At 47.8% G+C, this 54,098-nt stretch overlaps 1 protein-coding gene across 1 annotated transcript; it reads right to left on the reverse strand.

Moving 5' to 3' along the window:
• Positions 1-11,010: 11,010 nt before the first annotated feature.
• On the reverse strand, positions 11,011-39,261 carry Tkt (transketolase). The gene is made up of 14 exons (XM_027947831.2): positions 39,053-39,261; positions 28,436-28,553; positions 27,403-27,516; positions 26,406-26,503; positions 21,596-21,787; positions 19,258-19,376; positions 17,186-17,379; positions 16,279-16,443; positions 14,990-15,146; positions 14,713-14,843; positions 13,957-14,040; positions 13,747-13,840; positions 12,002-12,124; positions 11,011-11,301 (listed from the first exon to the last, which is right to left on the reverse strand). Exons 1-14 carry the CDS (start codon positions 39,157-39,159, stop codon positions 11,126-11,128), a joined length of 1,872 nt encoding a protein of 623 aa, XP_027803632.1. The 5' UTR covers positions 39,160-39,261; the 3' UTR covers positions 11,011-11,125.
• Positions 39,262-54,098: the final 14,837 nt, after the last annotated feature.

A 54,098-nucleotide genomic window follows, 5' to 3' on the forward strand; every position in this document is an offset into this window, starting at 1 on the left:
GATCCTTTGCCTCTCAAGTAGCTGGGACTACAGGTATGTGCCACCAAACCTGGCTGACACCCCCTCCCCCTTTTTTTTAAAGTTTTTTTTTTCTTTCTGAAGCCAGTAGTAGACAGGCAGTCAGTATAGATAGGTAAATTGAGTCAGGTCAGGTCAAGGAGGCCAATTTTGAGTGAATCCAGGAAGTTGGAGACTGTCCCCTGAAGGATTAAAATGCTAATTCCTTCAGAGCCCTTCCTCCACCCTTATTGAGAACCTGCCCCTGCACCAACCTGTTGCCAAGGTAACCTGTCCCAGGAACTGCCCCTCCCTACAGGGAGTTATAAGCTTGTTAGTTACTGTGTCCTTGGCTGCTCCATCCTGTCCTTCCCACTTCAGCCCACCTGTTGCCCACCTTTTGGCCATCCCACCTAGCATTTCCTAGGCCTAGTCATGTACACAGGAAGGAGAAAGATAAGGGGAAGAAGGCAGGAGAATGAAGGAAACCTAGGCCATATAAAAAGGACAGAACACCTCACTTCTCGGGATACCAGGATCCCAGCTATGGCCCTCTTCTTCCCACTGCTAGAAGTCTATGTTATCCTTTTTAAATAAACCCTGCTTATATGTTTGCCTCAGCGTGCTTTTCTAATGTTCAAACTTCAACATGTGAGGAAGCAGGACTCCTCATTGATAACCAGCAATATCATTTCTTTCCAATTCTGGGGAGGACCTCTTGAATCCCAGGCAATCACTCAGCTACTGAGCTACATCCCCAGCCTTTCTGTTTTTGGGTCAGGGTCTCACTATGTTGCCCAGACTGGCTTTGAATTTGTGATTCTCCTGATGTAGACTTCTAAGATGTTGGAGTACCACAAGGACCCAGTCGTCCTGAGTTGAGGTCCCCCTCTCCAGGACTTCCTTGAACCCCCTCCAAAGACAAGAACTGCTGTTTTATCCATTTTGTCAGGTTTGTTAGGGCTTTTTTGTTTGTTTGGTAGGAAGGTAAATATGGTCCCTTTTATTCCATTTTGGCTGAAAGCAAAATTTCACACCATTTATTTGGAAGAATAAATTACACTAATTAATTAAATAAATTACACTAAATTAATTAAACCTAGAATCACTTTACCACTGAGCTACATCCCCAATCCTTTTTATTTTTTTATTTTGAGACAGGGTCTTGCTAAGTTACTGGCTGGTCTTGAAGTTATCATCCTCCTGCCTCAGTCTCCCAAGTGGCGGGGATTATAAGCATGAGTAAACATAATTTTTAAATTAAAGAAGTGCTTCATGTTGATTGAAATTAGCAAATCAAATAGTTTGAATTTATAAATGAGATAAATTTGATATTTACAGGTCTGAGTTTTAAGAAATATTTTGTGTGTGAGCAGGGGATGTAGCTCAGTAGTGGAGTGGCTGCCTACCATGTGAGAGGCACTGGGTTTGATCCCCAATACTACCAAAAACAAAAAAGCCAGGTATGAGCGAGGTATGCTGTCTCAGAAGGCAGAAGCAGGGAGATCACAAATTTGAGGCCAGCCTGGGCAACTTGTCAAGATTGTGTCTCAAAACAAAAACAAAGAGAGCTGGGGAGGTAACTCAGTGTGCAGGCGTGCATGCTCATGCACATGCGCACACACACACACAAATTGTGTTACACTGGGACAGAATTTGTTGAAGCTGAAAATAAGATGAAACAAGAGTTCAACACATTTTTATTGGAGTCCTTGCCAACAATCACTGTTGGTCTAAAAGTGTTTCATTATGCAAACAGATGGCTCAACAAAATCCCACAATGTATTGTTGGGTTTATAACATATGTTGACTTTATAATGATGTAGGTTGGGTTTACAACATATGTTTGCAACATATGTAGCAAAATGACAAAAAAAAAGTGATAAAAAAAATAAAATTGATAGTAGGGCACAGTGGTGACACAGTGGTTGCTGGGTAATCCTAGCCACTTGGGGGGTACTTAACCACTGAGCCACATCTCCAGCCCCTTTTATTTTTCATTTTGAGACAGGATCTCACTAAGTTGTTTAGGACTTTGCTAAGTTGCTGAGGCTGGCCTTGAACTTGTGATCCTTCCTGCCTCAGCATCTTGAGAAACTGGAATTACAGGTCTGTGCCAAACTCCTGAGTACTACTCAAGATACAAAGGCCCTGATCCTCTGTAAGGCAGGGAGTGTGACAACATCCTGTCTTAGCCAATGAGGAAGCAGAGGTCCTTCTGATGGGTGAGGGATTTCACTCAAGATTGAACTCCAATTCCTGTGTAATCAGTGGGATTCTACTCCCTTGGCTTTCAAGGCCCCATTTCCCAGCCTCATTCTGCCTCCCCCTACCTGAGCCCTCTAATTAAACTAGATGTTCACTCTTGTCCAAATAGGACACTTTCTGGAATGGTACTCCCACCTCTTCCCAGTATTCCTGTTCAGCTCACTCTCAGTCAAAACCCTGTCAGTACCTGAGGGCTTAGTGTAAATGCCCTCTCCTCCCAGAATTCTTTGCAGAGCCCCCTGACGTACCATCAAGCTCTCTCCACCTCCTCTTTGGTCCCCATTTCCTTCCTGTTGCCAAACTGACTTTTGCTTTCCCCGCCTCTAAATGTTTAGACTTAAACTGGGGGTTGGTGGGAGGCAGAGGAGGAAGTGAGAGACTATTGAGGAACTAAGAGTAGCTGGGCTGGGTCCTGGAGAGCCGGAGAGATGGTTCAAAGATGAGGCTGGAGGGGGCAGGAGGAGGCTGTGCAGGGCCCTTCCTAAAGGTTGAGCTTAATATTTTTAAAACTTTAAAAAATTCTTTTAGGCATACATGACAGTAGAGTGTATTTTGATGTATTATACATACACGGAATATAACTTATTCTAATTAGGATCCTATTCTTGTGGTTGTACGTAATGTGGAGTTTCACTGGTTGTGTATTCATATATGAACATTGGAAAGAGATGTCCCATTTATTCCACTGTCTTTCCCACTCCCTTCCCTTCGTTCCCCTTTGTCTAATCCAGTGAACTTCTGTTCTTCTCTCCCCTCCCCTTATTGTGTGTTAGCATCCACATATAAGAGAGAACATTCCATCTTTGGTTTTTTTGGGGATTGGCTTATTTCACTTAGCATGATAGTCTCCATGCTAGTCTCCAGTTCTATCCATTTACCAACAAATTTAGGCTGAGCTTAATAACACGGTAGCCAGCTGGGAGGAGATATTTGAGCAGAAGAGTAATTGTGTCAGCTTCTAGAATTTTCCCTTGGACTTCTATGTAGAGAATGAAATAGGGAGAGGAACAGAGGTCAAGAGGCAACTGGGAGGACATTGGAGGGGAGGTGATGGAGGTCTGGACCAGGTGAAGGCAGAAGATGGCACATTTGAGATTGTTATTTTAATAATGACTCTGCTTTAAGGGAAATAAGAAAATAGTTTATTTTGAACCAAATATGAGTCACTGTGACCTGGGAGCAGACTCAAGTTAATCAGATAATGTGTTCCATCAAGGAAGAGGTTACATGAACTTTTGTATCTACAAAACAAGAGAAAGTTATAAATCAATACATTTACCAGTTATATTGCTGGCACAGGCTACAGACAAGTCAGGAAACCTACACATTTCAAATATTATCTTAGAGCATTCTTAGCCTTAGGTTGGTGGAAGCTAGTTTGGCTAAGCTTAGTGTTGCTTTTTTTTTTTTCCCCGGTACCGGAGATTGAACCCAGGGGCACTCAACCACTAAGCCATGTCCCCAGCCTTTTTTTTTTTTTTTGTATTTTATTTAGAGACAGGGTCTCACTGAGTTGCTTAGGACCTCGCTAAGTTACTGAGGCTGCCTTTGAACTCGTAATCCTCCTGTCTCAGCCTCCAAAACCATTGGAATTATAGGCGTGCACCACTGTGCCCAGCTTGTGACTTTGCTTTCTGAGAAGTATATCTATTAGTCACAAGAATGTTAGATCATATATAAAAGTTAAGATAATTGACTATTAAGGACCTAAGATGGCCCAAGATAATTTTGGCTTGTGACCTAGGACTTTCCACCCATCAGATTCTAGTCAGTTAAGATCAAGTTGTCTTCAAGATCTTTAATATAGATGTGAACTGCAGTTCACAGAATCACTTAGGAAGTAAAACGCTGGGTATGGTGATACAAGCCTGTAATCCCAGTGACTGGGGAGACTGAGGCAGGAGGATCACAAGTTCAAGGCCAGTCTCAGCAACTGAATGAGAACCTGTCTCAAAATAAAAAGGGCTGTGGATGTGTTCCTCACTGCTTGTCTAGCATGTGTGAGGTCCTGGCTTTAATCCCCAATACCACACACACACACACACACACGAACACACGAAGGAATGCTCTTATTAGGAAAAGGTTCTGTTCAGTCTCATGGCAAGTGAATGATGGCCTGAAGTTCCCTCTTAGTTGCAGCACACATCTTTTTTTTTTTTTTCCCCTTTTGGTACTGGGGATTGAACCCAGGGTGCTTAATCACTGAGCTATATCCATAGATCTCTTTTTTTTTTTTTTTGAGAGAGAATTTTTTAATATTTATTTTTTAGTTTTCAGCGGACACAACATCTTTGTTTGTATGTGGTGCTGAGGATCGAGCCCAGGCTGCACACATGCCAGGCGAGTGTGCTACCGCTTGAGCCACATCCCCAGCCCCTCCATAGATCTCTTAATGTTTCCTTTTTTCTTTCTTTCTTTCTTTTTTTTTTTTTTTTTTGAGACAGGATCTCCCTAAGTTGCTTAGGGGTTGCTAAATTGCTGAGGCTGGCTTCAAACTTCCAATCCTCCTTCCTCAGCCTCCTGAGTCACTGGAATTACAGGTATGACTGGCCCTGCACACATCTTGCAATTTCAGTGCTGTGTGCCTATGGGAGGTAATGCTGCAGCCCAGAATTCAGTCCTTCTTGGCCCTACAGGTGGCCATTTTCACCTGTAAAGGGATATAACATGGGCTTCTGAGGATGGATGGAGAAACCTGGCAAGCTGCTGAGTGTTTGCCTTGCTTGTTTCCCTGAAGTCAGTAAAATAAAATTCCCAGTGGACCTGCAAATTCAGCATGTGCAGAGGTCCTAGCTTATCTCCAAAGAACCTCTTAAAAGGATCAGCTTCTCATTCATTTCTGATTTGGGTGGTGTTTTCAGTCTTTGGACACGCAGGAATAGAGATAGAAACTTCTAGAATTGAAGGTACGATGTATGGATGAGAAGTTTTTGTTAGAACTCTGATCTACTGCTCGTGAAAATATGTGAAGAATATATTGAGTATTGGGATTTGAAGTCAGTGAAGGAAACAGAAATGTATCATGTTAGAGTCTGTAAACAAGTCAAAATAACACCTGGCATTTTGCCAGGGGAATGTTAGAGTTCGTAAACAAGTCTGGATGGTGCCTGGCAAAATGCCAGAGGGAGTGGTTTGAGAAGTAACAAAAGCGAACCATTAAGTGTGGAGATTCCTTATTGGTTGACTGATGTATCTAGTTTATGCTAATTAGATAAGCTGTGTGGAATGTATAAATACTGCTCCTGTCCTGCAATAAACGGCTTCCACTCCTGCTGTATCAATCTACACAAGTTCTTCGTCACCCCCCCGGTTATTTTGCTGCAGCCGGACTGCGGCAGTATCATGTGAAACTTGGTATACTAATAAACTCACCTTGGATACTGAGATATACTTATAGACCATATAGTTCAAATACTGTTAGTGTCACATTCATTGGGTTTTAGTGTATTCACCAAGTTGTACAACCATGCACATGATCAATTCCAGAACAGCTCTATCATCCCCAAAAGAAAATCTTGTTTTCTTTATCCACCATGCCCATGGCTGAGATCCACAATACTTCTTACTGCAGAATTAGGGTCACATCTGTCCCACCCCATCCAACCAAATTCTCCACCCAAGATGGGTGCATGTAGTAAGGCCAGTCTCAGCAACAGAATGAGAACCAGTCTCAAAATAAAAAGGATTGTGGATGTTCCTCATCCACAATTTCTGAAATTGACATGTTTTGGGAGAGAACATTTGCTGGTATTGGAAACGGTTGCTCTTTTGGGAGGTAAGTCCTGGATGAAGAATGGGTGCTCTGGGCTTTCTCTTTTGCCTTGGGCCTGAATATATGTTGGGGTGGTCAGTGGCCTGTTGATGAATTTTTGCTCCCTTCTTGAAGAACCCTCCCTGTCCCTCTGTTCCTTCTCCCATCCCCCTGGTTTTTTTTTTTTTTGGTACTGGGGATTGAACTCAGGGGTGCTTAACCACTGAGCCAGCCTAGAACTTGCAATCCTCCTGCCTCAGCCTCCTGAGTTGCTGGGATTATAGCCATGTACCACCACATCTCTTTTTTCTTTGAAACTTCAATTCCAACATCCAGATTGGTGTTCTCTGGTGGGAGGATGGGTGAACTGTGAAACTGGCAGATTTGGGGGTCTACTATGGACTGAATTTTTTCCCCTCAAATTCATGTGTTGAAGCCCTAGCCCCCGCAAAGTGACTGTATTTGGAAGTAGAACCTATAAGGAATTAAGGTTGAATGAGGTGTGGGGCTGTGATCTGATAGAATTTTTATGAGACACCAAGGGCTGGAGTGTAGCTCCACGGTCCTGGGTTCAATCCCCAGCATAGTATATTTTTAAAAAGTTAATGTTTTTTAAGTCTTCCATACTGTACTATTTTATTATGGCCATCCCAGAAGACCAAGACTGGGATTTCAGCAACTTTTAGGCGTCTCCCTATTCCTGACATTGTCCCTCCCAGCTCCCAGAGGAGACAGAGGAGCTGGGAGCAGGATCCTTCCTGTCTGAGGCTCAGGCAATGAGGACAGTAGCAGGACCTCTGGCCTCAAGCACAGCCCCTTTCCTGCTTGCCAGGAGACCAAAGGGCTTATTTTTCCCAAAGCCATGTCTGACTTTGCTAAGTCAGCATTCAAACCAGCACAATACACAGATTACCAGCGTCTCCATTCAGGACCAAGCTCAAAGGAGAAAGCTTCTTGTCTTGCCCTGAGGGTGATGTCTGGGTGAGCTCCTTTCTCTGCAGTGGATATAGAGCAGGAGACCTGGTCTGTAGTTCTCCACCCAGCTGCCCCAGGCATTCAATGCCTTCATTCCTCTTCCCAACTTCAAATAGGCACTTGCCTATTTTCTGTTGTTCACACTTCAAATCCACATATCTGGATAGATCCCCTAGGGTCCATGATTTCTGGAATCCCACCCAGAACACTTCCCAGTGTCCCTTCACTCTCCTCTTATCTCTGCTTTGAGACAGATGAAGGGGTGCCCCAGGCCCTCTGGCAGGGTGTCTTCCTGAAAGGGGAGGAGCAGGACAGGCTCTTTGGTGTGGTTTTCTTCATGGTAGGATCCAGATCCTTACTACATGCACCCATCTTGGGTGGGGTATTTGTTTGGATGGGTTGGGACAGATGTGACCCCAATTCTGCAGTAAGAAGTGTTGTGGATCTCAGCCATGGGCATGGTGGATAAAGGAAACAGGATTTCCTTTTGGGGATGATAGAAATGTTCTGGAATTGATCCTGTGGATGGTTGTACAACTTGGTGAATATACTAAAACCCACTGAATGTGACACTAACAATAGGTGAACTATATGGCCTATAATTATATCTCAGTGTAGCTGATAACACCACAGTTCCATGTTAACGATGATTATGAAAAAATATTCAGGTATGATGGTGCATGCCTATAATCCCAGCACTCAGGAGGCTGAGGCAAGAGGATCACAGGTTCAAAGCCAGCCTCCGTCATTTAGTGAGGCCCTAAGCAACTTAGCGAGATGCTGTCTCTAAATATATAAAAAGGGTTGGGGTTTTGACTCAGTGGTTACGCACCCCTGGGTTCAATCCCTAACACTGCCCCGCCCGAAAAAGTGTAACAGCCAAGTGTCAAGTGCACTGGGTAACTACTTGAGTGTCAGACCCTGACTCCTATTGCTAGCCTGGGCCTCTGCACATTGAACCCTGGACTTCCTGAATGCCTGTAGACACACCAAGGACAGTGGTAAAGGCCACTCACCCTGCCTATGAATTGTTATGAATTATAAAATCTTATGAACCCTTATCTGCTTGGCAATGTGATGATAATATTTTTTTTAGTTTTAGTTGGACATAACGTATTTATTTTTATGTGGTGCCGAGGATCGAACCCAGTGCCTCACATGTGTGAGGTGGGCACTCTACCAATGAGCTCCAGCTCCAGCCCCAATAGTATTATTGAATATGTCTTCGTTCAATCTCACACAGTGTTAGGGAGCCGTCTTTGTTCCCCTTTAATGGATGTGCAAACCCAAGTTTGGGAAGGCGACTCTCCATGCTGAGTGGACAGTGGTGGAGGTGGAATGAGACCCAGACCTGTCCCTGCAGTGTTTTGGTCTGGGAGCTTTGTAAGGTGACTTCAGCCCTGCTGGCCCCCTGCCTGCCCCTCTGTCAGGGTCAGCTGGCCCAGCCTTCACTTGTGTAGCTGGAGAATGAGGAATCAATAGTGTAGCTCTCCTGACTGTTGCCATGTCACACTGCCTGTCCCTGTGGTGGTGTGAGGAACAGTGGCCTCTGACCTGTCCTCTGCCAGCTGGGCTGGGAGGGGCTCTGCCCTAGCAGTAGGAAAATATAGCAGCCTTGACCCTCCTCAGGCCATGGTGACCTTCTGGTCTGCTAAGCTGCAAGACCTGACCAGACCTTTCTGGCTGCCACATCAGGTGACACCTGCCTCCAGTCAGGACAAAGGACACAATGTCTTGGGTGCTTGGTCCTCACTTTTCATACTCCCTGACCAGGGACTAAAGGAGAAATGATAAGTTCCTCGGACTCCCATGAGGGCCTAGTTGATAGGGCTTCCAGCACATTCTACACCAAGCAGCAGAAGAGTTTCAGGGGCTTATTGGAGCTCTTGGGTGGCTAAATGTCCCAGTTTCCTGAGTCTTTAATGTCCTAGGGCTGGCTCTGGTGCCTTTTGAGTCCTGCTGTTCCCCTCCTATCCTGCCCATGGCCTAAGTACCTGCCTGCCCAGGCTTTTATCCTCTCCTTCACAAGTCATGTGGGTCTTGGAGAGGCTGGGTAGGCTGGGGTTGAGGGGACAAGGGCAGTTAGCCTTCCCCTTCCTTTCCTTTAGAGGTGATCTTTGTGTGTGTGTGTGTGTGTGTGGTGCTGGGGATTGAATCTGGCCTTGTGCATGCTAGGCAAGTGACCCCTGAGCTCCATCCTCAGACCTTGGTCCTTGCTTTGGATTGGTCAGGGTTGACCAAGTGTTTGGGACCACAGATAACTAGGAGCCCTTGTCACATTTGCTTCTAGAAATTTCTCTGCCCGGGCCTGTGGGCTCTGGAGACCATAGCAACTTTGCTGAAAGATATACAGGATTGAAGCTGTAAGTTGCTCTCATTGTCCTACAGGACCCAAAGCCCTTCTCTGGGTGACCAATAGCACAAATCCTCCTTTAGGGGGCCATAGGGGCAGAAAGGTGCAGAGACTGGCATCTTTGAAGTCACTGAGATCTGGGTTCCAACCCCAGTTTCACTGTGTTGGGCCAAGTGGTGTCTCTTCTGGGCCTGTTACCCCATTGTAAAATGGGGTATCCTATTGTGGTGAGAATTATATGATATCCACTAGGTGGTGCTCACTCAGTTCCTCCTCCCAGGGTTGTCACGGGCCTTTAGGGATTAAAAAAAAAAAAAAAATTTTTTTTTTTTTTTTGGTAGCTGTAGATGGACAGAATGCCTTGATGTCCACTCTTCTCCCTGAAGTGGACTTCCTACAGAGCCTGGTGCCGCAGCTTTCCAGGTACCTGCCCTGACCCTGGCTGACCTCCCTAACCCAGGCTGCTAGTGCTAAAATACCTCCAGTTAGTGCTTATAGGTTTTGAAACTCTGGCCCAGAGTCACAGAGATCTGGATTCCAATCCCAGTTCTACCCATTACTCACTGTGCTGGGCCAAGTGGAGTCTCTTCACTGTTACTCTAGGATTGAGATCTACTGTATTATCATCTTCCTTGTTCTCTCTGGAGTTGGTGCTGAGACAAATGCAGCCACACAGCACGTGGCACAGCCAAACCAGGGCCAGTAGCTCTGTGGGTGGCAGTCACTGACTGTGGATATAATAGATTCATTCTGTCCAGGCTACCAGGGAGATAAGAGGGTACATCTAAAAATATATTCTACCACCACTACACCCGTCTCCTGTGGAACCCACTGGTGGTGCCCAGCCTGCCTTCTGAAGTGTTAAGTCTATCCTCAGGCAGTACAAAGTTTTACATATGCAGTTGGTCTTACAAGTGGGGCTGATCCTGAGTAACAGTTGGAAGAATGAGCTGTGGTCATCAGTGAGGCCACCCACTAGAGTAGCAGAGCAAGTAAGGCTGGAATTTGGGACCATATAGCTCTCCAAGTGTGCCATCAGAAGCTCCAGGGTCAGCCGATAAATATAGTCCCAGGTGACTGCATTTTAACAAGTTTAACAAGTTTGGGGAGGTGTACACACTTGGGATTGAGGACCCCTGGTCGATGGCACTGGGCAGAAACTGGACCTTCCTGCTTCTCCTGCTACCCACAGCTGATGCCAACCTGAGGGTTGCTTTCTTCCCCAGGATGGGGGCTGCCTTATTTCCCCCTCTGCTTCTCAGTCTGGTTAAGAGGATATAAGGAGTGGAAACAATGAGGAAATGAACTTTCTACCCCAGGAGACATTGGCAGGATTTTGGGAGGCTGAGGGTCCTAGACAGCTTCCAGACTGTGAAGCAGCTGTCCAGCCTCCCTGAGGGCCAGCTGGCTGGGGATGAGAGGGAGTCGGGTTCCAGCCTGGCTATAGACAGGCTGCAGCTGGGTGTCAGCTGGCTGTGCTTGGGAGGTAGCAGCAGTTCTAGTGTTGAAGACAAAGTCTGGACCCAGGGAAGGTCCTTCCTTGGAACACCCAGGTCCTAGGCCAGAGCCAAGGGTGTCAGCTTCCCTAGCTCTCCTCCTACCCTTCTTCCCCCAGAACCCACACTGTCTGCATCCACATTAAAGGGGAAAAAAAATCCAAGCTGAATCATTTTTCTCAAAACATATATTTACCTTTCTTCTCAGTACATTTTTTTTTTGAGCACCTTTGCTAGAATCTTTCAGGAATGCATAGAACCCCCACCCGGCACTTCAGACCCTCCCTAGGCCTTGGCGACAAGGCTCCTCACGGCTTGTGCAATGGCATCCTTGTCAATGCCAAACATCTTCAGCAGCTCAGCCGGCTTTCCGCTTCTTGGTACTTGGGCAACAGCCAGGCGGGTGACAGTGACTCCAGGCTCTCCCACTACTGCAGTAGACACTGCCTCACCTATGCCACCTGGGGGGAAAAAAAAAAAAAAGGTGAATCAGATGCTGAGGCCTCAGGGTGAGCAGAGGGTGGGCCTCAGCCCTTCACCAGTCTGAGTTTATTCCCTAAGCCAAGGAGAGCAGAGATGGTTCTCCTCCCCTAGCAGAGCAGACATCACTCATCAGTCACAGCATGATTTTTAAAATAAGCCCAACAGTGGCCTCTGAAATGTTTCTCTAACACCCCCCTCCAGGCAGCCATCATCAGTATAGACTAACATCAGCACTTGTCCTGAGTCTAAGACTGGAGCCTCTCAGAGGAGCGGGTGGTGTGTACTTGGAGAGGTTGTTTTGTGAAGGACCTTTCATGAAAGACAAATTCTGCACTGCTTTCCCTGTCTGATTCTGTACAACAGCCTTACCTTTTTTATCTGAGCCCCAGGAAGGCAGCTGCAGCCCAGAAAATCCAGAGCTGTCCCTCAGAGCAGCTGGGATCCAGCCTTTTAATAGGCCTCGGACTTGGTTTAGGAACCCAGCTAACTCATAGTTTCTGGCACAGCTCCAAGAGCCCCTGCCACTCAGGAAGCTGGCAAGGATTCCAACTTCATTGCTAAGTGTGGAAAAGGTGGACTGTGTCCCTGAAGGAATTCAAGGTCATGTCCAGCTCTTGGATTCTCTGGCTCTGGGCCTCCCCCTGTTTCCTCTGACCTGTCTGGTGCAGCCCCAATTACCTTCATAGTAGTGATCCTCCACTGTGAGGATCCTGCCTTTGGTAGCTCGGGCACTGTCAAGAATGAGTTTTCTGTCCAAGGGCTTGATGGTGAAGGGGTCCAGCACCCGGATGTTGATCTTCTCTGTGAGGAAAGAAGGAGGGAAGAGCTGGACACTGTGGTTCTGCCCCTTAGTGGGCCTTGGATGACACCCTGGATGGGGACACCCTGAGGGCTGTCATAGAGCGATGAGCTCAGCCCCAATTGTCCTCTTATTCCCAAGTTCATGCTTGCCAAATCTTTCTGGGGATCTCATCCAGCTGTGTGGCCTGGGGACTGTCTCTGAACAGAGTAGAATGTGTGGGCCCCAAATGGCCTTCCTGGTCCCTCTCATGATGTTTTTTGGTTTTGGTACCAGGATTGAACCCAGGAGTGTTTAAATACAGAACCACATTCCCAGCCCTTTTTAAATATTTTATTTAGAGACAGGGTCTTGCTGAGTTGCTTAGGGCCTTGCTAAGTTGCTAAGGCTGGGCTGTCTTGAACTCCTGATCCTCCTGCCTCAGCTTCCAAAGCCACTGGGATTACAGACATGCATCATTGCACCCGGCCCTGTGATGTTTTTGAAAATAAAAGGGGAACCAGGTGCAGTGGTGCACACTTGTAATCCCAGGGACTTGGGAGGCTGAGGCAGGAGGATTACAAGTCAAGGCCAGCCTCAGCAATTTAGTACCAAAAAAGAAAAAAAAGAAAGAAAGAAAGAGAATAACAAAGCATAAGCCAGATGGAAGGCCCCAGGTATCTGATCTAAGGCAAAAATTTATGGGGTAGGGGTTGTGGCTCAGTGGTAGAGCACTTGCCTAGCACATGTGAGGCACTGGGTTCGATCCTCAGCACCACATAAAAATGAAACAAAGATATTGTGTGTCTACCTACAACTAAAAAATAAATACTAAAAAAAATTTATGGGGTGATGGTGGGGTGGGGGAAGAGGCAGCAGATCTGAAGCCACAGGCAGGAGGGTGTCAGAGGGTCAGATGAGAACGCAGCAGAATGGCCTTCTCAGAAGGAAGGACCCAAACCTGATGTGCCCTGCTGAAAGCCTGCCACCGGGACCCCAGCCTGGGCTGAGTTTCCCTGAATTCTCCAGCCCCACCTTTTTCTTGCCCTTCCCAGCCTCCCTCCAGCTCTTCCAGGCTCTGCACACGCCATTCCTGCCTGCACTTTGTGTGCTTCCCTCTTTGCTGATCAATTCCTACTCACTCTAGGTCACCTTACTAAGGATGCCATGCCCACAGAGCTTAGCATGGCTGAAACATGACATCTGTTTTGGGATTCTACTGCAGGAAGAAAGAGCATCACTAGTTAACATCTGCCTGCTAATAATAACGATAACACCAAGCCACCCTGACTCAATCCTCAGGACAGTCCTTTGAGGAAAGTACTAGCATCTCCATTTTATAGATGGGGAATCTGAGACACAGTAACGGCAAGGAACTTATTAGTGGCCGTTTGAGCTGTGATTCGCAGCCCCATGGGCAGGCTCCAGGGCCTCTGACCTGATCACCATGCTGGGGCCATGGGGTTAGGAACTGTGACCACTGAAGCCCAGGATTGAGCATCATGCTGGGCATGGATGGAGTAAGTGCTCAAAGGGTGGCTTTAATTATTATCATGATCATTTAAGAGATGATCTTCTCTCTCATCCAAGACCTCATCTGCAGCCAGTGCTAGATCTCTCACTTCTCAGGTCCCTTTCTCCTCACCTTTCTTCAGCAGCTCAGCAGCAGCTAAGGCCTCATGCAGAGTCACTCCAGCCCCAATCACCGTCACGTGGTCATCCTTGCTCTTCAGGACCACCTGGGGGTGACATAGAGGGCTGGTGAGGCTCAGGGGTTGGGAGGTGGGAGTGGCATGGCAGCAGGGAGAGTTTGGGCTCACTCTGTGGGGTCTCCTGGGACATGAGAGACATTGACCTTGGCTTGTCCAACTTGGAAATCCTCGTTGTTGTTATAGATGATGGCATTTTCTGGGCGGCTGGTCCGGATGAAGCAGATGCCCTAGGATCAGAAAGATAAAGTGAGGAATTTAGGACAGAGCATCTCTGACCTCAGAAAGTGTTGTCTTTCTAGAGAGATTGACCTTTCTTCTGTGCAAATCTCTGTCAGCCAGTTGGCCCCATAGGGGTGTCTGTCAGCCTCTGCATCCTGGTTAATGTAGCAAAAAAAGGGCCTTGAGCGCCCTCTGCAGCCAGCACCTCCCTAGACACTCTGACAATGTTGCCATCCTTGGTCCGGAAACTACTTTCTAGAGGGGCACTGGCCTTGGGTGGGGCCACTAGGAGGGGGTGCATTGGGTAGGCACCACTCAGTGGAAGAACCACTCAGCACTCTACCAGGCAGCTCTTGACCTTGACCATGGGACTCAGCTCATTCTTTTCCTGTCTTGCAGAATCCAACTCAAGGAAGGCAAATAGGTATCCACTGCCAAACTGGCAGAGGCTGCTAGGATCCCTCACTGTGGGAGAGTGTGGTGGTTGATTACCCCATGGGGCAGTAGTAGTGGTGTCTATTTTATTTTTCCTGGTCTAACTTAAGCCACATAAACCCCAGGGGCAGGAAGTAATGCTCTGGGGCAGCAAGTAATCAGCTCTGTGCCTCTGTGCTGGCCTCTTCTTCTGTCCTAGGGAAGAGCTAGCTGCCTGTATTAGAAAGAACAGCCATGCAACCAACCTTTGTATTAGCTGCTAATTCCACTGCCTTCTCCGTTGCAACCCCATCACTTGGATAAAAGACAGTAGAGGAAGGGATGGACCGAAACATGGCCAGATCTTCCAGGGCCATCTGAGAGGGCCCGTCTTCCCCTGGGGTATGGGAAAGAGTAAACTTAAAGTAAGATTCCCCATCCATGGATTCCCCTACCCTGGAATCCTGGCCCAACCAATCCCTCCCATACCTCCTGGTCCAAAATCAAGGGAGTTACAGGTATAAGCATCTCAGCTAAACTCACCAATGGACACGCCACAGTGGGAACCACAGAGGTTAATGTTGCTCTCGGAGATGGCCGCCATACGAATTTGGTCGAAGGCCCGCGTGAAGAAGGCCGCGAAAGTGCTACAGAAGGGCACTGTCCTGTTGCGTGTAGCACAGCCCACTGCAATGCTCACCTGGGGGCAGGTAGGGCAGGTCAGCCCTGAAGAGGCAGACAGAGGGTAGCCAGGGAGTCTAGGACACCTCTTTAGGCCACCTTTTGGGGAGCAGAGGATTCTGTAATCCTAGTATCTGTCAACCCCATGCAAGTGATTTCTGTACACCCATACCAAACTCTTTCCACTTAAAATAAATAAAATTTTGAAAGTTCTCTTAAAATGATTTTCCTCTGGAACTTTTTTTTTTCCTAGCAATAAGCAGCAAACCCTCTCACCAAGAAGGCTAAAGCTTATACATAAATCATCCCTTTTTCCCAGGCTTCTGAATGTCACCCCTCCCATCTCCTTGGCTAGCTAGGAGACTTCTGCAGAGGTCAGTCCTCCCAACTCCTCCTGCCCACTGAGGCTCCAGGACCCTCACCGCTCACCACTCACCGCTCACCCAGAAGCACAGAGTACAGTCATGAGTTCCAAACCAGCTGCTTCCCCTAGGGCTCTGAAACCTCCCAGCTCAGAGGGATATCCCAGCCCCCTCCAGTATAGACTGGAGGCCATAAAGACAACTTTAGTTTCCATTGGAGAAAGAACTTTGGAGAGGTGAGTGGCTTCCAGAGAGAGGAAGTTCCCTGTCCCTAGGGGTCTTCAAGCTAGGCTGGGCTCCTGTGCCAGGAGGAAGAGTGATTTTGAGAAACCAGATAGAACAGTGCTCCTATTTCACAACTTCAGACCTTGACAAGGGGCTGTTCTGCAATGGGGTACGTGCCTGCATCCCTCAGGGTGGCAGCCGCCAGGACCTTGGGCTTAACAGGGGCTCTGTCAGCCTCCTGGCTGTCCTGCCCTCTCCTAGAAGCTCCTTCACCCCAAGAGGTCCCACTCACCATCCCAACTGGCCTACAAATGCACACCTGCATTTGCACACCTCTTTAATAGGTGCTCCTTGGCGTAACTACCCTGAACTGCAGCTAATCAGGGTCAAAGATTGATGTGGGGTCCTACCTGTTCTTGGGCTGGCCCAAAATAGGCACCTGGCTCAGTCAGTGTGGCTGCCCATGGCAGGAGGAGGGTTGCCGCCCTGCCCCTGCCCCCCTCCCCGACCTTGGACCTACCACTGTGGCTGGACCCGTGCCCCTCAGCCCACGGCAGCACCCACCATGTTCTGCTCAGCAATGTAGCACTCAATGAAGCGGTCGGGGTGCTCCTTTTTGAAGAACTCCGAAAAGGTAGAATTCTTGGTGTCCCCATCCAACGCAACAATGCGGTCGCTGGCATGGCCCAGCTTGGCCAGAGCCTGCCCATAGGCCTTGCGGGTGGCTATCTGTGGGGAAGAGAGTGAGACAGAAGGTTCTTATACTGACTGCCAGGCATGCGCAGGGCTGTGGCCTGAGCCCCGTCTCCTTCTAGGGGCTCCCAAAGCTTTTAGGGGAGAGGCTAAAAATAGGGACAGATACAGGGAACCAACAACACAAGTTCACCTGGAAACTGTGAACTCCTGTGAGGTTGTTAACAACTAAGATGAAGTGTTCTGGGAGTTCCTGGAGCCCCCTGTTCCCAACCCTCGGGAGCCATATGAATTGCAAAAAAAGAAATATCCAGACAATCCCACTTCCCCATCCCATGTGACTTACTCCACTTTTCATAAAAATACAAAAAGTTCACTCAGGGGAAGGCCTAGGAGCAGAAGAACTCTGCCTAACCTTTGCCAAGCCATGTAGAAGTCCTCAGCTCAGGCCTATGGGTCCTCATGAGCCAGGGATGCAAAGACTCAGGAGTCCTGGGCTACTATCTCATTTCTCCCAGTAGCTTACTATGTGACTATGGCAAGCCTCTTGCCCTCTCTGTGCCTCTGCATATAAATAATTCCAGAGCTATCCCCATGAGGGAAGCATGACAGGAGCATGAGGATATCTCACTCAGGATGTCCTCCTCACCATACACGATCCCTCTCCTCAATTTCCCAGTCCTCCAGAAGGTACATCTTGGTCTCAGTCTTGGGAAGGAAGAGAACCAGAACTGTCCCAAACCCACTGAGTCCAGAAAAGCAAGATCCAAGCAAGTACCTTGTCCCCAACTTTGTAGCTGGGCGGGGTGGGCATGCGGATGTTGGTGATGTCCACCGAGGGGGCATCCTCCTGTGGGGGAGTGGCCATGATCTTCTTTTTGCTCTGGATCTGGCTGAAGATTTCCTGGATGACCTGATCAGCCATGTTTTTGGGGAGGGGCTTTCCGTGCCAGGACTCCTTATCTTCTACCCCTACAGGTACAACACAGGAGGACAGAGGGACAGGTAAGACAGAAGCTCCCGAGGGCCAGGAAAGGTGTCATCAGAAACAAGCAGAGGGCAGCACAGGGATCAGAAAAGGAGGGTTTCGGAGAACAGGACTCCTGTTCTCACTATTCACTCAGTGAATACTGGCTCTCTGGGAGCTCAGCTGAGCAGGAAGAGAGGAAATATATGTGGCTTAGCACGTAGCCCATACCCTTTGCCATGGTGCCCCCCGCCCTACCCTCTACCCTGCCTCCCCAAAGGCATGCACAGAGATGATTCTGCTATAGAAATCACACTCAGTTGGTGGGCTGGGAAGGACCCTAGCCAAGAGAAGGGGAAGATGAAGGCCAGAACAGAGTGAGTACTGCTAAGGTCATCCCATACAACTATAAATAGCTCAGTGGGGTCTGCAAGAGCACTGTGTGGGGACCAGTGAGGCTGAATAGCCCTCTCTTGAGGTCACCTCAGATGTCACCATAGCCTGGGCGAGCCAAGGGCAGACCAATCTTTTATTTTGGTACTGTGATTGAACTCAGGGGCACTTGACCACTGAGCCACATCCCCAGCCCTATTTTGTATTTTATTCAGAGACAGGGTCTGCTGAGTTGCTCAGTGCCTCGCTTTTGTTGAGGCTGGCTTTGAAGTTGAGATCCAGAGCCACTGGGATTATAGGTGTGTGCCAGCATGCCCAGCTATGAGCAGACCAATCTGTTCAGGCAGTACCCAGCAGCTCCACAGACTACTAGGAGCTCCTAAGCAGCTTTGAGGATTCCAGATGCTACATGGTTTTAACACCTACAAGCTCAGTATTAGGCAATTGCACTGAGGCCATGACAATATCCTAAAGTCCTCACCAGGATGTCCGCACCCTCCTAGAGGGCTCCCAGTACTATCTCTTAGAGTGTCCTAAACGCCTCTAATTCATGGAAGGCAGGTAAAGAGAGGTGTGGTCCCAGGCAGGCAGGTAGGTAGGTAGCCAGGGGCATGTGGCAGAAATGCCAACCTAAGGCCTAGAATCAGGCCCTTGTAGTACTACAGATTGCCTCTGTCCTTGACCACCCTTTTTTGTTGTTTAGTATTGCTGGGGACCAAACCCAGGGTCATGCACAAGTGAAGCAATCATTCTACCACTGAGCTGCATCCCTGGCAATTTTCATTTTGAGGTAGGGTGTTGCTAAATTGCTGAGGCTGGCCTTGAACTTGCAACCCCCCTGCCTTAGCCTCCTGAGTAGCTAAAATTACAGGTATGTGTCACTGTAACTGGCTTTAAAAAAAAAAAAAAAAAAAAAAATATATATATATATATATATATATATAGTTTTTCTTTTTTTTTTTTTTTTGTATATGGTTCTAGGGAATCAAACCCAGAGCCTAGCGGGTGCTAGGCAGGATATTCTACCACTGAGCTACCCCCCAGCCTAAGAACTGCATTTTTTTTTCTTGGTACCGGGGATTTAACTCAGGGACACTTAACCACTGAGCCACAGACCCAGCCCTATTTTGTAATTTATTTAAAAACAGGGTCTCACTAAGTTCTTTAGCACTTCACTTTTGCTGAGGCTGACTTTGTATGCAAGATCCTCCAGCCTCAGCCTCCGGAGCTGCTGGGATTACAGGCATGCGCCACTGTGCCCGGCAAGAACTGCACTTTTTCTTTCTTTTTTTTTGTAGTTATAGATGGACAGAATGCCTTTATTTTGTTTATTTTTATGTGGTGCTGAGGATTGAACCCAGTGTTTCACACACGTAGGCAAACCTCTGCCCCTGAGCTTCAGCCCCAAGAACTACATTTTTTAATGACCACCACCAGTCAGCCATGGGGGCCATGTGCAAGTAAGCGCGCCGACATGCTCCCACACAGACCTGTGATCCCACGGCCCTTGAAGGTCTTGGCGATGATGGCTGTGGGTTGGTGCTTGGCCTGGCCAAAGGCCTTGCACAGCTCCTCCACGCTGTGTCCGTCCACAATGATGGCGTGCCAGCTGAAGACAGAGGTGGAAGAGGGTGAGGGACAGCCAGGTGCCAGAGTGCCCTGAAGAACCCCCAGGGAACAGTGTGGTCTGGCTTCCCAGGGCTGGCCTGCACCCTGCCCATAGCCGCAACATGAGTTGGGAAGCTCCTGTTTCCTTCATTTTCACATGATTTTACTTCCTTTTGTTTGCCTTTGAACAGATTTCCCTCCTCTTCCTAAGTAATTCAAAGCTTGGGTCATGTATTGTCTCATTCCTGATCTGCTCATTTCCTAATGAGGGCTCTTTTGGGGACAGTACACTAGGTTTAGAATCTGTCTGCTACTAAATTCTTTTATTCCCCCTCCATTTATTTATTTGTTCATTTATATTTTTAAAGGAAAAGCATAAAGGGCTTATTTAGTGAGATGGAAGTAACACCCAGCAAGGTGTCAAGTGGTTGAGGAAATACCTGCTGCTAGATTCCTAATGAATTTTGGAATCAGTTTTTATTTGGAGGACACTTTTATAACTCCACAGATACTGAACGTTTAAAATGTTTAATCTGCACTTTAATATTAGTAGTAGTAGTAGTAGTAGGACCAGGGATTGAACCCAGGGGTGCTTAACCACTGGCCATATCCCCAGCCCTTTTGAAAATATTTTATTTTGGGACAGGGTCTCACTAAATTGCTCAGGGCCTCACAGAGTTGCTGAGGCTGGCTTTGAATTTGTGATTCTCCTGCCTCAGCCTCCTGAGCCACTGGGATCAAAGGTGTGCACCACCACATCTGGTAACTTGTACTTTAAGTCATCTTTCTTTCTTTCTTTGTACTGGGGATTTAACCCAGGGGTGATCTGCCATTACCACTGAGCCTCATCTTAAGCCCTTTCTATTTTGAGAGAGGGTGTCAGTAAGTTGATGAGGCTAGCCTCAAATTTGCAATCCTCCCAACTTGTGATTACAGATGTGCACCACTGTGCCTGGTTTCTTTTCTTGAACTCTTTTGGGCCTATTAATGATAATAATGATAGTGGTGAGCTTGTGCCGAGGGCTCACTCTATGCACTGTCCTGAGCACTTTGAGCACGAACCCATTCTAGTTCACAACACCATGGGCCACCAACTCCTGTTGCCCTCATTTCACCAACAAGTCAATGGAGATGCTGAAGGTGGAGTAACTTGCCCAAGGTCACAAAGCAAACCCATGATGGAGCCAAGACTTAAGGTATCTGGCTTCAAAGCCACAGGTTATGGACACAAGCCCAAGGAGGCACTGCCAGAGTTATACTCCAAGTCCCCACACTAATACAACCTTGGGGAGGCCCTGAGGCACCTTATAGCTCAGTTTCCTAATCTGTCAACAGAATCTTCCCTCCCTTCATCCTCTCCTTTTATAAGGTCAGTCTTCATAAATGACAGACCCGAGTCTGCTAGCAATTATTACTATAAGGCAGGCTCCAAGTTCCTGTCAGTTTGGTGCAATCACAGGCGGGGACTTGACTACAAAGGGCACCCTTGGAGGCCTGACCTGAGGCCCTAAAGGCCCTGCCCAGATCAACCCACCCACTCACTCCCTGCCCGGGGTCCTCCCCTTCACAGCCTCCTCACCAATAAGAAGTCTGGGGGTCAGGGTCTTTTAGAGCCCCATTGTAGAGCAGCTTGTATTTGGAGCTGAGATAGAGGCATCAAGGTGAAAGTCCCTCTGGCTGATACCTACCCAGATGGACCTCCCTGCTTTGTAACACCTGACTCTGAATTCATAGTCATTTAAGGATCAAATGAGAAAGAATTGGATTCTATCCTCTGTCTGGTTTCACTAGGAGAAGGAACCTGTTCCTCCTCCCTGGGTTGACTGGGGTTGGTGCACAGAAGGTCACTGAACTGATGTACATCCCCTCTGTAGCTACTGTCCTTCAGCCTAACTGAGTGACCCCTATTCACATTCAGGACCCTTCTCCCATCTACCCCAAGAACAAGTGAGGCTACCTAAGAAGCTCTGAGAACTATCATGCCACACGACCACACATAGAAATCTGTTTAAGACTGAGCCTCAGCCCACAAATCCACAGTGGTGGCCTCAAGTTACTAAGTTCAAATGTCCAGAGTTTGGAATTGTAAGCCAAGACACTAGAGACGGGAGACCTTCAGGTAGGGCTAACCTCTCAGCTTTAGCCCCTGTCTCTGCAAAGCTTCTATCCCAGACAACATTCCATGATGTGCTTACTCTCAGGTCACAGCCTCATACGTACCCAAAGGCCTCACAACGCTTCTGGTAGATGTCCACCTGGTGCTGCAGTGGGGCAGGGTCGCTCTGGCCCAGGCGGTTGATGTCAAGAATGGCGACGAGGTTGTCCAGCTTGTAAATGCTGGCGAAGGCCATGGCCTCCCACACAGAGCCCTCAGACAGCTCCCCATCTCCCAGCATGCAGTAGACTCGGTAGCTGTGGACAGAAGGCAGGCAGGTGGGTGGCTGGTTCCTCTCCTCTGGGCCTGTCAGGCTCCCAGCCCCAGCCTCCCAAGAAGCCTGCTTCCTGGGTTGAGGTGCAGCCATACATGGACACACAGAATACACAGCATGGAAGGGGCAGTGGGTCACCAGATCCCTGCTGCCCATCCCTAAAAGGACTAGCTGCTCTAAGATGACAGGGGGTCTGGGAATACAGCTCAGTGGTAGAGCATGTGCAAGACCCTGGGTTCAATTCCTAGCAATGCTTAAAAATAAATAAATAACAACAAGGACTTGGCCAATAAGAACCAGAAGAATGGTGTCAGAGCAAGAGGAAAATGAGGGAGACCAGGTGAGTGGTGCATTGGGCAGGAGGGGCTAAGCTATCCATGGCAATGGGTGTTGGAGGTGTCCCTTGGACTTTCTGGGTGGACCAGCAAGAAAGGGGAACCTTGGAAACCAGCTCTGCTTCTGCTAGGAGGAGATGGACTGGGGAGACCATGATACAGGCCAGGGAGCACCTGAGGCAAGAGGCCTGGCAGAAAAATGAGCACAGCCAAGGGCCCCTGAAGACAGCATGGGGACCAGTTGCCTATGGAGTGGGCTCTCCCAAGCCCTAAGACTGGAGCTGGGCCTAGTCCTTTCTCCACCCCAGGGGCCTTCTACACTCAACATAGGCAAGTATGCCCTTTTCAAGGCAGTGTGACATGGCAAAAGAGCACTGAACTCAGGAAGAACACCCAGAAAATAGAACTTTCTTGGGCTGCAGGGGAGGGTGGAGGCAGGGGATCAGCTCAGAGACTCTGACCCCAGCCCCAGAGATGTGAGGGGTAGCAGCAACAGGCATAGAAAGAGTAACTACCTCCCTTCACAGTGTGGCCTATGGCACTCAGGAGCAGGGTCAGTGACAGGCTCTGTGCCGAGTAACCCTCTCCAGGTAAGTTCATTTGTTACTCCCACAACACGTGGACAAGGAAACGGGCTCAGAATGGCCAAGGGACTTGTATGAAGACCACGCTGTGATAAGTAGCTGAGCGGGATTCCAATCTGTCGGCAGCCTAGATAGACTGTCTCCTCCTGGCTGTGTTAGGACACTGGATGGGGGCAGCAGGACTTGGGGATCCCCTTACCTGCCCAGAGTATGGCCCTAGGGAACGAAGCTGGTGCCTGACTGGGATCATAGGGACACAACTGCCCTTTTGCTGCTTCAGGGAAAGGCCATTGACCTGGCTGCAAGCTCAGCCATCCAGGTCTCCAGTCTCCTTGCTGCAGGGCAAAGGCAGAGAAAGCAGGGAGAGACGGGAGACGGGCAGCCAGCCACAGCTGTCAGCATGACTCAGCACTGCCACAGGCTGCCAGGCCGGGAGAGCTCCCTGCATTCCCCCGTCTGCGACTTCTCTCTCTCTTTTTTGAGACTAAACCCAGGGATGCTCTATCACTGAGCTACATTCTCAGCCCTTTTTAAATTTTGAAACAGGGTCTCCCTAAGTTGACCCAGCTGGCCTTGAACTTGAGATCCTTTCATGATCCTGAGTTGCTGGGATTAGAGGTGTGCGCCACCACGCCTGGCCTGGTGCATCTCTTCTGGGGACTCCACCAGGCCAGTCTATTGGTTCCCTGGCCCAGAGGGTAAGGCCTCAGATCTATACTTCCCAAAGGTCCTATTCCAGACCTGGGCTTTCCTGAAATTGGGTCCTAACCTCAAGCTGTCTCCTCTCTCTGTGCAGTTACCCAGGGATCCTGAAGGGGCTCTGGTCTGGCACAACAGTTCCCACAAGGGACCACTGGGATAAGGCTAAGCCAGAGAGGCCTGTAGGAAACTTGACATCCCCAATAAGAAATTCCAGGGAAGCAGACTGGTTGTTGAACCTACCGCAACCCACTTCCAGGGAAATCAGACTAAGTGGAATAGATTCCCAGCATAGCTCTGGCCTTCAAGATTGGGGCCAACAGGCTCAGGTCAGGAGAGTGTCTTAAAGCCCTAAGATGCTTGGACAATGGTTAGAAACAGGAACGAGAACCTACAGAAACTTGGATTAACCATGAGCTGGTATTGCCCAAGGTGTTAGATTTAGGGGTAGGGACATTACAAATGTGTAATCATGAACTAAAGAGAAAAGTGATGTTTGCAGCAGAACTGTTTGGGATTCATCTTTCACGTCCCACAGAGGATTGCCTGTGTGTGTCACAGTACATCCATGAAACTGAACACGATGTAATCATTAAAACTAGTTCTTGCTGGGCATGGTGGCACATGCCTGTAACCCTAGCAGCTGGAGAGGCTGAGGCAGGATCTCGAGTTCAAAGCTAGCCTCTGCAACTTAGTGAGGCCCCAAGCAATTTAGCAAGATCCTGTCTCAAAATAAAAAATAAAAAGGGCTAGGGATGTGGCTCTGTACCACTGGGTTCAATCCCCAATACCCAAAAACAAAAACAATGCCTAGCTCTTCACAGATAACATTGTGTGAAAACACTCATGATAAATGATTCTGTCTTTTTTTTTTTTAACTTTCAGACAGGATTTCAACTAAGTTGCCCAGGCTAGCCTCAAAACTTACAATCCTCCTGCTTCAGCCTCCCAAATAGCTAGGATTGATTATAGGTATGAAACACCATACCTGGCAAAGATTCAATCTTAAAAAGCAGAATATAATTTAAATATATATGAAGATTGCTAGCTTGCTAGCTTCTAAGTTTATTTTTTACAATAACATGGAGGAAACCTAGCAATATATTGTTAGATTTAAACTGGGGAAGAGGGCTAATAATAAGAAAAATGTCCATTTCTTTTTTATATTGTTCTATATACCTTTCAAATGAGATGGCAGGTAGGAACAGTGCTCCGGATGCCTGGTCCAGGCTGATAATTTCTTGGTGACCTGGCCCCTTTCCCCAGGTAGTCTGAGGGACTAGGCTTTAGCCAACCTTGGCCCCAAGCCACCCTGGCCTCTGGGAACCCAGCTAAACCCCTTCTCCCTACACTGACTTGCTCTATTATGTGAGGGTCAGGAAATGATCCTTCATAGGGAATTATTTCAAGCAACTGTAGGGAATAATTAACTCACATGTCTGGTTCTAGGCCAACTAAAATGCTCTTAAACCCACATCCCATTCTTTGTGACTCTCTCTTCATTTCACGGTGAATCACTTCTGGGTGTAGCTAAGCTGCCCCAAAGCTCAGCCAGGACTGCAGAGGAAGACTGTGCTGCCAGGTGAACCTGGCCTGAGGGAGTCTGGGATGGGTGCGGAGCCTACTGGAGCCCCTGCCCCTGAGTAACAGCCTGCAAACAGTAGATGCTTCCCACAATATAGTGCAGGGCCAGGTTCCCTGCATCCACCTGCCCCTGGAGGACCCACTATCATGCCAGCCCACCATAGCCGGACTGTGGCTCTTCCACAGGGTGGAAGGCTGCAGGGCTGGGTCCTTCATGCCTCCCACGGGCCCTCCTCTAGGCAGCTCCCCATGCACTCACCTCCCCATACTCATTTCCTGTGCTTCCCTGGGGCCCTTTACAGAGTAGCTGGGGGACTCTGAATGTGTATCCTGGGTGTTTCCACCACTGACCAGAGGGCCTAGGCAAACATCTTACCTGGTTACCACATCTGTGAAGAGAGGTAAACTACTCACATTGCTCCCATCTCACAGGGGGCTTATCAAGCTGAAACCTGATAAAGAACATGGACACTAAGCACAGGGCCTGGCTCTCAGGTAGTAAAGGAATGAAAGAGCCATTCTGGTGACATGTATGCTAAGTATGTACATATGCATTTACTTATGCACTTTGTCCAGGCTGACCTTGAACTTGCAATTCTCTTGCTTCAGCCTCCCGAGTAGCACCACCATACCTGGCCTGGTAAATGGTTTCTTCTTCTTTTTTTTTTTTTTTTTTGGTGATGCTGGGGATTGAACCCAGGGCCTTGTGCATGCCAGGCAGGCACTCTGCCAACTGAGCCCACGAGTGGTTATTCTTAACAGCTCGCAAGCCCTGCCCACCAGGCCAAATCTGGCCAGAGCAGATAACCTTATGACTGCTGTCTATCTGGGGGACAGATTATGGGGGTTCTATACAAACCAACTAAAATAAAATAGCAAAAAATACCCAGCCAGGCTGCTCACCCACCCTCACAGGTCCAATCTCTTAAATGGCTGTTTCTTCTCTGGCTAATAAGAGGAGGCTCAAGCGCCAGAACACACAACCCAACCCTTTCCAAGACAAAAGAAAGTAGCCCAGGCCTAGGCTCTTGGTGACTGATCAGACATGGGGGTGGGGGAATGAGTCCTTCTGAGACTTCCAGGCACTGGATTTAAGGGCAACACTGGGACTCCTCAGCTAAAGCACCCGGGGCGCAAAGGATGGGATAGGACCATGTACCCTGGCACATACCTGGCCTGCCAGTTACTACTGAGGGGCTCTGGGCAGGTCCCTTTGCTCCATTTGAAAAGGGCTGGCCGTGGTACCCATTCCCCACTGGGTCTTTGTAAGGGCAGAAGGGTTCACATACTCAGCCCAGCCAGGCAAGAGGCAGTGCTAGGTGGGGGGGGTCGTTAAAGCTGGTCCACTAAAGACCACTCCGATAACTATTGAGGGCAGGATAGTGAGTAGGGGTGTTACCTGGCTTTGTCGAAGTATTTGCCTGTATAGGCCATTCCACAAGCAGCCCCAAGGCCCTGGCCCAGGGAGCCAGTGGCCACGTCGGTGAACGCTTGTTTCTGTCATAACAGAGAACCACAGTTACTCACGTGGAAAGCAGAGAGCAGCACATTTTTAACTAACCCTCCAGTATCCCAGTTTTTCACCAGCCATTGGAGCCAGGGTAGCTACACCCCCATCCAGACCTGGTGAACTCATCTCTCTAGCAGGAGGCCTTTCTCCACAATGTGACTTCTTATTCTCATACCAAAGTAATTGTGGGTGTGGGTTCAATTCCTAGTTCTGTCCTCTAATGAGCTGTGGGACCTCAGGATGGGGACTAACCCTCTATAAACAGAGCCCACCTTATAAAGCAGCTAGGGAATTTGTGGCAAAATAGGTAGAACGCTGGGCTCTAGTTTCCAGGCCAAAGTGACAGTTTCTGTGATAATTGGTGAGCTCCAGTATTTGTAGGGATGCCAGTTGGCATCCTGAGGAACAAGCTAGGTTCCTTCCCTGGGGTGTCACCAGTATCCTGCTGCTACCTTCTTACTAGTGAAACTTTCTTCCCAAGCTGTATCTATCTGGTCTACAGTTGGGAAAGGGGTGGGCAGTAGGGAAGAGAAGCTTGGGGAAAAGCACTCCTTGAAGCTGACCCCATAACATTGCTGGCTGGGCCTCAAAGACTCGCCCAAGTTATACCTCATATATGTATACGTCAATATACATTCTACTGTCATGTATAACTAAAAAGAACAAATTAAAAAAAAGAACTTGCCCTTTTGCACTGCATGGGGTGAATACAACATGCCCCCCACCCCAAAGCCTACATCCCTCCCATCCCTCCTTCTTCATCTCATCCCTATCCTTTGCCTTAATACCTTCCGTGTCTCCATGGGCCCCTGCCCTGCTCCCTTGTGCCTGGGAAAGAGAAAAGGTGGAGGCAGAGACCTGGGAAGCTCCTGGCGGGTACACGTACCGGGACAGGATGCCCGTCCAAGTCAGAGCTGATCTTCCTCAGGTTCAGGAGCTCGGCCTCAGGCAGGAAACCAGCTTCGGCCCAGACTGCATACAGGATGGGAGCTGCATGGCCCTGCCAGAAGATGGACAGTAGACGGGGGGGTCAGATGGAGAGCTTTTGCACATGGGGCTGTTCCCACTGCACATGAACCCCAGGGCCTGGCGGAGCCGGCCGGCTGGGGTATCTGTTTCAAGGAAAGAAACAAGTGAAGGCCGTGTCTCCCATTTCATCCCTCTCCAGTCCCTTGGTTTCCAGCCCAAAATTCCCACAGCCAAGGCCGGGCACGCATTAAGACAGGTGCAGGGGGGGTGCAGCTGGGCAGCTGGATGAGGCCAAAACCCCAACAGGCAGCCGGCTGCCCTAATCCTTGGTTTCTGGCATGAAACAGACTTGGACAGACTTCTAAGCTCTAAAGCCTGCCCGGAGAGACCAGAGGCTGCTGAGCCAGGCCTGAGGACAGGTGGATTTTGAGCAATTGGGGTATGGTTCGTGGCTGTGACTCTCACCCAGAAGAGGCAAGGCAGGGTGCCCCCATCCAAAACCCTGCTACTGTACAGCAGCAGTCTTGGCGGGGGGAGCAAGTGTGGCCCTTCAGAGAGCTGGCACAATGTAAAAAAGACTCAGGCAGAAAATCACCAAATAACCCCAGACCTGGATTCAAGTCCTGCCTGTTACTCCCAGATTGAGCAGGACATCCAGCAGGACATGGTTACCATGGACGCCCACCCCATTCCTTTGAGTTAGAGCCTTGTTAATGTAGGGGTTGGGGGAGCCCTGGAAGGGTGACCTGTTAATTTAGTCACATGTTCCTTAGCTCAGAAAGTTTATCAGCTGAGTTAGCACAGAGCAAGATATTGAGAGAGGACTTAGTTGCCTAGGGCCTCGCTCAGTTGCTGAGGCTGGCTTTGAACTTGTGATCCTCCTGCCTCAGCCTCCCAAACCGTTGGGATTATAGGTGTGCGCCACCACACCTGGCCAGCTGGACTCTTACCTTGGAAAGCACAAAGCGATCATTGTGAGGGTTCCGAGGATCCTGGGACTTGTAGCGCATGGTATGGAAGAAGAGGACAGCCATTATCTCAGCGGCGCTGCAGCATGATGTGGGGTGGCTGTGGCCCAGGAGAGAAGACAGACATGTGTATCATGGCCCCAGCTGGTGAACTACAGCATTGACCAAGGGGATACATGTCCCAAGGAGGGTCTCATCCGCTTCACTTATCAGAGAGCCACATGCCCCCATTCCTTGGAAGGGTGGCACAGGGTGAAAGGCTACCACTGCTGGTTGCTCGGGAGTGGGGCCAGCCAGTGACGCCAGGTATTGCCATACTTTCCCAAGGGCACCAGGACAGGCCCTCAGTCATGGCACCTGAAAAACTCTGGGGCTGGGCTCACATCAGTAGGAAGAAGGGGCCCAAGAAAGATCAGGCAGAACAGACCTGGCCCGAAGCCAGCATAGTACCTTATGGGGCAGGACAGGGACTGGGGAGCAATTAGTGTTGGGAAGGGCCAGTTCCCCCCCCACCCCCCGTGGGCTCCTAGGAGTCCAGGACTCAGCTGAGGAGTGACAGCACCTCTATAACTGATCAAAGAGCCACGTCCCAATGGGATTGTCAGGGTATGCCCACTTGTGAGGGGCACCCTGACCTGCTCAGGGTACTGGTTCCCTGGGGTCATGGGGCTGGGTTTAGGAAGGCTCACCAAGTTACCACAAACCTCTGGCAGCCTCAACACACAGGTTTGGAAGCCTGAAAAATCAGGCTTTTGGCTTTCCAATCGGATGGCTGGGCTTCTTGACAGCTTCTTAGATGGGCATTTTGAGGGATGGTATAACACTTGCAACTATATTTTCATGCAGAACTTTAAAAGCAAAACATACAATCTCATCTCCTACAAAGGCTACAATCTTAATAAATAAAAATCCCTTCTGCCTGTGGACAAGAACTGAGGTGGGATCTACAAAAGCAAGAACCCACACTTCTAGCCCTGGGCTCCTGAACAAAGGAATTAACACTAGAAAGTGCAAGGATTACAGCCTAGGTAGGCAGGACCCACTTGATGAAGAGGGATAGAGACTGGGGTTCCTGCTCGGGCTGCTGCAATTCCTGGCTAGCCCTGGCGCCCTCTGGTCCAGTTCTTTTTTAAGACGTCAGACTCGGGGCACATGTCTCCCGGCCTTCCCCCACATGCAGCTCAGCCCAGCCTCTGATACTGCTCTCGGGGGCACTTCACAACTACAACATGCCTAATGCCAAACCCAAGAGCACATGCGACATCTGGGGCTCACACCAGCCTCCCTCCTCCCCTGCAGCGGACCCCTACCGGGTTAGGGGTGAGTCACTCCCAGCACAGACAGGTTAGTAGAGGAATCTGGAGAACTATCCATGCTGGTTTAGTACCCACATCTCGGCACACAATCATCTTATACTTAACCATTTCTATGAACTCCTGGTCAGGGGGGAAAACACACTACACCTGAAAGAGGGAGGTGAGGACATGTAAATAAGGAACGCTTTTCTTCCTGGCAGGGACCCTAATCCCTGGCTCCCAGTGCCAATTTCAGCTGGAGAACTCACTCCCCGGTCTACACAGGCTCAGGCAGCCTCCTCCCCTTCCCCCCTCCACCCTAGAGGAGCCCCACTGGGAAAGCCACGGCCCCCTTATGATAAAGCCATAGTGGGGAAGGAAGCATGTGAGTCCTGGGCCAAAGAAGGAAGTCAGGAGTAGGGGTTTCACCCGCCCGTCCTCCTCTTGACCCCAGAGTGACATTCCACATGGCTCTGGCAGGACACAAGTACCTTTGGCATGTGGCAGAGGAATGCCCAGACTCAGACAGAGGGGATATGGAAGGAGGAAGTTGGTATTATGGTTTGGCTCGTAAATGTTCCCCAGAAGCTCATGTGTTGAAAGCTTGGTCCCCAGAGGATAGTGCTACTGGGAGGAGGTGGAACTTTCAGAGGTGGGGCCTACAGAGTTGGAGGAAGTAGGTCGCTGAGCGCATGCCCTGGAAGGGGATATTGGGACCTTGGCTTTTTCCCCTCCCCAACGCTCCCACCCTCTCTGCTTCCTGGCTGCCATGATGTTCTACCTTGCCACAGGTCCAAAGTGATGGGGCCAAGTGACCATGAACCGAAGCTATACCAAAATAAATCTTCTGTCTTTTAGATTGTTTATCTCTAGTATTTTGTCACAGCGACAGAAAGCTAACCAACACATGTAGCTGCCCACGAAGAGATACTGTTCATTGGAAAGTAGAATGTGCAGGTCGTTTTAAACCCTCCTTGCTAAGCCCTGGAGGGGCAAGCCTGCAATATTTCATTCCCTCCAAAGCCCATGTTCGGCCAACTGCTGGCATTCTTTGCACCCACCAAGTAAACACACACAGAAGAAAAGATCCCTAGAAAAGAGGCATCCTCTCTGCTCCTCCCCAGAGTTTTCAAGGTTCTTCCTCAGCAAAGTGTCATAGGGTGGAGATATGGTCTGTGCCACTTGAGCTGCATGACTTGCTCATGTCATGTCCCCAGGGCTCAGCTTCCTCACTTGCAAATGCAGATGCTGAGAAGGGGTGCCTAGGGCACAAGTGAGAGAATACTCGCAAAGCGTCCAGGTTACCACTAGCCACCATCAGCAGCTAGGTTCTTCTAGTTTCTCATCTACAAGCTGTGATGTGACCCAACCCCAGTCACTGGAGGCAAGAAGGAAGGCAAAGGTCAAGGACTGAAATAGGGTTCTACTGAGATAGGGTTCTGTAAATTGTAAAATGCTGAACACTCAGGAGACACAGCTACTTTTAAGCTCAACCACTAAAGGGCTATTAAGGGCCCAAAGCATAGGAATCAGTGGCCTCAGGACACAAACTGGCTAGAACCAGAGAGGATACAGGGTCTTACTCTAGTGTCCACCATTCTGTGCTACGTGGGGATTACCAGCAGACCTGACTGTTGGCAAATCCTATCCTGGCCTGAGTAGTACCTTCCAATCTCAATTAGTTCCATGAAGGGGTGTGGACATCTTAGAACCAGACCCAATTAAGGTCTCTCAAAGACCCTCCCTTCTGCTCTCCCCCTCCAGGAGAACACATATTCTTCCATAGGAGTCTCTCTCTCCTTTGGCACTTTGTTTTCCCTGAAAGAAAGAGCCAGAGAAGACTGCTCCCACTCATGCTGGGCTCCTTCAAAAAACAAAGAAGTCAGCTTCCATTCCCAAAGTGGCCCCTCTTCGAACACAGGCTGGGCCCTGAATTGTGAGAGGCCACAGGGTTTCTCATTGAATGAGCAAACTGAGGAGGCCAAGTACTGATTAAGGCCTTACCAAGGTAACCCCCAATACTTTAAAATTACAAAAGAAGGGGTAGGGGGAATGTTATAGAAAAGAAAGTAAAAAGAGTTGAAAACCAATAGCTAAGATCAATTCAAAAAGTCAGAAAAATGAGCAGGTGTGGTGGTGCACACAGCACACAAACTCCTGTAACTCCAGCAGTTTGGGAGGCTGGCTCAGGAAGATTGTGAGTTCAAAGCCAGCCTCAGCAACCCGGTCTCAAAATAAAATAGAACAAAAAGCCTGGGGATGTGCCTCAAGAGTTAAGCACCCCAGTACAAAACAAAATTTTTAATAGTGCCAGGGATGGAACCCAGGGCCTCGTGCATGCTAGGTGAGCAATCTATCACTAAAGCACATCCCCAACCGAAGAACTAGTTCTTTAAGAAAAAGAAAGACTGAAAATTTAGCAAACTTCTGACAGAACAGGATCAAGAAAACAGGCCAGGCTTGGTGGAACATGCACATAATCCAAGCTACTTGGAGGCTGAGGCAGGAGGAGCACATGTTCAAGGCAAATATGGACAACTTAGGAATGCCTGCCTCAAAGAAAAAATAAAATGAGCTAGGAATGTAGCTCAGTGGTAGAGCACCCCTGGGTTCAACTCCCAGTACTGAAAAAAAAAAAAAAAAAAAGACAGGAAGTTAATCAGGGCATGAACCTAGATGATAAAGTGCTCTGAATTACTAATGTCAATAAATTTGAGGGGCTGGGTTGTGGCTCAGTGATAGAGCACTTGCCTGACAAATGTGAGGCACTGGGTTCCGTCCTCAGCACCACATTAAAAAAATGAAAACAGAAAAATTTCTAGAGAAAAATATTTTACTCAAACTGTTTTGAAAAGAAATAGAAAACTTGAGTAATATTTTAACCATTAAGCCATATAAAAATAATACGCTGAAGATGCACATTCCTTAAGACCCAGCAGTTCCACCTGTAGAAACTCAGAAAAATACATGCTCCACGCTCTGGGAAATAAACAAGGGTGTCCCCACGCTGATGGCAATAGCATGACGTGGAACTTTCAACATGTCCATCAACAGAATAGATTAACTGCAATATATTCCATAAGGGAATACCATACAACAGTAAAAATAAATGACTTCCACTTCAGACCCAACCCTGATGTTATCTCAATCAATAAAATATGTGAAAAAAGCACAGACTCACAGAGATAGCAAATTCACTGTTTATAACATATGTATATTATTTATGTTCTTTATGTACAAATCTATTTTTTAAAATATTTGGGAAGGAATAGGGGATGCCAGGGTACAAGTGCTACAGAGTTGGCTCCTACCTTAAATGAACTGACTTCAGATCTCAGATGGTTTCTTCAGATATTTGCCTTATGTCACCACCTCCCAGAAGCCCTCTCTGACCACAATATCTAAAAGCACCCTTCTTATCAGGCCCAGTGGCACACACCTGTAATCACAGTGACTCAGAGGCTGAGGCAGGAGGATCTCAAATTCAAGGCCAGTTCTCACCCACCTAGTGAGATCCTGTCTCACAATAAAAAAATAAAAAGAGCTGGGGGCCTTAGCTCAATGGTAGAGCACCCCTGGTTCAATCCCCAGTACAACATAACAAAATTTTAAAAAATTAATGAAAGTACCCTTCTTCTCTTCACTCATACTGGCCACTACCTGGCACGATGTGCTTGCTTACAGCCTGGCTATCCTCCTGAGCACAAGCTCTATGAGGACAGGGACTTTTGAGTCCTTTCACTGTCGTATCTTCAAGCCCGAAAAGCACCTTGAACAAACTGAGTGCACAAGTGAATGATGAGGTATCCTGACTCTGGCCTCTGTGAACCTCCGTTTTCTTTCTGTAAAATGAAGACACTTGAATGTGATTGAATGAGGTAGTGTGTGTATAAAGAACACAGTTAAGTGTAGAGAAACTGGCAATCTCTCCATTAATATCAGCTCTCTTGAGTATCAGAAATTAAGTCCAACCTCCTTCTCATCTTGAGAACAGGATCACTAAGGTCCACAGAAGGCAAGTCACTTGCCCAAGGACACATTGTCTGCCAGCAGTAAGCTCGGACAAAAGCAAACTGCTAAGTAAGAGAAACTGGTGAATGGATAAGCAAAGTGTGAAATAGAGATACAATGGGATATTCAGCCACATAAGGTAATAAAGCACTAATTCATGGATGACTTCCAAAAGTTATGCAGAGTGAAAGAAGCCAGACCCCAAAGATCTCTATGTGGTCCTATTTATATGTAATGTCCAGAAGAGAGGAAAATAGACTGGTGGTTGCCTGGGACTGGGGCGGGAAAGGGGAGAGACAGCAAATGAGCAGAAAGGATCTTTGGGGGCAATGAAATGTACTAAAATTGGATGTGGTAAATTCACAAAATTTTATCGTAAGTCAAATTTATTTGAAATCTCAGAGCTGTACACTTACAATATTATGATATGTAAATGATACCTCAATAAAGCTGTTAATGACTTGTTTTTAAAAGGAGGAAAAAAGGGTGCTCAGAGTCTAGTGGAGGAAGTTCTCAGGTATTTGCACTTCCCTGACCAGTTGTGCAGCCCTCAGAGATTATATCCAGCCCATGAATGCAAGTGACTTCTGAGCAAGATGCCCCCAGTATGAGCTCTGGTCAGAGAGACCCACCTGCCAGCTTGCTTCATGCAGGGATAGGGCAGAGTATGCCTAAGGCCCTGCCTCTGCAGACTGTCCTCAGAAAGTGCTCTGGTCATCTGGCACAGATAACTGCAGTCTGTGGCAACAAAAAAGTTCCTGATTTTGTGGGACCAGGTTTTGCTCAAACAGGCCAAGTCCAGGGGCACAGTGAAGGGTTCACAGGTAGCCACCAGGATGTCTCAGCCAGACTGTAACCAGGGGGCTGCATCTTGTCTCCGGCTTCAAGAAACACTGACCATTAGCCCTGCTGAGTTCCGAGGTCACTGGAGCAAGGAACCCAGTCATTCCAGGGTCCCTGGGCGTCTTCACACTGAGTTGAGTAATGGTGCTGCTGGGGCAATTTCAATGACTTTGCTCTTGCCTCAATCAACACCAGGCTGAAGGAGGTCCCAACACGGTCTGAATGGAGAAGTGGGCCTAGGTAGCCCTTTTCTGCCCAGACAGGCTGTACCCACATGAGGCCAGAGTCTGGAGGGGAACTCTGAGCACTCAGCCAACACACTCCCAAATGCCAGAGCTGGGCAGCAGGGATACAACCCTTATCACTTCAAAGGCACATGACCACCTAGAAGCAAAACCAATTAACAGCGGGTGGTAGGATCCCAGGGCCTGGTCACTCAGCTACCCCCAGCCCTGCTCCTAAGGAACTAAGTTTGAAAACCACTTGCTATAATTTAGATGCTGTTTGTCCCTCAAAGGTTCATGTGTTAGAGGCTTGGTCCCACTTAGGCAGTGGAGGGGTGGTGTGGAACCTTTAGGAGTGGAGCCTAGGGGGAGGTCTTTAGGTAAATTGGGGGCATGCCCTTAGAAGGGACTATGGGACCATTTGCCCTCTCTCACTGGATGCGGGTAGCCTAACCTTGTGATCCCAGTGATTTGGGAGGCTGAGGCAGGAGGATTATTTCAAGGCCAGCCTGGATAACTTTAGTGAGATCATGCGTTTAAAAAAAAAAAAAGACTGGGTATGAAGCTCAGTGATAAAGTGTCCCCAGGGTTTAATCCCCAGTACCAAAAAAAAAAAAAAAAAGAGAGAGAGAGAGATGTGAGAGATGTGATCTCTTCCTCCTGCACACATTCCTATCACTTCTGTTCACCATGAAGTAGGGAGCCCTTGCCAGAACCCGAACCATGTTGTTTAGACCCCCTCAGCATCTAAAATGAAAGTTTTAGCTAAATGAACCTTTCTTTATAAAAAGTTAGCTTGCTTCACGAATTTCACTATAAATGAAAAACAGATTAACGGACCACCTACCTATGAACCTCTCCATTAAAGATGGAAGAACTGAAGCTCTGGGATGGGCAGGGCCTTCCCAACGAGGGCAAGGATGCTTGGAACAGAGCCAGGTTGGATTCCTCTTTTCCTTGTACCCATCAGCTAGGTCTGGTCAAATGTTACTCTCTCCAAAGATGGGGTCAGTGTTGGGAAAAGTATAAATGGCAGCCATACCCCAGAGAAAAAACCCCAACATGGCGCCTAAGCACCTTTTCTTCCTACCTTCTTCTTTTCTGCAGTGGCGCGAAAAGTTCCCGCCCGTGTGAACTCTCCCGCCGGCGCCAATTTCAAACCTCGCTGGCGGGGAACCTTAGCCCCAATGAGAACTAATTCCTGGGCTCCGGAGCTGATATCTGAAAGAACTTGCCAATAAACGGGTTGCCTGCCATTTATCTAAACCCTACCATCTCCCCCTTAGTTCTATATAAGCACACTGCTTTTTGCAATAAAATTGGAATTCTTCCGGCGAAGTGTCTTTGCGTGGGGAATTCTTTCAGTCAGAAGTCCTGCCTCCCTTCAATTAGCTAGAATGACAGGAGTGTGCCACCATGCCTGGCTTGGGGTTTCCTTTTTCAAAAGCTTGGAGAAATTGGACCAGTTTCCTCAGCATGCAGAGAGAGAAATGACCCCAGAGATGGCCACTGTAAGCACTGCCTCAACAAAAAGTCCTCTGTGAAGGCTCTGTCCCTCCACCTCCAGGCCTGGCTCCTAACACAGAGGCCAGTGTCCTCACTTCCTGGGGTGTGGTGAGGTCCCTTGCACATGGGGTTGGCAATGGCACAGGAGTGACAAAACTGTCGAGAAATCAGGACTCCCTCCAAGAAATCATGACTCCCAAAACCAAGAAACTGGGTCCTCAGTAACAGAACATCTGAATCCAGCCCCACTGGGTAACCAGCAAAGATTGTACCAAAGTCCTGTTTTACTTGCAAATTCCCCCAGAAAAAAAGGGAACACCCTGAGAGAGTGGTCAATTAAGCTGAGACTGAAGTCCAGACTAGGCCAGGACCTCGGAACTGAGCCTTTGCTTGAGGGAATTCACCCACTGTAGTGAGGGAACAGCAGGCCTCAAAATAAAATTGGGAAACCTGAGCTCTGCCAGTGTCTCAAGCCTTCCTTGAATATTTTTTGAACGCTATCTATCCCCCCACCCCCCACCCCCGCCCTCTGCATACACCTTTCAAAATCTCTCTTGTGACAGAGGTTGCATAGCAATGTTACTTCCTTCTGGAAAATAAGCTTTCTCTAAGTAAGTAATTCTTCCCTTTTTTTGGTTCTGGGGATTGAGCTACATCCCCAGTCTTTTTTCATTTTGAGGCAGGGTCTCTCTAAGGTGCTTAGGGCCTCACTAAATTGCTGAGGCTAGCCTCAAACTTATGATCCTCTTGCTTCAGCCTCCCTAGTTGAAGTCTTTCTTGCATCTTTCACTACACATACACACACACACACACACAAACATACACCACACGCGGCACTTACACACACAGCTATTACAGGTTTAATTTTTTTTTTTTTTTTTTTTTTTTGCAAATGGATACTTTCTGAGTTCAGTTGAATTCCTCCCTCAGGCTACAATGTAAACATGGGTTAACTCTTAGTAGCCACATAAAGTATCTTTTCCTGGTAGAAACTACATGATAAAGACCAAGTCCTACTGACAACTCTGTTTTGAGAGCCCCCTACAGTTTTGCTATTTCATTTCTTTCCAAATACTTTTAAAGCTAATATTGCCATGACTGCACCTCACTTTCCCCTTTCCTATTTCCCTCCATTCTCCAGGTTGATCTGCCCACATGCCCAACAGGACTTCCTGTGATGTGAATTCCATACCAGATAGTACTCAACAGCTACCAGGCAAGTCACTTAATACACTAGCCTCGGTGTCCTAGTCTATAAAATGTGAACATAACACAATCTGAGTTTTTCTCAGAATACAGTAAAGGATGCCAGAATCCTGGGCAGGCATGTCTTATTTAGTCACATAAGATGCTCGGATGTGGAACACAAGTTATCGGATGCCTACAGTGTCTCTCCTTCTAGTGTCTCTCTCAGACCCTATGAAATGGCCAAGGAAGCAGATTCAGTACTACAGCACAAGTGACAAAGGTGTGCGAACACACCATGCACTGGAAAGTACTGGGTGCCACTGGAAGTAAGACATAAGGGCAGAACTGATATAAACCGGGGAGAGATAATAGGTCCAAAGTATGCACAGGAGCAGGGTGAAGGGAAATGGTTTGCAAGAGTTCCAGAATCTTCTGAGAAGGTACAAATGGAGAGCACATACCAAACCCGGGCTTTTTTTTTTTTTTGGGGGGGGGATCCCCAATTCAAGACATCTACTTAATAATATGTCCTATATGAAACTGGCCAGAAACCTGAATCTTTTTGTTCTAAACACAGGTTTGGTTGGAAGATCCTTAGAAATCACTCCTTACCCAGCCCCTCAAATCATTTCATTACCCAGCACTTTGCTGTTTCAGTAGTTTTATATTTGGCCCCAAGAGGAGCACCAGAATCCTTGAAACCACCCAGTGTGGAGGCATTAGTACCCAGGACTTCATTCCCCCTGCCGGGACCCTGGAACTCTTTCATTTAGTCTTCCAAATACTCCCCTTTCTTTCCACTAAGGCTAGGTTCTGCGACCACGTGCCACCTCCCTGCCCCCACCATGGCCTTCCCAGCAGTTCCTGATCCAAATTAGGACCCCAACCCATGGGTGATAGGAACGTGAGGCAATGATAAAGAGGATGGGGAAGTGTCGTTTGAAGTGCTGAGAAGGACAGGACGGGAGTCTCCCGCAAGATAGTGAGTTAAAACAGTAGTTCCCGAATTGGACAGCTTGGACTCAAATTCCAGCTCTGGCTGTGCGCGACCCTGGAGAACTCGGAGCCTCAGTTTCCCCATCCGCCAGGCGGAATGTTACCAGCGGCTCGTGGACGGGCTAAGAAGGCCGCGCCAGCAGCACCGGACCCGGAGAGCAATAATGGTGGCCTTCCCGCTCTGGCCGCAGAGGGAGGCCTCGCCAATCACGCGTCCCCACCCCGAGCCACCGTGCAGAGAGGGAAACGCAGTTTGAGGTTGCACACTGGCCTGCGGCGCTCCAGGGACCGAGGCCCACGCGGCCGAGCCGGTAGCTGGGCCGCGAGTGCGCGGAGCAGCGGAAGGCGCCAGCGCCCGGAGCCCCGCGAGGCGCACGCCTCCGCCATCTGACAACGCCCCTGCCGGCTCCCTCAAGGTGGCAGAGTGCAGCGCGACACGGAACCGGCGAGGCCTTAGGAACGGCTTCCCCGCCTAGTCTGAGCCCCGGCGCGCCGGGCGCCCCTCCCCGGGCCCGCGCCCAGCGCTCGGCGCTCACCCGGAGCCCGCGGCAGTGGTGGCTTGGATGGAGCTGATGCGCAGGCGGTTGGCCGTGTCCTTCAGGGCCTGCAGCTTCTGCTGGTCAGGCTTGTGGTAGCCTTCCATGGCGTGGCCGGGAGAAGGACAAGGAGCCGAGGACAGAGACCCAGAGAAAGCCGCTCAGGCAGCAGTGACTGGCAGCGGCCGAGGCCCGGCGCCGCGCGAGGGCGCGTTAAGACTCCCTAGGACCCGCCCATGGGGCGGGGCGGGTGCTGATCACCCGAGGCGGACGGGCGACGCCGGCCCCGCCCCCGGCCTTCCCCCACCTTTTCTGGGCACCTACTGGCTGCTGGGCCCTGGGTGACAGGCTGAGCTTCTCTGCTGGACTTATCCGCACCCACGCTAATACCGCCGCCACCAGCAGCACCATTCCAGGTTCTAGGTTTGGCTCAGAGTTTGGCTATTTGACTCGCAAAGCGCTTTCTTTCCTCCAGTCTTGGGTGGAGAGAGGAGGTAATCATTGGCAATCCCACTTTACAGATGAGCTAATTGAGACATGGCAAGGTCAATCAAGATCACAGGTCTGGTGGGTGTCAGGCTCTGCCCCAGCAGATCAGCCTCAGCTCTAAGAAAGACCCAGGCCTTATTTGGAGCATGAGAAGATACTAGAAGTAGTACTGAAAATACTGGCTAATGGTAACTGAGAAATTACTAGGGGCACGTTTTTCACAGATTATTAAGATCTAGAAACACAGCTGACTCTTAAAGAGATTACTAGGTTTGCCTGCAAGGCTGTAGGGACAGAAGTACCCACCTTTGCTGTTACCAGATCTTATAGTCCCTAGAGGGATGAAGACCCCAAGAGTAGGGGTGTCTACAGATGCTGTCTCATGGAAACCACATACTCCATTTTACCAAAGATAAGACCCTCGAAAGGGTGACTGAGCAGAGGGCTGAAACTCTGAGACAAGAGAGGCATCAGTGCCAGCCCAGCCTGGGGACCCCCAGTGTTTTCTGCATAGCCCATACCTAGAGCCCTGGTCATGAGATAATGGCCAGCCCTCACCTAGATGTTCCTCACCACACCCCCCAATGCCCAATTAGACACCAAGTGTGGTATCCCATAGCAATTAGCTCCTGCTGGTCCAGCCCAAAAAGGCTGGCCCCATGACATCTGGTTAGCAAGGATTGTGGGCTTGGATTGAAGTGATGTGGCTCCTAGGCATGCCACCCTGACAGTCCTGACAGGTGCTACCTCTGCCCTTAGATAGTGCATGACTGGTAAAAAAGGCTAATTCTGAAATATTTTGAAAGCTCTGTGCTTCCAACTCTGTGGCTCCTTATTTTGAACCTCAATTTCCCCATCTACCTACCTAATGGGACTATTCCTGGCCTCTCTGCACCTACCCTAGTCTCGGATGAGGGTACAGGATTCATTGTGGCGCTGGGGACAGAGTAATGATGGAAAGAAAAATGATTCTACCCCACCATGGGACTCTGGAACCCGGAGGAGGGCTTCCTCTCATCCTGAGGTTCCACAAAAATGGGGCCCACCCACTTCATCCTGGATCTCAGCCGTATTTTATGGTTCTTAAACCTCCCTAAAGTCAGTTTGGGAACCAACACTCTGTTTGTCCACAGCAGTTCCACTGTGCCTGGGTCCTGGGTCTTTAATCAGACACGCACACCTTTTAAATCACATGACACTTGAAAGGCCAACCTTGGATCCTGCCTGATTTCCTGCTGCCATCTTGCTCTGCTCCCCTCACACCCTCAGCCTTTTTCAGCTTTCACTTCTCCCATTCACTTTCTCTATGGTCTTCAGAGAAAACTCCTGGTTTCCCCCAACTTATACTCCCATCAATCCTCCTCCACTTTTGAAATAAAATTCAGCCCCTGCCCCCCACCCCAGCCTCTCCTATTTTCCTGTTCTCGTGCCCTCCACCCCATCCATTCCAGCTCACTAGTCTTCTTCCTTTCCTTAAAAAACATCAAGTTCACGTTGACTACAGTGATGCATAGCTGTAACCCCAGCAATTTAGAAGGCTGAGGCAGGAGGATCACAAATTCGAGACCAGCCTCAGCAACTTAGTGAGACCTGCCTCAAAATTAAAAAAAGAAAAATAAAAAGGAAGGAAAAGGACCAAGGACACAGTTCAGTGGTAAAACATCCCTGGATTCAAAAACCACCAAGCTTGCTGGACACAGTAAACCCAGCAGCTTGCGAAGCTGAGGCAGGAGGATTTGTAAGTTCAAAGCCAGCTTCAGCAACTGAGCATGTCCCTAAGCAACTTAGCAAGATCCTGTCTCTAAATAAAATGTTTTTTTAAAGGGCTGGGGGTGTGGTTCAGTGGTTAAGCCCCCACCCCCCTTCAATTCCCAGTACCAAAAAATAAAACAACAACAACAACAAAATTAACCCCTCTCTCCCTCCCAGAAGTTTCACATCTGTTGTTCCCTGAGCCAGTAAAGTTCTTCTCTCAGCTTGTATGTTGCCAGGATCTAGAGCAGCATCTCTATCTCCTTATGTGACCGGAGACTCTGCTGGATTCTCCTTCAAACTGCATCATCATCGTTGTTGTTGTTGTTATTATTATTATTATTGGAATTGGGGGTCAGAACACTTAACCACTGAGTACATCCCCAGCCCTTTATTTTTATTTTTATTTATTTATTTTTTAATTTTGAAGCTGGGTCTAAGTTGCTTAAGACCTCACTAAGTTGCTGAAGCTATCCTCAAACTTGTGATCCTCCTATCTCAGCCTCCCAAGTTGCTGGGATTGTAGGCATGCACCACTGAGCCCAGCTCCACAGGCATTATCAGCTCCAGGAGATCCAGGGTGAGATCTCTTGTCCCTGGCTCTATCCTCAGGGATGAGAATTGTCATTCACACATAGCAGGCACTCAATAAATGCATGTAAAGTGAAAGTATGACTATAAAATGATAAGCCTGAAGTCATGCAGCCAGCAAGTGTCAGATCTGTACCCAGGGATAGAAGGCATCAGAGAGACCTCAAGGGAGGGAATCTGTCTGCTCTAACTGGTGCCCTCCATTCTGGCCTTTTAAAAAGTTGAGACACAAAGGTGCTCTGTTGGAGGATAGGAAGTGGCACAGACATCCTGATGTCAGCATCAGGTGACAACAAAAGCCACAGCAACCTGAAAGCAGAGATAGATGCTGAAGTCTGAGCTGTCCCACAGGACCCATGAAGTGCCTGGGGCAAAGAGCACCCTCCAGGAGCCAGGAAGGTGCAATGAACTCTGTGAGAGTCCCCCACAGCTGGCTCCCTAGGACCTCTTGGATCACCAATACATACTTGAGCTGAGCATGGTGGCACATGACTATAATCCCAGTGGCTGGGGAGGCTGAGGCAGGAGGATCTCAAGTTCAAGGCCAGCCTCAGCAATTTAACGAGGCCCTAAGCAACTCAGTGAGAACCTGTCTCTAAATTAAATATTATATATATATATATATATATTACACACACATACACACACACACAAACACACGCCTGAGAGGAAAATAGGAGTGAGGGGTGGCATGTAGCTGAGCGTTGCCACCGAGTTGGTTATTGGCAGGAGATTGGCTTTGGGCACTAGACAGTGCTGACTAAAGCCTGCTGGGGTGGAATGTGGAACAGGAGGATTCTGAGCATGCCTCAGCAGGAAATTCCAGGACCATTTAGCCAGGCTGGGCAGGGGTGAGTGGGATGGGAGAAGGGCCATGCAGGTGCATGGATGCCACTTCTGGGGGAACCTATGGGGACCTGAAAGGGCTGCACTTGGGCTAGGAGTGAGGAAGCCCAGGTTTTAGGATTGTCACACACACACACACACACACACATACACACATACACTCATATTCTCAGACACAAACATGGGCACTTCCTTGCACATCCTCACACTCAGTCTCGTGTTCTCCTGTGCACACCCAAGGCATTCACTCTCATTCACACTTGCTCACACTCACCCTCTTTCACACTGGCACACATGCCCAGATCCCTCTCCTGTTGCGCCCTGTCTCGCCCTGCCCTGGACATCGCTGGTGGCATCATCACAGCACCTTTTTGGCCCTCCTCAGAGTCCACAGACCTTGGCAAAGGCTCAGGGAAGAGTCAAGGCCCAGTTCTTTCTGCTGTCAGCCCCAGGGCTGGCACACCCTAAGACATGAAGGCCCAGGCTCTTGCAGCAAAAGCCTCCGCACAATCTGGACACTATGGTTATAATCCCAGTCGCTCAGGAGGCTGAGGCAGGAGGATCGTGAGTTCAAAGCCAGCCTCAGCAACTTGGTGAGGCCCCAAGCAACTCAGCGAGACGTCTCTAAATCAAATATAAAAAGGGCTGAGGATGCAGCTCAGGGGTTAAGCACCCCTGGGATCAATCCCTGGTGCCAAACAAAACAAACAAACAAACAAACAAAAAAATCATGCAGATCTTTGGATACCGCATCAAACTTCCTGAATTAGCCTCTGTCATGGGGCCTAGGACTCAGCATTGTTAATAGGACTCTCTCTTGTGTTGGGGTTCTGGGAACTCTCCAGCGAAAATTGCAGGCCAATCTGCTATGACTTTGGTTTCTGGAGCTGGGCAGCTTTAGGTTCAGTGCTTTCCCAAAGGACTGATTAATTCTTAAAGACCATATCACTCAATTCTGGGATGGCTATGAAACTTTTTTTTTTTTTTTTTAACCAGGGATTGAACTCAGGGACACTTGACCACTGAGCCACATCCCAGCCCTATTTTGTATTTTATTTAGAGACAGGGTCTCACTGAGTTGTGTAGCACCTTGCTAAATTGCTGAGGCTGGCTTTGAACTCATAATCCTCTTGCCTCTGCCTCTGGAGCTGCTGGTATTACAGATGTGTGCCACCGTGTCCAGCTGGTGATACATTGTTAAGGGAGTGAAAGTGAGAGACAGAACAGGAGGTAGAGCCTTTTTATCAAGAAAAAATAAAAGCCCAGCCTGGTGGCACATGCCTGTAGTCCCAGTGACACAGGAGGCTGAGGCAGGAGGATTGCAAGTTTGAGGTCAGCCGTGGCAACCTAGCGAGACCTTGTCTTGGGACAAAAATTAAAATAAAATAAAGTAAAATAAATAGGGTTTGGGGTGTAGCTCAGTGGTAGAGGATCCCTGGGTTTAATTCCCCAGTACCACCAAAAATAAAAATAAATAAATAAAAGCACGTGTGTACATTTATGCACTTGGGTATCGTTTATATGGTCGAAGCAAAAAGTCTACAAAGATAGTTTCCAAGCTAAGGTGGACTTGGGAGGGTGGGACTGAGTTTCTTTGCCCATTTCTTTTTGTTGTTGTTGTTTTTGGGATATAATGGCAATGAACATAGTTGGCTTTTATAATCAAAAAAAAAGAAAGGAAAATAAAATTCCATCTTGAAAACATTATTGAGGTTGGGGGGGATGCATTTGTATGAATGTACTTTTTCTTTTCATTTCCCACGATTATGTAAAGCTGTGCCTGGATTTCATAAGCCAGGCTGCTGCCTGGGAGGTTTTTGGGTTGAGAGCAAAGCCCCGGGCTGTGTGGGTGCCCTTGCCCTTGCTTGGCTATCTGCATGCAACTCAGGACAAAGCTACTCTGATGTGCCCCGGCATGTCTGCCGTCCGCTGAACACCAAGTGGGCATCGATGAGGCGTGAATGGCCCCGAGCAGCTGCGTTCCTGAGTGACAGGGCTGGGCATCGCTTTGGCAGGGCTGGGTCCATGTGTGTGTGTTCCCGGGGCACGCCTGGGCTGGGTGCTGTGAGCCCCAAGCCAGCACAGGGCTCGCAGTGCAGCAGACACTAACTTTTATATCCTTGGGACACTTCCTTTGACTCAGGTCCAGGGCTCTCCGCCAGCAGTGGCCTGAGATGAGTCCTTGAGGGGTGATTGTGCAGGCTTGTCTCTTTTGAGGTAAGAACACTATTTATTCAACTCACTCATAAGAACCTCTGATTTTTCTGTATTTGTTTCAATTTCTTTAAACAATTTCAATTTCTAATTATAAAAGTAAAACATATAGCCAGGCACAGTGGTGCATGCTTGTAATCCTGCAATTTGGGAGGCTGAGGCAGGAGGATCATAAATTCAAGGCTGGCCTCTGCAATTTAGCAAGATCATGTCTCAAAATGAAACATAAAAGAAGCTGGGAATGTATTTCAGTGATTAAGCACCCCTGGGTTCAATCCCTAGTAACAAACAAGACAAAAAAAGTAAAACATACTCATTGTAAAAACCTAAAAAATACAGAAAATTTAAACTTAAACTAAAATCATGCAAGATTCCACCCAAAGAGAACCACTGTTAAAGACCATTTGTTCGGAGCTAGGGATGTGTCTCAATGGCAGGGTGCTTGCCTAGCATGTGCAAGGGCCTGGGTTCAATCCTCAGATCTCCAAGGAAAAGAAGTCATTTATTCAATTGACAAATATTGTTTATTATAATTGTTATTGTCTCAGGAGAAGGGCCCAAGGAGTACCCACAGGGAAGGGGGAATTTGATTCAGGACTGGCTGGTGTCTTGGTTCTTGGCATAAGTGACAAAAAAGGATTTCAGCATACCAAAGGCATAGACAGAGGTTTACTTAAGAAGTAGATACACATTCAAGAGAGAATGCAGTGGGTGTGGTGGTGCACGCCTGTAATCCCAGCAATTTGGGAAGGAAGATAACCAATTCAAGGTCAGCCTTGGCAATTTAGTGAGGCCCTAAACCATTTGTGAGACCCTATCTCAAAATAAAAAATAAAAAGGGCTGAGATTGTAGCTCTGTGGTAAGGGACCTCTGGGTTCAATCCTTGGGAAAAAAAAATTATATATATACATACCAAATAGATACCATTTTTTACACTAGCATTTTTGAATTCTTCAGACATCTTTTTTTTTTTTTTTGTTCGAGGGATTGAACCCAGGGGTCCTTTATCACTGAGCTACACTTTTGGCCCTTTTTATTTTTTTTTATTTTGAGATAGGTCTCACCAAGTGGCTTAGAGCCTCACTAAATTGCTGAAGCTGGCCTTGAACTTGGGATCCTCCTGGCTCTGCCTCCCAAGTTGCTTGGATTTCAGTCGTGTGCCACCGTGCCTGGCTAAAGACATCACTTTTACTAGCTGTGTATTGTCCAATCATAGGGCTATTTCCTCATTTATTAACTATTCCTACAGATGAGTGGACTATTTCCAGTTTTTCACCATTACATGCTACCCTGAATTTTGTTGCCTTTGTCCTTGTCCTTTTGCAGGATTACCTCCTAAACCAGAGTTCTAAATGAGAAACTACTGGGTCAGAGGGTGGCAATCCTTCCAGGGCTCTGGATACATATTTGGCAAAGAGCTCCCCAGAAATTCTGGTTCTGCTGGCTCAGTCAACTTTTGCCACTAACTGGTGAGATCTTATTGTGGGCTTGGGGGAGAGAACAGAGAGAGGATCCAGAGCCTACTTGGCTGTGGCTGGATCTTTATCCTTCCTTGAGCCTCAGTTTCCCACATCTGTAAAATGGGTTTATTCTTGCAACCCAGAGGTTGGGTTCTCCCATCATGCCTGGCCTTGTGTGCTGGGTTAGAAATTTGTGGGGCCATTCTCTGTCTGGGTCTGGAAGGTTGAAAGACCACTAACATGTTCTAGTAAATGACTTCTTCAGGCAGTGAAGTGTAGGGGTGGGGAGGGTATTGGACCCTGGTGACCAGGAAAAAAGGTAAGTGGAATGGCCAGGCAAGGTGGCCCATTCCTTTTGGTTGAGGCAGGAGAATCACAAGTTTGAGGCCAGCCTGGACAACTAAGGTCCTTTCTCAAAATAAAAAATAAAAAGGGCTCAGTAGGCCTGGGATTACAGCCCCTGTAATCCCAGGGGCTCAGGAGGCTGAGGCAAGAGGATCAAAAGTTCATAGCCAGCCTCCACAACTTAGGGAGGCCCTAAGCAATTTAGGCTCTGTCTCAAAATAAAATATGAAAAGGGCTGGCTATATGGCTCAATAGTTAAGTGCCCTGGGTTCAATCCCCAATATAAGGGGGAAAAAATGCAATGAGAGGAGAGAAATGGCAGGGTTTTGCAGTTCCTTTTCTCTAGGACATCTGCAGACTTTGGGGCACTGTGCACTAGGCTGGTGGGAGTCTCATTCAAGGGAGGAAAGGGTGGGAAAGGGAGCCCAGAGACACTAGAGAGTCTCTCTGTGCTCTCTTTCCTGGGACTTTCCTGGGAGCCAGTTCAACCAAGCACACAAGGCTTTCTTGTCTCTTGACTTCCTCTTGTGCTGACTTTATTTTTTTAAATTGACATATGATAACACATCATGAAATGGGTTCCCTTTTTTCCCCTTCCACCATTAGGGATTGAATTCAGAGGGATTCTATCACTGAGCTTCACCTTCAGTCCTTTTTTTTTTTTGGGGGGGGGGGGGGTTACCAAGGATTGAACTCAGGGGCACCCGACCACTGAGCCACATCCCCAGCCCTATTTTATATTTTATTAGAGACAGGGTCTCACTGAGTTGCTTAGTGCCTCACTAAATCGCTGAGGCTGTCTTTGAACTGGCGATCCTCCTGCCTCATCTTCCCGAGCCACTGGGATTACAGGCGTGCACCACTGCCCTGGCTCATCTTCAGTCCTTTTAATTTCCATTTTGAGACAGGGTTTCTATAAGTTGCAAGGCTGGTCTGGAACTTATGATCCTCCTGCCTTAGCCTCCCAAGTTGCTGGGATTACAGGTGTGCACCACTGTACCTGGTGAAATTTACCTTTTTAAAGGGTACAATTCAGTGACTTTGGGTATTAGGGGATAGATGGGAGAAATAGAAAGTCTGGTGGTCCATTTTCAAAATATTGCGCTTAGTCTTAATTGGGATGTAAGATCCACTGTAGGCATTTTGAGCTCCCTAACCTGTATCCAATCAGGGCCATTTTAACTAGAGTCCTTCCCTTTGCCCTCCCCAATTTTAAAATTAGCTAGCCAATGGCGGAGATCGTAACTCCCAGCTCCTCCTATCAGAGCAAGGGGCGGTGCTGAGTTAGGGATAAACCCAGGGGGACTGCCAGCCCAAGTGTGCTTGCTTGCTAGACTCTGTTCTGTAGCTTTTCGAGTTAGTCTTGCCAGGCTACTTGTGAGCACGTGTTGGATTCCTTGCAACACCGCAGTATTGCTAACTTAGAAAAGGAAAGGAAAAGTGTGCACCACTAAGCCTGGCAACTTTCCTATTCTTATACTCTCAGTACAATGCAATATTTCTGTGACTCCTGGTCACCAAAATGTATGGCCATATCTCCTCATTAAGCAATTCTGCAGCAGACACCAGCTGGGATCTCCTAATTCAATTCAATTCTGACAGCATCTGCCTGAGGTAACATCACTCCGGTCTCAGGTTGTGTCTGGCTTCTTTCATTCAGTGGAGTAGGATGTTTTCAATGTTCATTTATGTTGCAGAATGGCTTAGTACTTTATTCTTTTTTATTGATGAATAACATACCATTGTATGAGTATACCATTTGTTGTTTGACAGTTGATGGGCATTTTTTTTTTTTTTCTTTTTTAACTTATTTATTTATTTATTTATAGATGTAGATGGACACAATACCTTTATTTCATTTATTCATTATTTTTTTATAATTTTTATTTATTTTTATTGTTTAATTTTCGGCGGACACAACATCTTTGTGTGTATGTGGTGCTGAGGATCGAACCCAGGCCGCACGCATACCAGGCGAGCTCACTACCGCTTGAGCCACATCCCCAGCCCTCATTTATTCATTCTTATGTGGTGCTGAGGATCAAACCCAGTGCCTCACACGTGCTTCGTAAAGCACTCTACCACTGAGCTACAGCCCCAGTCCTGGGTCGTTTTGATATTATGAATAATGCTGCTTTGAACAGCGATGTGTGTAAACTTAGTTTCTAATTATCTTTCTCTCTTGCGCTCTCTCTCTCTCTCTCTCTTTTTTTTTTTTGGTACTAGGCTTTAACCCAGGTTAGTGCCAGTATCTGAGCCCAGCCAAGACTTGCCAGGCCCGCTTTCCTTGAGCAGGAAGAAGAGGTGCTTAGTCACTGTAATTTGCAATTTGAATGGAGGGCTGGGTCCTGTCTGGTACCTTTCTGAGTAGAGAGCAAGGAGCCATCTCATGGCAGTGCCCTGCAGCTGTTGCCAACTCCTGTTGGGTGATGAGCTGCTAAGGAGGGGCACTAAAAGGGCACTTTTTTTTTTTTTTTTTGATAGCAGGGATTGAACCCAGGGGTGCTTAACCACTCTGCCACATCCCTAATGGCCCGTTTATATTTTTTGAGACTGGGTCTCCCTAAATTGCTCAGGGCCTAAATTGCTAAAGGCTGATCTTGAATTTGTAATCCTCTTGCCTCAGCCTCCCATGTCATTGGGATTACAGATGAATGCCACAACGCCCAGTTTGTGGTCAATCTTAAGAATTAGTTTGCCTAGTCTGTGTGTTCCCAGTTATTCAATCCAACACTAATCTAGGTGTTGCTGTGGTAGAATTTTGTAGATGTGCTGAATTCAGTGGCATGGTAATCCCAGTGACTGTAATCCCAGTGACTCTGGAGGCTAAGGTAGGAGGATTCCTAGTTTGAGGCCAGCCTCAGCAATTTAGGGAGACCCTGTCTCAAAATAAAAAAAGTAACAAAGCCTGGGGATGTACCTAAGGAGTAAAGTGCCCCTGGGTTCAATCCTCAGTAACAAAAATGCAGGGGGTGGGGGGTAATTTTGTAGATGTGATTAAAATCCATAATCAGTTGATTTTAAGTAAAGGAGATCATAAAAATAATCTGGGTGGACCTGATTCACCCTCTTGAGAGGTTGTAAAGGAAAAAATTCCTTTGTGGAATACAGCTTCCCTAGGGCCAAGAGTCCAATCTGCCTTGAAGATTTCCAACTTGCCCCACCAGCTTGAAGTTTTCCAATTTACCCCCAAATGGAGTAGCCAATACCTTGAAACAAATCTGTTAATCTCCTGTGCACACAAGAAAACTAATTTATTATTCAGTTGGATCTGTAATCCCAGCAGTTTGGAAGGCTGAGGCATGAGGATTGCAAATTCATTGCCAGCCTCAGCAATTTAGTGAGGCTCTAAGCAACTTAGCGAGACCCTGTCTCAAAATAAATATATAAAAAGGGCTGGGGATGTGGCTCAGTGGTTAAGCACCCCTGGACTCAATCCTTGGTACAAAAGAGGAAAAAAAAGGAAAAGAAACCATTATCGTTCCATGCCCTCAGCATCCAGAAGTCACCACTGATTTTTCAATTATTTCCTTAAAGTCTTATTTTTTTTCTACTTATCTATGTAAATATTTTACATGAACATGCTGCCCATCTTGCTGGTTTATCTCGCTTTTTAATTCCTATCCTTTTCTACCCTAGTATTACTGTTGATGCAGAGGGAGGTCAACCTGTCCCTTTTTCATCAGAACATTTGTTTGCTTTTGCTTTTATACTGTAAGGAACAACATTTGCACTTTCACTCCAGTCAGCACAGAGCTTCCAGGAAAGTTTTTTCTTTTTTCCCCTGGTTGCTGCTGCAGACAGGACCCTGTGTGTCCTTGTCCAATCCCAAACCCAAGCCCAGATTGCATTGTTGACACTCTGAGTCATCCCAGAAGGCCTGAGGAAGGCGAGGGCAGGGCACTTCTGAGAGGTTAGTGCCAGTATTGGAGCCCAGCCAAGACTTGCCAGGCCTGCTTCCCTTGAGCAGGAAGAAAAGGTGCTTAGTCACTGTCACTTGCAATTTGAATGGAGTTCCAGGTCCTGTCTGGCTCTACTTCAGGCCTGGTACCTTTCTGGGTAGAGAGCAAGGAGCCATCTCATGGCAGTGCCCTCCAGCCTCTGCCAACTCCTGCTGGGTGATGGGCTGGCTAAGGAGGGGCACTAAAAGGGCACTTTTTTTTTTTTTTTTTTGGTAGCAGGGATTGAACTCAGGGGTGCTTAACCACTGAGCCACATCCCCAGCCCTTAATATATTTTGAGACTGAGTTGCTTAGGGCCTTGCTAAGTTGCTGAGTCTGGCTTTAACTTGATCCTCTTGCTTCAGCCTCCTGAGCAGCTGGGATTACAGGGGTGCACCACTGCAGCAGGCTCCAAGATGGGGCACGGGGGCACTTGTAGGGAGGTTGGGCCTCACCTGGCTTAGTTTGCAGGACACAGCAGGGAGATATTCAGCCTTGTCCCCTTTTCTGGTACTCTTAGGTTTCTCGGAGCAAGGCAGGGGTGGTGGAGGTGGTGATGCTATTTGCATGGATACTAAGGGTTAAAGTTTTGTTTTGTGGGTGGATTTCCTCCTGGCTTGACTGTGACTAGCTAAAAGTGAATGGCTAGTTCGGATAGGACCAAAGAGCTCTGGAGTAGGGTGATGGAGCTGTTGAACTGCTCTGAGCCACCGCCCCTCCTGGGAAACATGGAAGTCATCAACAGCACTTTACTATATAGGTTTGAGGCAGGTGATTAATGAGGACATACATCAAGCCCCAAGCCCAGGTTTCTTGGCCCTCCAAACTCAATTTTTTTTTTTTTTGATTTAATAAATAGAGCAGGTTGAAGTAGTCTCTTGAACCCATCCATTGCCCAATCAGGGAGCAAAGCCATTTCAAAATACTGTCATTTCAAAATACCCCTCACAATTTTCCAGGGACCTAGAAGCCTTTGTGTTCTGCAAACCCAGAGGAAGTTCCTATGAAGAGCTTCTGCCGCTCTCTAGCTTGGTGAATTTGGGCTGATTGCCTCAAGCAATTTACTTGAGCACATCCTCATCTCTAAAATGGGTCACACATGTGTTTTGCAGAGGGGCATGAGGGGGAAGTTCATTCTATTCAACAAATAGTGATATGCAACTCTACTACGTGCCACCTGCAAGGGTAAAGGGGTCCTAGCAGCCCTGGTTCTCTGTGGAGGGCGTGGTCCAATGCTCGTGGCACAGAATAGCTGCTACTCCCAGTTTGACAGCCAGATGAGGGTACTAACAAATAGCTCACTCTGTCTCTTTTCTACCACCTGTTCCACTGGCCTCTCCCTGAGACCACAGCCTGGGGAGGTGCTGTGCGATCAAAGCGTTGAGCCATACCGGCCATCTCAGTGCACTGGACCATCATTTAAGGACTCCAAAGTCCTCCAGAGCATTATTAATTAATAACTTCACCATCTGATTCTGAAGCCCAAACAGCTCTTTCGTCTCCTTTTGGGCAGAAGTCCATGTGTGTCAGGGCAGCGGGTGGATGAGCATCTGGGCTGGGGACCATGGGTGGCTGGGAGGCACTGATTCCCAGGTGTGTTGGGCCCTGGCCAGAGTGAAGACCAGGGTTCTTCTTTAAGTTAAAAAAAAAAAATTCACACAAACACATATAATTATTATTTTTTTAAAATGCTTTTTAGTTGTAGGTGGACATAATACCTTTATTTTATTTATGTATCTTTATGTGGTAGTGAGGATCGAACCCAAGGCGTCACATGTGCTAGGCCAGCACTCCACCATTGAGCTGCAACTCCAGCCTCACATGTATAATTATAAAACATTTATTTACTTTATATATTTATATTTATTATATTTCATATATTTATATAAAATATATATTTTATATTTTACTCTTATATTTTGGTACTGGCAATTTAACTCAGGGGCACTTTACCACTGAAATACATCCCCAGCCCTTTTTTTGAAACAGGGTCTTGCTGAGTTGCTTAGGGTCTCACTAAGTTTCTGAGGCTGGATTTGAACTTGTGATTCTCCTGCCTCAGTCCCAAATTGCTGGCATTATAGGCATATGCCACCATATCCAGCATGGATTCCTAGGTCTTTTTTTTGTGGTTCCAGGGATTGAACCCAGGGGTGCTTAATCACTGAGCCACATCCCCAGCCCTTTTTAAATATTTTATAGAAACAGGGTCTCCCTGAGTTGCTCAGGGCCTTGCTAAATTGCTGAGGCTGGGTTTGAACTCGTGATCCTCCTGCCTCAGCCTCCCAAACTGCTGGGATTACAGGCATGTGCGCCTGCACCCAGCTTCCTAGGTCTTGATAGATGAGAAGCAGACCACTCTAGGTTTTAATAAACAGTCGCAACAGGAATGACCTACGAATGACCAAAAGGCAATGGATGCAAATGAGTCTAGAAAGGAATTCTAGATCAGCTCTTCAGTCTGCTAGGTTTCAGATCCTTGATCTACCTATCACTTGTTCAGTATGCAACCTTTGGCATAAGCTTAACTAATCTTAGCTTCAAACTTTATTCTCCCTAAAATGGGTTATTGTGAAGATCAGGAAAATAATGGGGGCAGCAATTCTTAGCTGTTGAATGAGTATGCAGCATTAATGATGACTGATGTGTGTAAGTGTACCTAAATAGTTATAAAGCAAGTTAGCTCTAAGGCAGACAGGTATAACATTTTAGAACTGCATTTGGAAATATGCATGTTAGTAATGATTATTAAGGATACACATGATTAAAACCCCTTTTTTTGTGGTACTGGGGACTTGACCCAAGAGTGCTCTGCCACCAAGCAGCATTCCCAGCACTTTTTAACCTTTATTTTCAGGCAGGGGTCTTGCTAAATTGCTGAGGCTGGCCTTGAATGTGCAATTCTTGTGCCTCAGCCTCCTGAGTAGCTGGGATTACAGGTGTGTGCCACTGCACCTGGCTTACACCCTTTTTTCCTTAAACTTTTCTGTTTTCATAATGATCCTGTTTTACTTCCCTTCTTTTTAAAAAATCATCCTAGATGCCTGGTATATGAGAGCTCAGTACATATGAATCAAATAAAATTTGAGAAATGATTCAGATGAATCATATAACATTTTTTTTTTCTATTATAAAACAGTTTTTTGGTAGAACTATACCTTCTCTCCACTTGAGGGAACCTTAAAGGAGTAAATGAAGCTCTTGAGATGTCAACTCATGTGAATTACACATTTCATGTTTAGTGACTAGAGAGGGAATTATTTAATAGGCCCAGGACTTGGAGACTCCAGATGTAAGGATCCCCGTGGCTGTGATCCTGTGCTTGGGAACAGATTATGTTAATCTTTTTTTTAATTTAGCTCATTCACATTTATTTATTTATTTATTTATGGTGCCACTTAATGCTG

The sequence above is a fragment of the Marmota flaviventris genome, chromosome 1 (genome assembly GCF_047511675.1).
Source record: "Marmota flaviventris isolate mMarFla1 chromosome 1, mMarFla1.hap1, whole genome shotgun sequence".
Lineage (NCBI taxonomy): Eukaryota > Metazoa > Chordata > Mammalia > Rodentia > Sciuridae > Marmota > Marmota flaviventris.

Coding starts and splice junctions, on each gene's coding strand:
- Tkt (XM_027947831.2), bottom strand. CDS start 39,159: ATGGAAGGCTACCACAAGCCTGACCAGCAGAAGCTGCAGGCCCTGAAG. Junction 14,844..14,989: donor CCACTGTGGCGTGTCCATTG/GTGAGTTTAGCT, acceptor CCCATACCCCAG/GGGAAGACGGGCCCTCTCAG. Junction 11,302..12,001: donor GGAGGATCACTACTATGAAG/GTAATTGGGGCT, acceptor TTTTCCCCCCAG/GTGGCATAGGTGAGGCAGTG.